Below are 72,089 nucleotides of genomic sequence, written 5' to 3' on the forward strand. Positions count from 1 at the left end.
CTCAAAGAGGATCAGGGACTTCTAGAGGTCACAAAGGAAGAGTTACAGCCAGAATTTGGATCCACATCCTCTGCCCCTCACACTTCAGTCTGCTGGAACATGGCAATAACCCATTGTGTACGATGGAGCCTCATCATCAGGGGCAATTTGAGGATTAACAACAGGGAAAAGCAGTCCCTCTCTGAATCGTAAATTTCTATGTTTCCATATCCATCATGTTGGATCTTATGAGATAAAATTGAATAGAGAGTGGAAAGCCGTATACTTGGGTCCAGAATATCCATTTCCTAAGGAAAACATGCAGACATGAGGAAAGCAGTCCGTCTGAAATAGTCTGGCATTTTCCGTGTAAATTTGGCATGTCACAAAGGCAGTTGCCGCACTGTGGCAATGAAGATGCCCAGTGCCCTCTCAGCTGCTTTGGAACCCATCATTTCCAGGCCTGAGGGCAGTGGGGATGATGGCTGGCTTGCCGGCTTGCCAGAATGCCAGCTGAGGGCACTGAGCTTGAAGCTCTGTTTTTCCGTGACTTTTGAGCTCAGTATCCTGGGCTGTGACTGTCGGGTCTGAAGGAAGATGCTGGTCAGAGTGGTGATGCTGACTGACTTGCATCTATATACACTGCTCCCTGTCTCTGAGGGCGTCTAGACAGGCCCAGATGCTTGGTGGGTGACACTCTATGGATCCCACTCTAAGGGTTCATTGAACCCGTACCATTTCTCAGTCTTAGGATGTCAGGGGCTGCAGGCTCTCTGGGCTGTACCAAACTTGAAACAATGCAATCCCTGAGGAGGCTCCAAAGTCAGAATTAATTCCCATCCTACCCCAGGGGTTTGCCCACGATGCAGGGAAAGCTAAGCAACTTTTCTTTTTGCCTCAAGAATTTTGATGGCTCCATATATTTCATAAATAATCTTAAACACACACACACATACAGGCAAATGTACAGGAAACAAGGGAGCACACGCTTATTAAGCATCTTACTGGTTTCAGGTTCTGGCTGCTAGTGGTGGAAGAGTGTGGGGATAGTGCTGTCTGGGGTCAGAAACCTCAGATTCTTGTTAGCTGTGTGATGGAACAAATAACTCAAGCCTTATTTACCTCAGTTCCTCATCTGTAAAATGGGGACATGCTGAGTAGAAGACTGCAATCCGCTCCAGTTTCTTTGCCAAGAAAACACCATGGGCAAAAGTCACAGAGTTGGACATGACCGAATGATTGAATAATAACATTAACAATATTAACCTCTAAGCTCTTCCTTAAGGAAGAGAATAAACATTCATTTAACACCTACTATGTGGTAGCCAGTGTGAAAAGAACTTTTACAGATATGATTGCATTTGATTTTCACAACAACCCTGCAAAGCAGGGGCTGTTCTCCCTCTTTTACAATGGAGGAAACTGAAGGAAACAGAAAGATTATGTGCCCAAGGTCACAGAGGCGGGAAGTGTCTCAGGCAAAATGTGAGCACAGGTCTTCCTAACTGCCAGCCTCCAACTCTACCCCCTGAGATGACCAGATGTCTCCACTTGTAGAGGCAGTGCGGTGGCAAAGAGACTTGGATGAGGTGCTATTTGTAAAGCACTTAGCCTGGCTCCTGAAATAAAAAAAGGTGCTCAATCAATGCTTCTTCCCTTCCTTCTCTTCCCTTAGTTACCCAGCTGCCTGCATGCCATTGGGTGCTCTTCTTAGTTCTTCACCCATTCCACGAATCCTCCCATCATCATCCTTATCATCCTTTCCCCGCCTCTATATGCATGGTGAGCTAGTCAGTTACTAACACAAACTAGTTTTCTTCTCTATATAAAAGAAAGGACTGGGTGATCTCTAGTTCCCTCCCAGTTCTAATTGTTTCTGATTCCTTGGATCCAACATTTTGTCTACATGTGACTTGCTTACACATCTACTTGACTAGTCTATCCAGAAAATTTTAGATTTCACTGGACACTGAGAATTCTCTGCAAAGGAAAAAAAAAGCTCGTGTTTTCTTTTTTAAAAATAAGTATTCATCCCATTTTTCTAGGGACACCTATGTTTTCAACCACATTGAACTTTTAAATGTTTGGGTTTATTTGGACTGGGCCAAGTTATAAATGTTATTTTTACTTAAAAATTAAAAAAAAACCTTCTAAAACAAACAAACAAATAAAACAAAAGATACAGGAGTCTTTCTGTTTATCAAATGGCTTTTTGTTGAATACCAATGGGAAAGGACTGGAAACAGAGATATTACACTTGCTTGGAAATGTGACCAGTCAGAACAATCCAAAGATGGGAATTCTTAGCCAAATGAACACTTAATTTTCCTGAACAACTGAGAAGAGTCCACCATTTTTGAAGAATTAAAAAGAATGATTCTTGGGGCAACTCAATTTTAGGGATTCGCCACTTAGTTTTCAACCTCCAAAATATGCAACATTAATGGCCATAGTTTAGTGGAAAATGTTAGCCTCTTGGGTTTTATTAGCTTCATGTAAGGGGATGGACATACATTTGTTAATTGCTTACTTTGGGTCAAACGCTGGATCCTGGAAATATAAATGGGATGCATTCACTATTTGCAAGAAGCTTTTGTTCTAATTAGAATAATGGTACTTCAGGTGGGACAGAATGCTTGCTGGGATGGGATATATGCCAATGAATGAGAGGAGGACTCTGGCAGCAACAGGAAAGACTACAAAGCATGATCATTTTTAGGTTCCAAGAGAATTTAGCAAGATATGATGGATTTCCATTTTACCAGAAAGAGTATTGTTTAAGGATTCATTGGAGGGAGAAGAGCATCCAAGTGTGTCCTCCAAGCGGGAAGTTCACGCACTAGACCCATGTAAGGATCCTAGGGGATTTAGGCAAGAGACAGACTAGGATCTTTGGAGGAATCCTTGTGCAGTCTGATGAGTTCTGCAGTTCTGGTTCTGGAAAAGCAAAGTTTATACTAATACTACTAGAAGAAAGGGCCAGAGAGGATTGTGGGAAGATAGCAAAATAGGTCATTACATTTCAAATTCTTTAAATTTCCTCCACAAACAAGACAAAATTACACCTCAGGGTGAATGTAGAGTAGTTAAAAACAAGAAAGACTTGGGGATGAGCTGGGGTCCTTTTAGGACATCTGAGGAAGAGCCAAAGAAAGACCCCCAACTGTGTCGTGAAGTTTAAACTCCCCCAGCTGGAAACTCTGAGGCTGGCTGGTTTGGCTGGAGTCTCAGCAGGAGCCACAGGAACTGTCCCCTCCCAGACAGGTGGGGAATTGGGATTCTAAAGGCTGCTGATATAGGAAATCTGGACCCATCCGTGCTTTACAGTCTTGGGCCAGAAGGAATCAGCACACGGGGAGTGCAGAAACTGGAGGGTAGAGAATCTGTGGGCACTTGCAGGAGGGGGGAGCTTTTGGTTTGGGTTCCAGGTCAGAGGGGAGAGCAGAAGTGAAGCCAGAGGCACCAGCCCCCCACCTCAGGTTTAAAGGGGCTTACACTAATGCTTCTCATTAAAAAAAATGGCAAAGAAGATGTCAACTATAGAAATCTACTATGGGAACTGGGAAGACCAGGAGTCATTTTCAGAGGAGGATACTGAAGTAAAAAAAAAATTGCTTCTGCCCCAGAGTAATTGTGTATGTGTGTGTGCATGCACACTGTGTGAGCCCTTGGGTGTCTCTATAATATATCCACACTTAATTGTAACCTTCTTGGGGAAGGTGGTGGGAGGGAGGGGGGAAAGTGCACACTAGAGGCAAAAAACCCTACAGTGAAGCAAAGATGGACAGCTCTGAACACAATGTATTCTGTATATTAAATAGGCTTTCTTGAAATGGAAATTTATTGCTTTATATACCAAATTCTCTCATGCTCTGCTGTGCACATGGAATTTTTTTTCTTTTTTCCTATTTTGTTTGTTTTTCTATTTAAAAAAAAATTTAAAAGGGAAAAAAGGAAGAAAGGTCCTGAGCTGAGCATATGAGTTTGTGGGTATCTCAAATAGCCTGTTAGGGCCTCAGGTTTTTTATATATAATGTGTGATTATAGATTTATAGACAGAAGAGACATTAGAAGTCATCCTGTCTACACCTCTCTTCTTACAGATTATGTTACTGACATCTAGAGGGATTAAATAACTTGTGCAAAGTCACCCAGGGATCAAACAATGAAGACAAAGGCCAACTAAGTTCCTCTCCAAATGCAGCATACATTCTCTGGTCACAGACTCCTAGGGCAGGTGGTGATGAGAGAACAAACCAAAGAAATGTGAGATAGCATCTTGTTCTTGTTTGTTCATTTCAGGTCCGTCCAGTTCTTTTAGATCCCATTTGAGGTTTGCTAGCACTGCTCCCCCCAGGCTCTGATTCATTTTAGGGATACAGCAGATAAAATGATTTCTTAAGTCCCTTATAACTCAGAGGTTTTAAGACCTCTGCCTATCTTTTTATTTTATTTTATTTATTTTAATTTTATATTTTCAAAATCTATGCAAAGAGAATTTTCAACATTCATTCTTGCAAAAAACCTTATGTTCTAAAATTTCTCCCTCTCTTCCTCCCACCCTTTCCCTAGACATCAAGTAATCCAATATATGTTATACATGGGCAATTCTTCTACATATATTTCCACATTTCTCATGCTGCACTAGAAAAATCAGTTCTTAGAAACTGAGTGGATGCCCATCAGTCGGAGATTGGCTGAATAAGTTATGGTATATGAGTGTTGTGGAATATTATTCTTCTATAAGAAATGACCAGCAGGATGATTTCAGAGAGGCCTGGAGAGACTTATGAACTGATGCTGAGTGAAATGAGCAGAAGCAGAAGAACATCTTACCTGGCAACAACGATATTATACAATGATCAATTTTTAATGGACATGGCTCTTCTCAACAATGAAATGATTCAGACCAGTTCCAATGACTTTGCGATGAAGAGAGCCATCTGCCCCCAGAGAGAGGACACCGGGAACTGAAGGTGGATCACAACATAGCATTTTTACTCTTTTTGTTGTTGTTTGCTTGCATTTATCTTCTTTCTCATGTTTTTCCTTTTTGATTTGATTTATCTTGTGCAGCAAGAGAATTGTACAAGTATGTGTGCATATATTGGCATTAACATACATTTTTACCATGTTTAATATATATTGGACTACTTGCTATCTAGGGAAGGAGGTGGGAAGAAGGGAAGAAATTGGAACACAGGGTTTTGCAAGGGTTAATGTTGAAAAATTATCCCAGCATATCTTTTGAAAATTAAAAAGCTTTAATAACAAAAAAGAAAGAAAAGAAAAAAAAAAGAAAAATCAGTTCAAAAAGGAAAAAAAAAATAAGAAAACCAAAAGCAAGCAAGCAAACAAAATAGGATCATATGATGTTGTGATCCACATTCGGTCCCCAAAGTCCTCTCTTTAGATGCAGATGGCTATCTCCCTCACAGGTCTTTTGGAATTGACCTGAATCCCCTCACTGTTGTCAGCTGCTGAGATGAACAGCAGAAATGCTATAGTTTTGCTTCTCCTCTAAACAAAAATAATCTCTTTACTAAAATATACCTTTGAGGAATCCCTGCCTTCCTTTTGCCCAAATCCAGGATATTTGCTGCATAAACAATAGCATGGGTCCTCACCTATCAGGTGCTGGTACTCGGAGTCCATGTCCCTCTGCTCAGGGCCTCTTGCCCTCGAGCTTCCTTCCAACTCTAGGTTACGATCCTAGGATGGGAAAAGAGCAAATTCATTATATTCACTCGGGGTTGAGCTATCCCAGCTGTGAAAATCTCCCTGTAATGGAGTGGAGCATCTGTTGGCCTTCTAACCAGCATGTTCCTGAAGAGAGGTAGCTATAAAGAACATTTGTGTCTCTTTTAAAACAACACACAAAATTTTGAACATCAAAAGACAGAGTTTTTAATCCCTAAACAGAATCATCATTTCCTTGTGCCTCAATTTCTGAACAACTTTATTGTTTTTCTTCGCAAGTTGGAATTGATGCAAACAGATAAGGATGTTTTGTTCAAACCGACCCCTATCCCTTTACTTCTATCATACTGTTCCTCTGAGAGTTTACCCAAAGAGAAAGGAGAATTATGTTCAAAGCCATCCTAACAGTCTAACAAGAGGCTTCCCCTTGAATCCTCATAGTCTGATTGTGCTCATGGTAGAAGACATCCAGTTATATTCTAAAACCTTAATATCACTATGACTCATCTCGGAGGCATCTTGGAAAGAAGCTTCATCTTGGAAAAGCTATTTGAAGTGATCTAAGTCTTATCTGCTGCTTTCCCAGATGGAATCAACTGGTTTATCTGAGCCTTGAGATGCTTAAGCAGAGATTGGCTGATTACTCAACAGAAATGTGTGGGAGAGAATTCATGCTTTTGGTAAAGATTGAACTCAATCATCCATTCATTCATTCAGTATTTTAAAAATACTATCTTTTAGGCAAGATATTTCTCTTGAGGTTACAATAGCAAAAGCAAAATTATCTCTACCCTCAAGGTGCTTACGGTCGACCCAGGAGAAACAATGTCTTAAGGGAGTGCAGTTATATAGCACTTTAAAGTTTGAAGAATATTTTTAAATATTGTCTCATTTTATCCTCACAACAATCCTAGGAGAAAAGAGTGATGATTATCTTTGTTTTACCTTGAGAACACTGAGGTAGGCAGAGATTAAATGACATATTAAAGTTCACATAACTAAAAGTGTATAAATCCAGATCTGAACTAGTCTTACTGACTCAGATCCAGCACTATATCTACTTGCCTAGCCAATATATCGATCTCTATCTCTATATATTTATATAGAGAGAGGTGAAGATAGAGATAGATAGATAGATAGGATGGAGGTATGTCCTGAATAAATAGGTATATGCTACAAAACAAGCTTTTTGGGGACAGTCAAGAGTACTGGTAGGTAAAAGAACAAGAAAGGAGTCTCCTGCAAAAGATAGAACTTGAGGAATATCTTGAATTAAACTATTTATTAATTATAAAAATTAGGGTTGAGAAAAATCAGTCTTGGGCAGAAGAGAGGACCAGTGCAAAAGGATGAGGACATTAGAGTTAGACGCTTGCATATTGCTCCTCCCTCCAAAAATAAATCAAGACAGACAGTTTGGCTGATTCAAAAACCGTGTGGACAGGATAATGTGTAATTTGGCTGGAAAGGTAGGACAGAGTCAAATTGTAAAGAGCTTTAAATGTCAAAGGGAGGAATTTAGACTTGATCTTTAGGATAATGGGGAGTTGCTGAAGTTTACTGAGTGGGAAAATGCTTCATGGCCAGATTTTTCACTAGAACAAAGTGACTGGCAGTGCTATCAATAATGCATCAGAATGGAGAAGGGATTTACGGATGAGAGATCAACTAGGGGACTAATGTCCAGGAACGTAGTCCTATGGGCTTGAGCTGTTACAGTGGTTCCGTGAGGGAATGAATATTTTGGAGCTGACTTTGGAGGGTAACATCTAGTCTAACTCATAACTGAAAATGCCCATGATAGCATATATGCACATGGATCAGGTAGCCTTGCTTGAAGCCCTATAATGAGACAGGTCTCACTATGTCTTGGGAAAACCCATTTCATCCCACTTTTGCTCAGTACTTACAGGCAGACCTTTTCCCCTTATGGTCATATCTGACCTGGCTACTTTTATTTCTGAGTAGTGCTGCTCTATGGGGCCCAAATGAACTTTTCAAGTTCCTCCTTCACTTGGCAGCCTTTCAAATAATTGAGCAGCACTTTCATATCCATTTTGAGTTTGTTCTTCTTCAAGCTAAATGTGCCCTTTTTCTACAAATGATTTTCATACTGCATGAATTTTAGGACTCTTTAAGATCTTATTCATGCTTTTTGGCCACTTTCCACCTTAACAAGGTCTCTCTCAAAATATGGTGACCACAACTGACCACAAAATGCGGTGACATTGGAAGATCCTACAATCTTTATAATTTTTATCTTCTCTCATTCTTAGATATCAACAGAGCAAAAAGCAACCCAAAAGTTGGCCCTCCCTTTTTTTTTCTGGTGGATTTTTACATATCTTAATTTTTCTGATAATGTCCCGCACTTCAAATTACCTACTCATAATGTTACTGCCGAGTACACAAAGAGTAAATAAGTCAATTTGTCCAACCAGCTGGAAGAAAACCATTTGGTTCAATCAGTAGATTAAGCTCGGCAAAATCTTTATGTCTTCCAAGGAAAATTACTGGTAGATGTTGAGGCTCAAGTGATTTTTAATTTACTTGACACTAAAAATTTTAATACATGAAAATTCTTAGTAGGAGAGCAAATTTTTTCACCTAAAAATTGCCCAATGCTTGTACATTTCAGAAAGGAGTAAGCCCGTATCATACTGTAAATAATCCTGATTGAATCCTGATAACATTAAATGCTGGACAACCCAGTGTTCACTCCCAACCCAGTCTGTGCGCTTAGTTATGGGACACTTATCTGATATGACATAAAGTCAGAAAGTTGGTGGGAGAAGGAAGGGAGCCCTCCATAATGAATTCATTATCCTAGTCAATATTGCATGTTCTGTAGCTGGAAGAACATTTTAACAAAAGGCTTTTAAGATTTAAAATTGCATATAAATGATAATTATTTTCATAGTCACACTAATCAAGACTAGATTAGCATGGTCATTAGAGGAAAATGTGGCCGGAACAGAAAATTATCCTAAAAGTCATCATTGGAGACTAACTACTTTGTTCTACCCACTTCGTTCTTTGCCTTCTCCCAGGTGAAATATTGTACTAATTGAGGCCTGATGATCATTTATTCCTGAAAGTCTGGATATTACTGTGGGGGTCATTTTCCCCCCTTAACCCAGAGTATCTCATTTTCAGCAGGGTAAAAAGTCTATCTCAAGGTCAAAATCAATAATAGATCTAGTTAGAGAACTCATTTTTGGAGAGGTGGTTGTCCATTTTCTCAGTCCAAGGAAATAGTCTAGACATATTTCTCTGGCCTTTAAATCTTAGCAACTTACAATTCAAAGGCACTTTAAAGCTCACACCTGACTTTAGTTCCTAATTATAGAGCCAGAATGGCTCTTAAAGGGTCCTCCAGTCCAACTTATTCATTTGTAAATCAGGAAAGGGAGGCTATACAGGCTAAGTGAGGCAGACAGGGAGAGACAGGCTCACTTAGCCCAGCTTTTCTACCTGAGAAGTGAGCACCTCTTGGGCTATCCCAAATGCCCACCTTGGGAAATAATTAGGAAAGGGATTATTATTACTCCCATTTTGGCCAACTTAAAATGAATTCCTTGAGGGATAAGAACTGCAACCACACTTTAATTGAATTTGGGATCTGGAACTCTTAGATGAGATTGCCTTTATCATTGAAGATTAGTGACTTCCAAAATTTGGAGGCTTTTACAGTTGCTTCAAATACTGAAAAGTCAAGTTACTTTTCTAGGATCACACAGTCAATACATGTTAAAGGTGGACCTTGAACCCAGGTCTTCTTAAATTTGAAGACAGTTCTCCATTGTACTATTCTGCATCTTCTGTTGCACTTTGCATTTTCCACAAGATTTCATAGATTTCAACTCATTTTATCCTCACATGTCTGACAGGTAAGCACACTATCATCATCTTAATTTTACAAATGGGGAAACTGAGGCTATTAAGAGTTATCTAGCTTTTTTATAGTCACATATTTGAAACAAAATTCAACCTCTTCATCCAGTTCTACCTACAATGCAATATTGGACAAATGAAACCACTAATTTGCAGAGATTTATCAGTTATGCTGATGGCTCCCTCTCATTTTATCTTTAAAAGAGTACTATTTATTAAGTGGCACACATCTATGCATCTCTGGTAATGAAAGGGGAAGGAACTATATTAATGTAAGGAGGGGGAAAATGACATCAATGAAAACAAAACTTTTTTGAACCAAGGCTATTTTTATTAATTTTAATTGTCAGGTAATCCAATTATTCTTATATTATTTCTCCTTTTTCTGTTCCCTGGAGAGGTTTTTTTTTTCTGATGACTTTTAAAATGTTTTGCTTTATTTTTTTGATTTTGTTTTATGATTTCTTAAATAGCTTTTTATTTTTCAAAATATATACAAAGATGCCCAAGTAGGATTTATACCAAGAATTCAGGGCTGGTTCAATATTAGGAAAACTATTAGCATAAATTACTATATCTATAATCAAAATAGCAGAAATCATATGATTATCTCAAAAGATGCAGAAAAAACATTCGACAAAACACAACACCCATTCCTATTAAAAACACTAGAGAGCATAGTAATAAATGGAGTTTTAAAATGATTAAGTAGCATCAATCTAAAACTACCTGCAAGCATCCTATGTGATGGAAATAAACAAGAAGTATTTCTGTAAGATGGGGGTAAATCAAGGTTCCCCATTATCACTATTCCTTTTCAATATTGTATTAGAAGTGTTAGCTTTGGCAATAAGTGAAAAAAAAAACTTATTTTTTAAAAATGAGGGCAATGAGAATTGTAGCTGAAAGTCTTGTGTAAGGCTTTTCCAGACTATGTCAGCACTTGAATTCAAGCCTCCATTCTTTCTGAACACATAAATGTTGAACTTTTTAAATATGAACACATCTGCATACTCAGTCAATTTTCTGTCTCCTCTCCTCTCCCACCCCACAATAAGCCTTCTCAATTCTTTATCAGGTAAGCTCTTTAACTCCCCTACTTCTGTGAGACCTGTGTTGATGGAGAAAATAGGTAGGTGTAAAGAATCATAGAAAGTTGGGAAAACTCTATGGTAGATAGAACACCATTCTCAACATCAAACAGTAAGCATTTATTAAGTATTGGAAAACCTCAGGGCAAATCATGAATGAGTCACTCACTAATCATGTGACCTTCAGAAAATGACAAGTCTCAGTCCTAATTTTCTCTTGTATGAAATTAGATTCTTTTAAAATCTATGATTTGTACGTTCTGACATTTTTTTAAAAATTCATTTCCCCATGACATAGACTTTTCTTTCTGTGTGCAAAACATTCATTAATGTGGAGTAATGATTCGAACCCACAGTTTTCTAATATTTGAAAGTTGACAAAGGATGTTCATCACAATAACCTTTTCAGGGCAGTTTTCATTTACCTCATCTTTGAAATGCTCCATTCTCATAACAAAGGTGAAAAATGGCAGCCTGCTGAAAGGGTGAAATCCCTGGTGGAGGACATGGAAATCAGGAATAAAGAACAAGAGTCACAGAGAATAGCAGACATAGATAAATTACAGCTGGTTTATTCTTCTGTATACATCCATGTTTCGTATGTTCTTTTTCTCTTGATAGAATGGGATTTCCTGAAGGTCAGAGATTTTAATTTTTGTTTTCATATTATCAGAGGTTACTATAGACTTTCATAAATAGTTAAATATGATCTAAATATGTATTAATTGATTAATTCATTGACTTTGGAGGGAGTGTCAATATAGCCTCCTAGATTCATTTAAGTATACATATAAGGAAACTGAGTCAGAGCTCAAGTGATTTGTTTATAGTCATAAGGCCAGATAAGTGTGGGAGATCCAGTTTGACTCCAATGTCCTTATTCTAATCCTGCCTTCATTGTGCTTTCTCCACTATTGAGTACATTGAACTTGAATTTAGATAAACCAGGTTCTTCAATATATCAACGAATAGTTGTATTCCTTGAAGCCAGTTATTTAACTCCCAAACCTTGGTTTCTTCACTTTTAAAATAGGGACAGTTCTTGCATTACCCGGCTCCTCTTGTTGCCATCAAATGATTTGCACACTGTAAACTTATACAGAAGTGAACCAGCTGAGCTCTAAATCACTGGCACCGTCTACCTCAGTAAAGTCCCATATCGTTTGGCCTTTCCTTGGGCGCCGATCACATCTGTGCAACAAGTCTTAGCCAACTCCTTTCAATTCAGCTATTTTTACAGCAAGCAACATGACCTACAAAGCGGAGAAGCAAACATGAAAGGAAAGACAAGGAGTTTCAAGTGCTATTCACTTTTCTTCAAGACAGCAGAATTTGTTCTCTGTTGTTGGGCTGTGTGGAAATGGATTGAAAAAGCTATTTCTTAATGACTAGAAAAATGACCTAATGATTAAGTCATTGAATAAAGGTCATTTCATTCCATCAAAAACCAACTAAACAAACAAAAACGCTTATTTTCGAACAAAATCTGCGTGGCTTCTGATGTGACACAAGATGTAGAGATGAATTTTCTATGTCTAAGCCAGGTTCTCTAATGCAGTCACACAGAAACAGGGACAGACACAGTTCATTTGCTGGGTGTTGGATCTAGGAAGTTGCAGAGAAATTATCACAGGAATGATTTTCATCTTCTTTAAGAGGAGGTAAACTTAGGGCTTTCTTGCCTATTGAAACGTTTTTTTAAGTCCCATGAACACTTTAGAATAGCCTGCTTTTCACTTTATATTCATTTCCAAAGTGATTTTTATTTCAGTCCCTGAGTAAGTGGAAAGCAATCCACATAATAAACAAAAAGCTGCAGAGATTAATAATCTGAAACTTTTGCCTATGTCCTCCTCATCACAAAGAACTTTGCTTTTTTGCCCACTTATATCACTATATATATATATATATATATACATATATATATGTATGTATGTATGTATGTATGCATATTAGACTTTTTATGTGATCCAAAGTTGAGTTTTGCAATTTAGGCAGATATGACAAAAAGGATAAACCACAACTGAAGCAGAGATCATCGAAGATAACCTCAAATCAGTTTTGCAGTTTATGATGTGCAAATAATAGAGTAAAAGTTAAGATAAATTCTATTGAACCCAAAAGGGAGAGTTTATTACTACATTGGCCTTTGGGCTAGAAACTGGGAAAAGAAAGGGGATTTTAAAGTCACAATATGAATGTCATATATTTAGATCTGGAAAGCATCTCACTGGTTATCGACCCCTCCCTTAGTTTTACAGATTAAAGGAGAAACGTGCTTTGTCTAACATCCAAAAGATTTTAAAGTTCAAAGCCAAGATTTGAACTTCCATTCTCTAGCTCTAAAGCCATCCCTCTCACCAGTATACAGTTCCCTAGGTTAAGAATGTCAAGCTCTTTCTGTTCCACAGTGAAGTCTCTGGAAATCTGCTTCCCACACAGAGGCTATGTAACATTGGGCTTGTTAATCTTTATTGAGTTATGAGCCTGGAGGAAGAAAGAGGTTGGTCTTTATAGTGCAGAGGGCAGGACGTATAATACATAGGAGGAATTCTTTAAAGAAGGAAAGGTACAGAGACAGGTGAAGTTCAGTGTTCCCTTTCACCCCTCCTCAGAAGTCAGCTTCTCCTTCCCAAACCCTTTTTTTTTCTGTATCTGAGGAACATTGGTAGATGGCAGGAGTTAAGTGTTTACACCTTCCAGATTTTAGTTTTCTGGAAGACCTCCTTGGTCATGCCGTCCTAGATGTATTTCTACTTTAGAAACGATCATTCTCTCATTAGAACTGAAGATGGCATCCCAAACTGCATTCCCACCCATTTTGGACCCACTGGCTTTTCTACTAGAGATCGTTTCTTCTTTTTCAGATGAGGAGGCATTTTTAAATACTTTCCTTCCCACAAACTAGGACGACAGATTTGGCCCCAAAGGATGTTCCTGACAAAGATTGTCTACTGAGCAGGAGGAACAGAGCGCATTGGATTCTGGAATCACATGTTACTTGCCTTCTATATAAAAAGTTGACCCCCTCTTCCCCAGTACTTCTTTTCTAACATCCCAGGAAAAAAGGGAAAAAAAAAAACAATTGGAGTAGAAGAGCAGATTAAATGAGAGGAATCTCGGAATGAGAAAATGCTCAGCTCGCATTCATCTCCCAGAGACGGTCACGTTGGGAGGGACAACAAGCCAGGGAGGCATATCCATCCTTGTTGGGTGGCCGGGATCACACAGAGCAATATGGCTTCCTTCTCTTCTCACTGCCTTTGGAAGGCCCCGAGCTCCCCTCGGGGGGCCTGTCCACTCTGCCTCCTTAGTGGGGGTTCGTGATTCGTGCTGGGGATTCATCGTTTTAATGAATCTGATCTCACTCGCGCAGAAATGATTTCCAACCATGTTTGGATGATCCCCGTGATCGCCGAGTGAGCAGAAGGATGTGCCGGAGCGTGTGGTCGGTCCTGCTTAGCGGGGAGGCCTGCGTTTGGTGGCTGAGTCTGCCCCCCTTTTCCCTCCCTCCCCCCCCCAAACCTGGTCCTTTTTAATTGGAGCGACGTTCCAGGCTCTGAGATAAGGTCAGCGGTGCGCGTTCTCTCTTTGACAGGAGCTCAGAAAATGACTGGCCTTTCTGGCTGTTGGCTTTTTTTCCAGCACAGGCCAGGCCCGTGTGCACCTCCTTGTAAAGTTGATGAAATGATTTTTTTCTCCTGAACCCTGCACTGGAGGGGGGTGAGCTGGGTGGAAACGCCTGAGCTGGGGCTGCGCCGGCGGTCTCGGGTACAGCTCCCAGCCGGCCGATGCCCAGGAGGACAAAGAAGCTGGGGTCCAAGTGGCTCCAGCTAACGCGATGGGACGGAACAAAGCGCCGGCTTGGGGGCCTCCTTCCCAAAGTGCCAAGATGGGCTGTTGGCTAACAGGGATCCCGATTCCAGAGACAGGACAATGGATTCCTCGGGAGGATCTGTTCCTCCCCTTTCCATAAACCGCTGGCCTTCCCTTGGAGTGACTTTTGCTGGGAAATATCACTGCCTCTGTGGGTGAGAAAAGGCCAGGCACTTGCGAGGGCCCCTTCCCTACAAAAGATTGGCTTTCAGGCTGAATTTACTCAATGAAAAATGGATCAGAGAACTGAAAAGCGGAGGGTATCAGGAAATCCAAGCGCTGCCTTTATTTAAAGATGAAGAGACTGAGGTCCCAAGCAGGAAAGCGACCTGGCCAGGCCTGGCCAGAAAGGAAATACAGGGAAGATCTGAAATGGATGTGTCTGATTTAAGGCTGGGGCTTCCATTCAGATTATCTGATGAACTTGGGAGATATTCAAATGGTCCAAATGCTATTTCAGTCTTGCACTTTTCTCCAGAGTGAGCAGATTGATGGGGTAGCTTGTCTATGGCCAGGAGTAAGGGAATCCCATCGTCACCAATCCACCAATAAACGTTTATTAAATGTCTACTGTGTGGCAAGGACAAAGACAAAAGGGAAATAGTTCTTGTCTTCAAGTAGGTTGCATTCTATAGGGGAGATGAGCCAAACATGAAGAGCACATATGGAAAATACATAAAAATAGATATTTGCAAGGATCTGCACCCCAAACGGGGACTGTGGGGCTGAATGTGGATCACAACTTAGTATTTTTACTTTTTGTTGTTGTTTGCTTGCATTATGTTTTTTTTCTCATTTTTTTCTCTTTGAGCTGATTTTTCTTGTGAAACATGATATTTGTGGAGATATGTACCAAAGAATTGTGCATGTTTAACTTATATTGTTTACTTACTATCTAGGAGAGAGGGTGGGGGGAAAAAGAGGGAGAAATTTTAGAACACAAGGTTTTTTGCAAGAGTGAATGTTGAAAACTCTATTTGCATATATTTTGAAAATAAAAAGCTTTAATTAAAAAAAAAAAAACAAGTAATTTGGGAGGAATAAAAGGGAAGGAAGAGAAGTCATTCTTTATTAAATGTCAAGTATCCGCCAGAAGCAGTACTCACTATTTTATGTTTGTTATCTCATTTGGTTCCTATGACAGACTTAAGAGATAGATGCAATTTTTATTCCCAATTTACAAGGGATGATGAAAAGAGAAACAAGGGGAAAGATCCCCTTAATCACATATAAGAACAAAAGAGACAACAAACACTTATTAAATAAGTGCCTACTTAGTCACTGTCTGGGACTTCTTTGACTTCCATGAACTTCAATTACTTCATCTAGAAAGTGAAAACTTTTTACCTCATTGGGTGGTTACAAAATTCAATTACATTCACCCTCTTAAGTGGATTTTTTGGTCTTTTTTTTTTTTTTTTTAAGACGTGTGTGTGTGTGTAAAACCAAAATAAAAAAAAGTTTTTATTTATAAAACATATTCATGGGTAATTTTTTAACGTTGATCCTTGCAAAACTCTTTCCCCCCCTTAGAAGGTAAATAGTCCAATACATGTTCAATATGTTAAAATATATGTTAAATCCAAATACATGTATACATATTTATACAGTTCATAAATTATTTTGTAAATCTTAAAAGATCATAGACACATCCAGGACTAAACGGGTATTGGAATGGTAGAGCCAAACTTTGCTTCTTGAAAATGCTAGACAAGAAAACATTCTGGGGCCAAGATGGCAGAGTAAAGGCAGGAACGCCCCAAGCTCTCCCCCAAACCACACCAAAAAAAATTCAGATCTTCAGGACACCCAAGGAGATGTAGGAGAACATTTTCCAGCTGAAGACAGCTTAGAGGGTCAGCAGAAAAGTTATGTGGCACCAGCATGGGAGCCTAGAGTGTCATCCATATGGAGATAGCCCCAACACATTCCCAGTCCCAGCCCCATGCCCATACCACCAAAGCAGGAGCAAGCCTATGAACCTCTGAATCTGCAGCAGCCCTGCCAGTTTCTAAACTCCTCAGCCCAGAAACATCAAAGATGACTTAGAAGGTCAGCAGGAAAGATCTGTCAAACCTATGTCAAACATATTTCCTCTCCAACCATTTCTGTTCCATGAAATCCCATATCTATGAATATTCAAAGGAGCCAGAGTTTGGTTAAACAATTGCAGATTACTTCCTGGTGATTATCATATTATTTATTACTATCAGTTTCTTAGAATTTTTATTACAAGTTCTCATCAACAACTTTCTAAGCAGAGATTGAGATTACAGAGGGGGAGGAAATTGGAAACTACTGATATGCATGTATGCACACAAATCATATTCCCATGTGCATAATATGTATGTGTGTATATATTTATAAGTGTGTATTTATTTTTCCCTAAAATCAGAGAGCCAAGAAGAAAATTTTGACGATAAATAATGGAAGAGATTGAATGCCTTACATCTAATTGGTTTTCAAATGTAACACCAGCATTGCATGGAGGGGAAATGTTGACTTTGGTGTTAAAGGTTCTAAGTTTGGATCCCAATTCACCAACTTATGTGTTACTGATGTAACCCTATATAAGTTGTGTCATACCCCTGAATCTTAGTTTCCTTGCTTGTAAAAGGAGTCAGTTTGGCAATTTCTTAGTTCTCTGGCAGTCAAGATTTAAGATCCTTTCAAACAAGTAATTTCTTTTGGTGTAGGAAATGACCAATAAGAGTTAAGTTCTTGCCCATGGTTACATAGCCAGGATGTGCCAGAAAACAGATTTGAACTCTGGAACTCCCTGCCTCTAAGGCTATATCCCTATCCATTGTGCTGAGCTATCTCTTAGAATCTATAGTTTTTCAATATTTTTTCCAAATATCATTTCTACTCAATTGCCCTTAAACCCATTTCTTATAATAGGGTTTCAGAGCTTTTCACTTAGATTCTTCTGAATTATTTTTTCCTTCAATCTAAATCACCCTTTTTACTGCTGCTTCTTCCTAAGTATCACTCTGCACATGGTACTCTTTAAAGCTAAATCAGCGGCTTACCATTGGTGACCACACATACATTTCTGATCTTAACATTCAAAGTCCAGATTCCTTTCCAGTCTTTTGCTACTTCCCTTCACTTACTTTATATACAAAAACAAACAAACAAAAATTAGTCTCAACTTGTACGTATCAGGGTATGTATTGCTCCTGATTCCAAGTCAGAGAGCTCTGAATTTTAATCCTCCCTTAGGTTGAGTGCTGAGTGACTCTGGGCAGGTCATTGAAATTTTAGGAAACCCATTCAGCTCTTACAACTATAAAAGGCAGACTGGAGTCTGATTTTACTGGAAGAAGAAAAACAACGTCTTCATTGATGGATATAAGCCCTGTCATTTTGCGGGAGAGGGCAACCAATTGGAGAAGTTTTTAAAACTTCCTGTAAGAAGTAGTCACAATCTGAGCTTTGGAAGGAAGTAGGAGTTCCAAGAGACAGAAGAAGGAGTGACAATGGCTTTGGCAGGAGATGGGGAAAGGTAGCACAAAGACTTGCAAATTGGAGACCTGGAGTGTTGGACCAATTCTCCTGGGATGTAGATGCACAAGGAGTAATGAGTAATCCTTGCACAAACTAAGTCCTTAACAATAGTTTATGGGAGGTTGAATAAGACTGATTTTTTTCAGTGTTGGACAGAGCCTACAGGCTACTTTTGAACGTCTGATTTTTTTTTTCCTCACAGGTATGTATAAAAATATGAGCTTTCTATAATATTCACAACTCTCTGGCCTTTCCCTTGAGCCATGCTACCTTACATTTTCTTTTATTTGTCTCCATTTTGTAGGTTGTAGCAACAACACATAAAAAAGGGATTCTCAATCCCTTCAGTAGAAAGCCTCAGAATTCCTTGGAACATACATATAAGAAAAAAAAAATCTGACCCAGAAAAGCAATCCTATTGCTATTGGATTCCCAATAAGAAGAGTGTCAGCATTGACATATTGTATAGCCACCTTAAAGCCCTATAATACTTAATAGAAAAACACAAAAACAACCTTCTCCTCACTGGGTGGCAGACATAAAATATACCAGGGCCTTAGGGGAAATGGGCACTTTTATTTCCATTTCTTTGATGAATTGGCCACCTTGTTACCAGAATTTGTGAGGGATTTTTACTGGAGAACAACAGACGTCCATTTCATCCCAAGAGGCACTCTGTTCTTCATCAGGCTAATATTGGTACATAAGTTCCCAGAACCTTTCTTCCAAACATGGAGGGAGGTTTACCTATTTGTCAAACACACACACACACACACACACACACACACACACACACACAAACATTTCTCAACCTCCCAAACTTTGAAAAGGAAAAAAAATGGAGACTAACTGTAATAAAAGTGCCTGAACAGCTAAGATCCTTGCAGTGAATCTGTGGTTGCCTGGCAACCAGTGGTTACCAAGCTGGAAAGCGCCAAGGTTTACCCTATGTAGCTGTAGGACCAAGGGCAGCAGGAGGCAGTAAGATATCTCGGGTGGCTCAGAGGAGGCAGACGACACTGAAATCATCTCTATATGATTATTCTGTGAACCATATCTACTCTGATCTCCTTCTCAGATCTCTTAAGTCCTAGAAGCAGCACATCTTGTGCTCTGATTTTTTTTTAACTTTTAAGGAAACAGTTTTCTGCAGGCAGAATGATGTAGTGATAATCCCAAAAGAGCACCCCCCCCCACTATAGTTGCTAGCAGCTTCTTGGCCAATCAACATGTCAGCTCAAGTAGATTTGATTTTTGAAAAGTCTTACCAACCCTAATAAAGATCAGCAATCATTAAAATTAACCACATGCTGATTTAATCAACATATAGCTTTGTTAATTACCAGCTCATTCTTCATGTCCATCTGTTTTTAGGGTTTTAGTGAACCTGTACCAGATGTTCATGTAAATATAATAAGCTGGTTGCCATGTAAATATCACATTTTCAAGTGTGTTTGTATAACAGCCTTTCAATTTATGCAGGCTGTTGTCTTTAGCATGTCTTTAGTGGCTTAAATACAAAACTGATAACTTTGTTAAATGCCCCATTAGACACGGGTTTCTGCCTTAAGGTTTTCTGTTATTTTGTTTTTGTCAATTGCTGCTCAGTAGGATTCGACCCCGGAGAGGCAGCAAAGCATTTATCGGGGTGCCCTGCAAATGGCAGCATCAAGATGAAATGGGATGATTCCATTCACACTTGGTTGAAGAGTAGCAAAAAAAGAATTACCTAGTTCACAGTAAATATCCATTCTTCTGAGATGTCAAACATATAGATTTATGTATGTAGACAATCCAGCATCATAATAATCATTGCTTTTGAAATCATCAGTCTATCCGAGGCCCGCGTGCTGAGTTACAGGCAAGAGGGACGAGGGGAAGCCTAGAACTTGAGAATTTTCATGTAACGTTGTCTGTGAAACCTTGGAAATGAAAAAAAGAGAAGATGATAGAATGGGTCAGTTATATGATTGGATATAGTCAATTAATTCCAGTTTGGGCCTTTTTCAAGCAGAAACTGCATTCTTAAACAATACTCTGTAGTATAAACTTGAAAGCATGTTTCAGTGCCTAGGAGAATTTCAGACGCCGAGGCTTTGAGTTTGGGTGGTTAAGGATTCAACAATCAAGTGGAATTGAAGTCATGGTGAACACTGAAAAGGAAATAAATTTAAAGAGCTTTGGATCAAAAGCAAATTGTAGAATGACTATTAATCCCTGAGACCGTACTCCATTTACCTGAATTTAGGAAGCCAGCATCTTAAATTCACTAACTCCAGTTAATGACAGTATTTTCCATGTAATCAGGAGAAAATAGACCTTTTAAAATTTGGAACATTGAAAGCAATTTGAATAAAATGAAAATCAAGTTCAAACTCTTTAGAAATCAACCCAAGAAATTTGAGGGGAGACAGAAAGGGGGGGGCAGGGAGTTATCCTATTGTAACCTCACCAAGAAGACAAATCCAGAACATTTATGTGTGAAGCGATTTGCTTTGAAGCAAATGGTAAATGAAAGTCCCTTAAATCTTGTCAGTGCAATGGGTATCTGACTGCCCAAACATTGTAGAAGATGCTAAAATCTCTAAATTTTGAACAGTAATTTAAAAGTGATTAGGTTTAAAGATTTAAAAAGTAACAAATCTATTCAAATTCTATAAGTTAAAAAAGAGAAAGAGAGACACAGAATAAGAGAGACAGAGAGATGGAGAAAGAGAAACAGAGAGAAAATAGACAGACACAGACGTAGAGAGATTGGCTATGGCTTTAAGAGAGGAAAAATTTCTAACAGCAAAGAGGCAGTAATCCCTTTGGAGTCTGCCTTGGTCAGAGCATGCAGAACACTGTATTCATTTCTAAGTGTCACTGTCTAGGAAGAAGATATAGGATCAGGAACATTCGGAAAATAGCCAGTAGAACACCAAAAACAGTCTGCAGTCCATGCCATATCATGAGAAGATATTTTTGGAGGAACAGGGAGTATATCTTGTATAGAAGAGAAGACTGCTAGTAGGGTGGAGTTTACATCTTGGAGGATGGAGCACGAGAATAATCTTGAGGTATTTGAACGTCCAAACCATGGAAAGCGATTAGAAATTGCTTGACCTTAAAATTCAGAATAAAGGACTATGAATAGTAATTGCAAACAGAAAAATCCTAAGGAAGTAAGGGGAAAATAAAACCTTAACAAATCCCTAATAATTAAAATTTTCTATTAGTAGAATGGACTGCTCTAGGAGGTAGTAGGGTCCTCTTGTTGTCATTCAATCATTTCATTCATGTTTGATGCTTTGGTACCCAATTTTGGGGATTTTTGATAAAAAATGTTTTTGTCTTTTTATTCTTCAGCTAATTTTACAGGGAGGAAATGAGGCAAACAGGATTTAGGGTTAGGGTTAGATTTGAGCTTCGAACTCAGGAAGATGAGTTTTCCCTGATGTCAGGCCTTTGAATCCCTTTTCATCCCTTGTCTCTACTTTTCTGTACTGTCTGTTAGCTTCTTACCCTCTGTGCCTTATTTAGGTTGCAGCCTCATTTCCTACTCCCCTTGTAGTCTTTTATTTTTTGAGTTAAAATTTTATAGTCAAGAGATTCATTGATTTCCTGGCTCTGTTTCCTTCACTTTACATCATTTTATCTGATTCTTCTCTTGCTTTCCTGGATTATTCATGGGAATTGTTTTGATGATGCAGTGTGATTCTATCAACTCCAATATGTATAATCATTCCCCAGTCATTTGATATCTCTCTTATTCCTGGATTTCTTTTCTTTTCTATTCTTTTCTTTTTCTATCCAATAATCTTTGCTAGCTAAAAATACTCATTAATCACATTTTTTAAAATCTTCCCTAATCTACCCCTACACAGCGCCACCAGTTAAAGAAGAATATGTATTTCTTCTTTCTTGAGACCTTCCCCCTACCCTGCAAAAGCAATTCTGTCTTAGAGGCCTGGATGCACCATCTCTCTCCTTGCAGCTGCCAAATGCCCAAATTTCTATGTTCAGAATTGTTTGTTGTTTGTATAAATCCCAAAGGGAAAAACTAAGTTTTCCCAATCAATCCAAACATATTCTTATGCAATTCCATTTTATCTCAGCCAGTCTTTCTGGCCCAAGAACTTCTAAAACTCTGGATTAATTGAATGATTAAAAAGAGGTGCTATCCTGTGGTTAAGTAATTTTCTTTCAAGTAGCTTGGGCTGATTGATTGATTGACTCAATTGCCCCTTCCCAGATGCTTTTGTCCACAAAATGTTTGTCAGGCAGTTGTCTCCCTCCCATCCTCTTATGTCCTTTTAAGTTAATCAAAGAACTAAGAGTCATTTTGTTGGAAGCCTGGAGACCATGCTTCTTCATCAATAAGATGCAATCTGTGCTGTCTTATTTTACATTTATGAAATCAGTTCACTGGACAATAAAGTATCACTTTGGTATTTTATAGATTTTACTGATTTATAGAAATAATTATATTGAATCAAGTCATTTATATCCCATCTTCTAAAGCTGGTTTGTTGCTTAGCTGGGGACTCATAACTGAATGTGGGGATTGTGAACTATGATTTATTATCAGTTAATGTTAGTTTATTGTAAATTTTACAGTAAATATGACTGTTTAATATCCTTACCTATGTGAGGTGACAAAAATTTCTGAACAAAAAGGGGGTACAAATGGACAAAAGTTTAAGAATCCATTGTTTATATAAATAAGCAGATTTACAAGGTTATATGGAATGGTATGATAATTATCTTAAATTGAAAAGTATTTATGCTTAAAAAGCTACATAATTTTGCTCATTGAATAAAGTATATATGTCAAAGATTTTTTTAAAGGGAAAACAACCTATTTACACAAAAATATTTATAGAAGATCCTTTTGTTGTGACACACACAAAAAAAACTGGAAATTGAGGGGATGCCCCATGCAGAGGAATAGTTGAACTATTTGTGATATACAGTTGTAACAGAATATTGTTGTGCTATAATAAATGACAAGTAGGAATATTTGAGCAAAACCTGGAAAGATTTACATGAAGTGATTCAGATTGAAGTGAGCAGAATTAGGAGAATATCATACATAGTAATAGCAGTATTGTACAATGAACAATTTTAAATGACTCAGTTTTTCTCAACAACACAATAATCCAAGACAGTTCCAAAGGACACGATGAAAAATGCTATCCACCTCCAGGAAAAGAACTGATGGTGGTTGAATACAAATTGAAGCATGCTATTTTTCATTTTTCTTGTTTTAATTTGCATTTCTTTCAGTGTTTTCCTTTATAGCATGATTGATATGAAAATAAATTTGGCATGATTGAACATGTAGAGCTTATAGAAAGTTGTTTGCTATCATAAGGAGATAGGGAGGGATAAAATTTGAAACTCAAGATATAAATAAAAAAGATTGATGACAAGTGTTTTTACATATAATTGGGGAAAATAAAATATTAAAAAAATTTTCTGAAACATGCAATTTATAGGATAATAATGTTGGTAGTAGAATTGAAATTCTAGATCTGTAAAGAAAGGAGGAATTTATAGCTAATAAAAAACTAGAAAATATAATGAGCTAGAAAATTGGTCATGTTTATTGCATTGAATTAAAATAGTTTTTGCACAAACAAAAGTAATGCAGCCTAGAATAGAAGGGAAGCAGAAAACTGGGAAGCAATTTTTACAATAGTATTTCTGATAAAGGCCTTATTTCTAAAATATATAGAAAGCTGACTCAAATGTATAAGAATACAAATCATTTCCCTATTGATAAATGGTAAAAACAGACAATATTTAGACAAAGAAATTAAAGCCATTTCTAGTCATGTAAAAATGTTCTAAATCAATACTGATTATAGAAAAATGCAACTTAAGAAAATTTGAAGGAACCTTTCACACCTCTCATATTGGTTAAGATGACAAGAAAAGATAATGATAAATGTTGGAAGAGATGTGAGAAAACTGGGACACTAACACATGACCTGATCCAACCATTCTGGATAGCCCAAAGGGTCATCAAATTATTCAGTTTGATCCACTAGTGTCTCTACCAGATCTGTATCTCAAAGAGATCATAAAAGAGAAGAAAGGACCCACATGTGCAACAATATTTGTAGTAGCCCTTTTAGTAGTGTCAAGGAATCGAAAACTGAGTGGCTGCATTCATAGTAATGAATGTGATGACATATTGTTCTATGAGAAATGGTGATTTCAGAAAACCTGCAAAGACTTATAAGAACTGATACAAAATGAGGGGAGTAGAACCAAGAGAATATTGTACACAGTAACAACAAGATTATGTTATGATCAACTGTGATGGATTGGTCACCTGTCAACAAGGAGGTGATTGAAGGCAATTTCAATAGATTTGCAAAGGAAAGTGCCATCTGCATGCAGGAAAAGAACTATGGAGACTGAATCGAATCAAAGCATAGCATTTTCAGTTTTGTTGTTTTTTTTATTTGATTGTTTTTTTTTCTTGTTTTCATCCTCTTTTGATTTGATTTTTCTTGCACATCATGACAAATTGGAAATATGCTTGAAAGAATTACACATGTCTAACTTAGATTGCTTGGTGTCTTAGAGAAGAGAGAGGCGATGTAGAGGTAGAAAATGAAGAACACAGGGTTTTGCAAAGGAGAATGGTGAAAACTAACTTTACATGTATTTGGAAAAATAAAATACTATTAAAAATAAACAAACTACTGCAATGATTTACTATTTCCTTCTCCATTTCATTTTACAAATGACAAAATTGACACAAACAGGGTTAAATGATTGGCCCAGAGCCCCCTAATAGGTAAGTATAATAATCAGGGGCCAGAAATTTGGGGAGAAAGTGTTCTTTTAGTTGGAATCCAGAAAGACTTCAATAGTACTAAAACTAAAACTGAAGGAAACTCAGGATTTTAGAGATCTAGGTACAAAAAAAGTTACTGTTGCCTGGAAGGGACTGTGCAAAGGTGCAGAAGTGGGAACTGAATTTTATCATATTTAAGGAATAGCTGGTAGGCCAGAATAAATGTATTGTTGAGCATGTGAAAGAGACAAGGCTAGAAATAAGATCTTATAGTAAGTTTTGGACCTGGACTTTGGTCTTTTTAGTCATACAAAATAGTGTGTTGAATATGTCATTTACTATTGGAAAGAAAATACAATTGGAGACTTAAAAATAAAAGCAAGCCTGCACTGCATTGTAAAATCAACAGTAAACTAAAATGTTCAAATGTAGCTGCTATTCCCACTTCATAGTTTGGGCACTCACCATAATGGACATTGAATGAACCTCTAAAAACAACAAAAAATATTTGCATTCTAGGGTAGGTCTCCATTTACAATTCAGTACTTAAGACTGTCTTTTCCATGGGGCCCTGGGATAAAAAGTTTATGCTAAAGTCATAACCTCTGTGTCCATCAGTTTTTCCCAACAGCAATATGGATATTTTTATAGCATTTCACTATGTTATTGTAAGAATCCAATGAGAAAACATTTGTAAATTGCTTAACATAGAGAGAAGAGAACAAGGAAGGAGAGAATAAGCATTCAGGAAGCACCTACCATATTCTCTTCCAGGATACCTACATTGATATGTATGATAGAATTTTGTGTGTGTGTGTGTGTGTGTGTGTGTGTGTGAGAGAGAGAGAGAGAGAGAGAGAAAGAGAGAGACAGAGACAGAGAGACAGGAAATGGAGAGAAAGAATAAATATTTATTTAACATCTCCTCTGTACCAGGCATTGTGCTGAATACTTTTTTGCAAGTATGAGTTTATTCAATTTCCACAACTCTGCTAAAGAGATGCTCCTTTTATCCCTATATTGTAATTAGGAAAAATGAGACAAAATAAAGTTTAATGACTTGGCCAGGGCTATACAACTTGTAAGCATCTCAGAGTGGATTTGTATGCAGGGCTTCCTGATTCCAGTCCCACACTCTATCTATTGCACTACTACTTTCCTCTGGCATTATAGCATTTAAATTGGGAATAAAATATAGAGAAATTCTTTTTCTCTTTCTTGTTTAAAAACTGGTTCCCATCATTTGGTCATTAACTCTGATTTTTAACCAATATTATTGAAAGCACTTAGTTATAAAATGTTTACTATATTTATACTTTTGGTTAAGTAGAAGTATAGTACTGAGGTCAACCTCAGTCATAGATATTTTTGGTAATGAAAAATGAACTAGAAAAGTTAAGCAATTATCATTGATGACATAGGAGTTCATCTGACCTGGAATTTCTTGATTATTTGTATATAGATTTTCTTAACAATATTTAATGAGCTGCACTTGCATTTTTATTAGCAATTTTTTTTCTCTCTAGTAGAAGGGTTTTGAGAGCTGGCAAAAGTTTCCTTTCCTGTAGTCAGATCAAGATGAAATTCATTGTGATGAATTATTAGGACAATGAAAATTAAGCAAGAGTGAAATCTGTAATTTGAAAAGGAAATAAATCTGCAACTTACAGAAAGAATAACGACTGAGATTTATTCTCCTCCTTAAGTCTTGCTGTCAAAATATGGTAAGACTAGAATTTGACAAATGGCACAAAAATGATATTCCCAACATTTAAACGTGACTGATTTTTACAATGTCACTTCAGAAGGATTTGTCCTGGGCTCGTGTCAGGTCACTAGTGAATGGAGTGGCTACAAATAATTGTGTACTGGAATAGGGAAGGGAAAATTGTTTTTTATTTTTTTTAGTGGAAATCCTTCTGTGCTACTTGGAGATGGGTAGCAGAGGTAGAGAAATACAAGGACCAGTATATATAGCCATGGCAAATATCAAGGAAGAATTAGCCAGTGGTTGGCATCTCAAATCTAGAATAGATTAATTAGCTATTCCATTTGGGGCCTAAATAAAAGAAAAAAAAACTTTCCTTCAGAGTTCAAGACCAAAAAAATAAACTTGTCATGGAGTAAATGGAATATAGAAAATGGAATAAAGATGTAAATGGAATATAGTAAATAATAAGAATCAGAACAATAACTAACGTGTATACAGATCCTACACTGTATTAATCAATTTACAAATATTATTTGATAATCCCATAGATATAAGAAAATGCCTTAAGAAAAGTGCTCCATGATTTCATTTTATTATATTTTATTCAGTCTGTATGTCCAAGGGGAAAGAAAATAGGGCAGAAATAAAGCAGAAACATTAAGGGGTTAGTCTAGAAATCAAGATGCTCTGTGTTTTAAGGGCCATGCATGGGTGAAGAGGCAGGTCAATTCTCTGAGAGCCTCCACAGGTGTGAATTATAACATCTAAAGGAGTTGCAGGGCAGCCTTTACTGACACAGGTGCTGCTTGTGGATTGGGAATGAGATAAATTGGAGGCAGAGGGAAGAGAAGGGAGGTTAGAGAACAGCAAGGGCCTCTTAGTCTCCTTGTAGCATCATCCTCACATGAAAAGATCCATTCCACAGGTCTGAATTAGACCTCCAGCAGCCACTGTCAGGTGGATCCCATATCACAACAGGTCTGGGTTCTGGAACCATTCTTTGGCAAGTCATCCATTTTCTCCATATCCTGTGTAAAAATCTTAAGATTGGCAATTGTGGAATATGGGCAGATTTGGATTTGTAGCAGCAGCTGCTTGTTGAAATTTCCTCCATCAGTAAAATCACAAATCCACTTTTTAAAACATAGTTTTAACTCTTTTAGCTCTCCCCTTCCCCACTCCCTCTGTGTCCCCTATTTTAATCTCTCTCTGTTTTGGGAGGTTGATGCCATTTAAAATATTTGTAGCCCTTTATTTAAGGTGGTAAAGAATTATAAAATGAGTGGATATTCATAAAGCAGGGAATGGCTGAATAACTTATGGTGTATAAAAATAATGGAATTGTGTTCTTCTATAAGAGGCTGATTTTATGGAAAGAATTACACGAACTGATGCTAAGTGATGCAAGCAGAACCAGGAAAACATTGGAGAAAGCAACAGCAGGATGATATGATAATCAGCTGTCCTAGACTTGGCTCTTCTCAGAAATTCAGTGATCTAAGGCAATTCCACTAAACTTTAGATGGAAAACACCATACACAGTCAGAGAATTATAGAGATTTACTATGAAATGAAGCATGCTGTTTCCACCTTTTTCCCTTGCATTTTTAAAGTTTCTTGTGTTTTTCTTTTGTTCTGTTTTTCCCTCAACATGACTTATGAAAACATTTTAAAAAATGAATACATGTGTAATATATATATATATGTGTGTATATATATGTGTGTGTGTGTGTGTGTGTGTGTGTATATATATATATATATATATATATATATATATATATATATACAAAACCAAAAAGTTTCTTTTACAACTTTAAAAATTATTTGATTTCATGATTCTCTCTAATTGCTTTCATTTATTTTCCATTTTTCTACTTCTCATTTAATTTTCAAAATTCTTTTTGAGCTCTTTCAGGAGAATTTTTTGTACCTGAGATCAATTCATATTTCTTTGAAACTTCATATGTACTATTTTGACACTGTTCTTTTCTGAGTTTCCATTCTAATCTTTTCTGGTGCCATAATAGTTTTCTCTGATCAGGGATTTTTTTGTGTGTGTGTGCTCATTTTCCAGCCTATTTCATGACTTTTAAATTGAATTCTGCTCTTTCAGTGCAGGGGACATTTTCAACATTTTTTGCACTGGGGCTTGGTCATAGGCTTTCTTCACTGAGGCCTGTGGTGGGGTAACTCACTAATTATGCTGGAAGATCTGGCACTAGTGGCTCACCCATCGTGCTGAGGTTACCTACCCTAGCTTGTTGAACCCAGAATTTGGAGTTTCTTATGCTCTGGAACTGAAGACCTTCTCAGCTAACCCACTGGGCCCCTGGCCTGGTGAGCTAGGGCTAAGGGACCTCAATTACTGATCTGTGTTAGAACTAGGAGCCTACCACTGACTTATCCAGCTACTGCCTGCACTGGGTGGTGCTCCCCTTTACACAAGTGGTATTTCTTGTAGAACCTCCACATCATCTTGGACTGGAAAATTGTATGGCCACCATTTTATTTTAGAATTCATTTTGATGTTTGATTTAAAGTTATGTTGAGGGAAACTGGGGAGAGGTAATAACTTCTTGCTTTTTCTTAGTCATCTTGATTTTTGCCTTATGTCCAAAACAAAATTTATAAAATATAAATTGTACATTTTTAATATTAATCTGATGCATCATTTGTTACAGAGATTAACTCTGGCTTCTCAAATGATATTCTATTAGAATATTGGTTTTGGTAACTTCACAATGGAACTAGTGTTGCTGGGCTTCAATCACTAACCTGAGATTTTTCTTCACTCATCAACATTTTTAACTTTTATTGTGTTGTTTAGGGTGTTTTTTGTTTTTTTTCTTTAAAAAAAAAACTGACATTGCAATGTGATATTACATGGCCACTATCCTTCAGGGCTTCATAGAATAATTTGTGATTGCATTGAATTATTCATGACTTTAAACATATTAACATGAAATTGGCAGAGGTGAAATCAGTTTGAAGGTCCCTAATATATTTTGCCCCTTGGAATAAATGTATTTTGGGTTTGGGCATTGATTCCTATGTGGTAGGCTAGTCTTTTTAGATATTGGGATCAATTTCCAATGCATCTTGCAAAGGGATTTTAATCATAGATATTTGCCATAAAGATCAGGGCATCATCCTCCACGACAGGTCTAAGTGTGGTCTGATCGCATCAGTCTTATTTAGCTTAAAGCATTTTTTAAAAGTTCATGTCAATGAAATAGTCTAGTTTCATTTTTTAATGATTGCTTCTTTTATTTGTTTGGTTAAGATTTCCACCCCTAGCGGGAGATTGGAAAATTTGTTGGATGAGGTTTCCTTCCCCAAGTAGTACTTTTAATTATTTGGTGGAACAAATTTTGTATGCTATGCTATTAGGCTTTGCTTATAGAGTCTTTCCTACTTATCTTTTTTTTTAAATTTTCTGATGATAATGATTTTAGTGAATATTATTTTATAATATTTCACCATCTGGTATTTCTAAGTCTTCCATATCAATACTTAAAAACATTTCTCTTGAAACACTAGAATTTTATTCCCAAATATTTATTTTGCTATCATTTTATTATATTGATGCAGTCCAAGCATGAACACTTATAAAATTTCTTTCCTTTCTCATTTCGGTAAAGTATATTTCGGAGTTATATTTACACAAGTATTTTCTCTTGATAGGTTACAACTTGCAAACCTATATTTCTAATTATTTTGATGTAATTTCCCTTTCTATTTTACATTTTATTAGTAATAAATAAAGGGAAAAATATGATTTCTCTTGGCTTATTCCATCTGCTACCACTTTAATGAAACTATTGTTTCAATTATTTTAAATGTGTCTTCATGACACTGTATTTAGACCCTTATCTAGTCAACAGAGCCTTGTACCTTCTCTCAATTTCTCTTTCTTTGTCATAGGTAGCATATCTAAAAGAATATTAATATTGTCATCTGTGAATGCACTTACTTTATCTCTTATTTAATAAAATTTACTTTATCTCTTATTTAGTAAGATTTCTAGCATTTATCATAACAAATAAGTATGATTCTCAAATGTAGATACCAGTTTCCATATTATGAAATAGTGCTATCTCCTACAACCTTAAAAGCTATGTGGCACATGGCTAGAGTACTCAACATCAAGATATAATACTTATGTTTGGTCTGGCCTCAAAAATAGTATGAGCCCAAGCAAGTCACCTAACATCTGTTTATCTCACTTTTCTTAAGAGCAAAATAAGGATAATACTAGATCCTTTCAGAGTTATTGTAAAGGGAAAAAAAAGAAATAATATGTCTAATGTGTGTTTTATTATATATACAATGTATAATATATATTATACATTAATATACAATATTTTAATTATAACATAATTATATAAATATTACATAATTTATATACAACCACAATTATATAATATTACATAATTAATATATGCACATATTAAATAAATATATGTAGAATTATAAGTTTATATGCATAGGTATAATGTTTATACATATGATACATATTGTATTATATATGTGTGTATATATACATATGTATAATTTACTATCAAATTATACTTAATTTACAATACATGAAAGAAGCCTTGTTTTATTTGTTCATTTTTAGACTGAGTCTCCCTGTCTTTAATAGGCTGGAATATTATAGTCAATCAAGGACAAATTCCATCAGTGATCTGCAAGAGCGCTTTGATCTATTCTATGTCTAAACTTGGCCTGTTGGTTGCTCCTTGGCCATCTAATACATTACCCCTATCTATACAATAGATATTATAGATAGATAGATAGATGGCCATAGAAATGGCCATATTGGTGCTATATGTGCAGCTCACCCTGCCATAGCCTAGAACTCCCCCAACTCAAAATATCCATCAGGAGCAGAAATGAAGAGTGGAGATGCCTTTTAATACTTTAAGGTAGGGTAAGTGATTCTATTAACACATACAGAGAATGGACTTATACTCAGAAGCCCTGAGGTCAGATACTAGCCTATTATATATAACTGGTATGGCCTGAACACATCCCATTGACTTTCTAATATGCAATGTCTTTATCTATTAAATAAACAAACAAAAAAAGCATCTTGATTTAAAGTTGGGAATCCACGAGTTCAAATTCTGCTTCAAATACTAGTTGTATGACACTAGGTAAGACACTTGACCTCTGTGCCTCATCATCTATGAAAATGTTTTGCAAACATAAAATAGTCCACCTTCATTTGTACTTTGTTTCAATAATTCCTTTGAAATTCTTGAACTTTTATTCTTCCAGATGAATTTTGTTATTATTTTTTCTAGCTCTGTGAAGTCATTTTTTGGAAATTTTATTGATATGGCACTGGATAAGTAGATCAATTTAGGTAGTATTGTCATCTTTATTGTTATTTTTTATTAGCTCAGCCTACCCATGAGTACTTGATATTTTCCCAAGAGATTAGATCTGACTTTATTCATGTGGAAAGTGTTTTGTAATTGTGTTCATATAGTTCTTGACTTTGCCTTGGCAGGTAGACTCCCAAATATTTTAGATTATCTACAGTTATTTTAAATGGAATTTCTATTTGTGTCTCTTGCTACTGGACAAAGTAGAATTATATGGAGCTAAAATGGCAGATTAGGAGAAAGGCATCCAGCTGAACTTTCCTAATGATCACCTCCACGTCACATTAAAATAAATCAAATTTTCAAGAGGTAGAACCATCTGTGTAAACCCCACACATGTGATGGTGGCAATAATGGCTGTAGCAGTAGTAACTTTGAGAGTTCTCAGCCCAGAAATAGTAAGGGTGCCACCAGGCAATGAGTCAGAAAGAGATTGCAGGTGACCTTTTCTTAGAGTTAGATATAATAAGCACTATTTTGGAACTTAATTGCCCATACACTGTGCAAGCATCAAAAAATTACAGAATCCCAGACCAGTACAGTACAAAAACCATACGGCTTGAAATAATACTTCCCCACTTTCAAGTCAGCAGACTCCAATGCAACATAAAATTCAAAGTCAAGAAATGGCCTGGAAAATGAGCAAACAAGAACAACACAGTAATTTGATCATAAAAAGCTAGTGTGATAGGCAAGATCAAGACATGAACACAAAAAATAGACAATAATATAAAGATAGACACCAAAAATGCCCCCAAAATACTTATAAAACCCTAGACCAATAAGAATTCTAGGAAAAGTTTAAATAGATAAGAATGATAGAGGAAATATTGGGAAAGGAAAATAATAAAAGGAAAATTAATACTTTAGTAAAAAAAAAAGGAACAAAAAATAAAATGTTTAATTGGCTAAATGATAAAAGAACACCTTAAAAAGTAGATTTGGTCAGATGGAAAAAGGGGTATATAAATTCTCTATAGAACTCATACAAAAACAAAATTGTCCAAATCAAAAAAATAGAAAATCTCACTGAAGAAAATGTCTTTCAAATTAGAATTAGACAAATTGAAACAGATGAGACATCAAGAAACAAAAAAAAGGCAAAATAATGAAAAATGAAAGAAAATACGACATTTCATTGGTAAAACATTGGATCAAAAAATAGATCCAGGAGATATATTCAGAATTATTGTACTCCCTTCAAAGCCATGATTAAAGAATGATTTGAAACATCATATTTCAAGAAATTTTCAAGAAAATTTCACTGATATCATAGAATCGGGAGGGGGTGTGTGAAATAAAAAGCAAAATAATGCCCCAATTGCCTCCTGAAATTTCAAAATTAAAACTTTTAGGAAAATAACAGCCAATTTCCAGAGCTCTCAGATCGAAGAGAAAATATTTCCAACAGTCAGGAAGAGATATTGCAGAATCCTGGTCAGGATCACATAAAAATTATCAATTATATTTTCATATATTAGAGTGGTTGGAATATGATATTCTGGAAACAAAGGAGCTAAGATTGCAACTAAACTGAGTATATTCCCTTAGAGCAAAAAGAGGACATTTAATTAAAGGATTTTTAAATATTCCTGAAGAAAATACCATAGCCGAATAGAAATTCTGACATTTGACAAGACATAAGAGACACAGACAGGCAAACATGAAAGAATAATCATAAGAAATTCAATCAAGTTAAATTGTTTACATGCCTATATGGGAAGAAGATATATGTGACTCCTAAGAACATTTTCATTATTATGTGTGACAACTGCATATTTTAAAATTAGCCGGAGTCAGGAATTCAGTTTAAGGAAAAATCCTTGATCTTTATTCTTTGTGGAGGTGAAGGGGAATGATGATACGAAGTGAGGGCAGTTACCACGGGAACCCTACCAGCAGTCTCTCTGCCTTTCTCTCTCACCAAAATTGTCTCTGCATCATTTACTATACAACACATCAAAACTTGCACAGAGAGTGGGTGGGGCCATTCTTTCTCCAAGCACATATTAATAGAGTATCGTCTAATTGCTATTTAGCCTCACGTGCTTGGGACCTCAGTGCATCAACTCGAGCTGCAGCCCATTACAATTATGGCAATTAAAAAAAACCCAAAAGACAGGATATGAATTGGTTATATGATCTCTAAAATAGTAAAGGGGTGATGAAGAGATAAATTCTGGGAGAAAAGGGAAGGGAGAGTAAAATCGGAACTGTTTTTCATATAAAAAAGAAATGTAAATAACTTTTACAATGAAACGGAAATAGGGAGGTACACTGGCCAGGAATTCTTAAAGCTCACTTTCATCAGAATTAGTTCAAAGATGGAAAGATACAGTCATACATACACACGTATACATCTATACATACATAAATGTGTATTCACATTTATACACACACACACACACACACACACCAACCACTTAGTACTATATAAAAATGTAACTTGCCCAATTGGCAAATAGGAGGGAATGAGGATTAGAGAAAGAGGGATTATAAAAGGGAGAGCAGATTAAGGGAGGCAATGGTTAGAATCAAAATAAAATTTTGACAGGAGGCAGAATAATAGAGTGAAAGGAAAGGGAAGATACAAATGGTGAGAGAAAAGAAATAGAAGAAAATTGGATAGAGGAAAACACAAAGTAATCATAACTGTGAAAGGGAATGGGAACAGCAAACTGGTTTAGGAATTAGAACCCAACAATATGCTGTTTACAAGAGACATACTTGAAACAGAACAACACATAGACTTAAAGTGCTACAGCAGAATTCACTATGTTTGAGGTGAAATAAAAATGACAGAGGTAGCAATCATGATCTCAGATTAAGCAAAAGCAAAAAATATTCCTATTTAAATGAGATAATCAGGGAAACTACATTATGCTAAAAGTTGTCATTGACAATGAAGCAATATAAAACATTCTTATAGAAATATCTTTGGCAAATGTCTTATTTCTCAATAAAATACTGAATATAAAACTGCATCAACTTTATAAAAATAAGAACCACTCCCCAAGTATTTAATTTTAAAATACTACAGAGAGATTTTAGAAGAAGAAATCCAAGCTATATAAAGTCATATAGAAAATTGCTCCAAATCACTACTGATGAAATTAAAGCAACTCTGAGGTACCATCTTATACCTATCAGAAATTACAAATGTTGGAGGTTATAAGGGAACAAAACAAAGAAAAAAATCCAATAGATTCACAAGTGAAATGCTGGTAAGAATAATAAACTAGTCCAGACATTCTGGAGAAACATTTGGAACTATGTGCAAAGATCTATCAAACTGTGCATACTTTTTGATCCAGCATACTATTACTGGGCCTATTTCCCAAAGAAATAAAAAAAAAAAAGGAAAAGCAATCATAAGTACAAAATTATTGAGAGCAGCATTACAGGTGATACTTGAACCTTAGTCTTCATTATTCTGAAGCCAAATCTTTTTCCACTGTGATGCTTGATTTTGTATTACTTGATCTAAATATTGTAAAATATCCACCATATTCAGAGATGGCCAGTGGCATGATGGAGCCAGGACAATCTGTGTACAAACCTTGCCTTAAGTATTTACTACCTTTTTGACCCTAGAAAAGTCACTTACCTCCAGCTTACCTCAGTTTCCTCAATTATAAGACCGTGACAATAATAGTACCAATATTCCAGCATTGTTTCGATGATAAAATAGGGTATTTAAAAATCTTAAAGCAGTATATAAATGTTAGCTAATATTTAATAGGTTGATCCAATGGAAGATAAGTCAAAGGAGAAACAAAAACAGGTCAATAATATCCATAATAATAACCTAATGTTCTCTCAGATTTCCCCAAGATGTTCCATGAGGTATCCATCCTTGATCCGGTGCCAAGCTATCAGAAATATCACTTCCTCTATTCTGTGTAATTCTGGTGGATGAATGAATGTGGTTTTATGCACTGCACATGGTGACATTCACTCTACTGAATAGCTTTTCCCTCTGACATTTATATTTTGTAGATTAACCTTCTTTTCACTTTCCAAAATAATGAATATTCATTGTGATGGACACAACTTACCTATACTTGAGTTAAGGAAACAGATTGGCAGAATAGAAAACAGATACCCGTAGTCCAAAGTATTCGTACAGCCTTACTTCTCCCTTTGATGAAAGTTCCCCCAAAATATACTTATATGAGAGGCACTAAATTACTATAATTAGTGCTGAGATCTGCTAAGCAATTTCACTAGGCTAAATTCAGAATTTAATGCTTTAAGTGATTTTTGATTTTTCTTGCATGAGGGATAAGACATTTGACTGGTGACATCATTTTCTTTTCCTGTCTAAGCTTGGTTAGCACAGTTGATTAGATTGCAATAGGATTAATTCAGGGTTATGGGTTTTGGTTCTGCCTGGAACAGATACCACTGTTCTATTCTATGCCAAATGTCTTCTTTTTTGTCTGAATATTAATCTTTCCAAAAAATATACTAAATGTGTGTGGATGGATTTGGACAAAATTCATTCTTGCAACTGGAACTGAGTTTTGGGTATAAGTGTTTGACCAAACAAACTGACTTGTGCACTTACACATGGACCAAAGTACTAGGGTCTCATGTTGAGAAATATATAAATTGTGTGGCCCATCCACATCATTATTGCCATTATTTTGCTGTCTTCCATAGATGGACCACTCTACTCATTTATTCTCATTAGAATCCTTTCATGACTCAATTGAAGTGAAACCTTAGTGTAGGAGTTTATATTCTCAGTTCACACACACTGGGTTATATTTTGAAAGACTATTATTTCAGCATTTTTGTAATCCTGAATCTTTTATTTTGTTCCTTTAAAAACATTTTGAGAAGAGGTCCAATGGCCTCGCCTACCTGCCAAAGGGGTGCATGGGACACAAATTTGGTCTACGTAAATACCTTTTCTGAATCCCCTAGCACCCAGAACGCTGTGTCCCATCACTTCCCTGTATTTTGTATGTACCTCTCTATGTACATGTTAACAGCTAATGAAACTTCTCAAGGGAAGGAATTGGTTCTTCTTTATATGTGTTTCCCCAGTGCCTAGCAAAGAGCTGAAATAATGGAAGTATTTAATGCTTTCATTGGCTTTCTGATTGATGAATTGATTCATGTTAGTATAGGTTTTTGGGTTTTTCACAGCAGTTTCTTCAAAACACCCTGTGTGAGGTAGTTAAAATGATGTTTTGTCCCGTCTTGTAGGTCAGGACCATGGCCCAGAGAGGCCATGAAAAGACAGAAAAGAAACTCAAATCCAGATTCAAATAATCGAATGAATATTTCTTCAGTTCCTTCCATGCACCACCCAGTGTGCCAAGGGCCAAAGAATCACAGAGAAAAATGAAACGTCCTGTCCTCAGGGAGTATCCACTCCAGCAGCAGGGTAGGTGATGGGAGACCTTGGAGGAGTGACGGGAGGGATTAACGGCCAGGAAGACTACCTGCAGTGTGTGATGCTTCTTTTGAGACTTCAAGGTAATTTAAGAGGCAGAGATCAGGAGGAAAAGCAAAGCGGACATGAGACAGTCAGTGTAAATGCACAGAAATGGGAAATGGAGTCTTATGTGTAAGGAAGAGCAGGAAGGGCAGGACAACATGTATAGAATAATGATCATGAATATTCCATTAAGTCAGATTGCAATTTGCCCAGAGGTCTTTGGACTGCGTACAAGTGAGACCCATATTTGTAGTACATTCCCCTCCCCAGCACCCACATATCTACACCAATTCCTTAGCAATTAAAAATTAGAAAAATATCTTGAGATGGCAAATACTACAATGTTAGAACATTAATCCAAGGTGTCAAGTACACAACAGCAAAATGATGAGGAATTGAATGTTAGTACCCAGACTTCCAAAGGTCTAATTTTCTCAAACTAATTCCTTTTCTCTTTTATTTTTTTCTCATTGATGTGGCAGGACAGTTGACTAAAGGAGCAGAAAGCAGCAGCTTCTGCCAGTATCATCTCATTGAAGCATCAGTGCAAAATTCTGGGCTCTTTTTCTTTCAATTACACAGTGGCTATAAAATTGGATGTGCCAGAAGAGGAAAAAAAGGCAGGTAAAATATCTTGAGATATTTATCCCAACAAAGCAAGAATTAAGATCAGGTGAGTGGGAATTTATCCCAGGACATCAGAGGTACCAAAATCGGAATGTTCATGTAGAGTTGTTCTTTTTAGTTACCAGAAATACACAATTTCTAAGACAGCTTCTAGTTCTAAATATTCATGAGTTCAAATCTGGCCTCAGACTTAGTAATTATGTGACCCTGGACAAGTCAGTTAATTGAATTGCCTCAGTTTCTGCATTTGTAAAATGAACAAAAGAAGCAAATGGCATACTACACTAAGATCTTGGCCAAGAAAACCCCAAATGGGGTCTTGAAGAGTCACAAATTTGCTGAAATGAGCCAATAACAAGAGCAACAACAAAAGCTCTCTGTCCATGAGCCGTCTCTGTCTGGGTCTTTTATGTTTTTTCATGATTTATTCTCGATCCACACTAATAACTGAATTCACCTAAAAGGGGATCAAATCCAAGAAGTGCTTATTAAGTATCTGCCGTGTGCCAGGCAGTGTGTTGCTAGAAGGGCCTGTTGGGGCTCTCCAACAAGCTCTGCAGGGTGCTTGGTTACCTGGAGGACCTCGGCCAAGTGTTTCACAGGAAGCTGCAATTTGCCAACACTTGAAAAGCAATTGAATATGATCTATGGGCTTTTCCAAAATTCCTCTCTAGGACATTATGTTTTCTGATGATCTCACAACATGTACAATTAACAGTCAGTTAATAGAATCCTGGTTGCTAGGATTCTGATTGGAACCAAACGGGGCCGGCAGACTATATTGCTGCTCCAGGCTCCTCCACTTCAGTGGGCTGGGGTCTTTGCTAATTGCCTCTCTTTTTACACATCAAATTCCTTCACGAGCTTGTCAGAGTTCATTCTCCTGAGTTAGAACTGCCTTCTCATTAAGCAGAAGAGGAAGACTTTTGATGCAAAATGAAAGTTCTCCTAAGACTTTGAGTCAAGATATGAAAAAGACAGAAGTCCCCCAATCAGCGGCTGACCAAACTGGGAGCTCTGCACCCATCACAGGCCTTTGACAGCTTCTGAGCCCTTTCATCCCTTCTCCCTGCTGGACATATTTAATGTGAAATGGAAAGACAAGACCGGACATATCAACAACTGGGGCCCTGAAAGCCTGTGGTCCATTTTCTTGACATGCTGCCTTGCTCAGGGGTGCCCAGGGATGTGATTAGCCATGATCAAGAAAAGTAATGACAGCAAGATGAGGGAAGAATGGGGATGAAGGTGGCTGACTGGGGTGGCTGCCAGCATGACAGGAGCAAGAAGCAAAATGGTGAAGCTTGGAAACATGATTCTTGCTATTGGAAAAAAAAAGCTGTAAAATGACAATTGGGGGTTCTAACGCTTCAACAAGCAGAAATCAGCTCGCTCATTAGGAAGAAGAGTGTCAGTCAGTGAGAAACAGAGGCAGATCCCCTAGGTATAAACAGAATTGACAATCAGCATGAGGACACAATTGGGGCACGATTACTGGTCCTGTCTCAGAATGCTCAGCCCCAGTCTCTCCCACAGAAAGCCAAAAAGCCAGAGGCCTCACATGAGAATATGAAGAATGAAGATTTAACCATTCATGCCCAAAAGCCAATTACGAGTGGCTAAAGAGCCAGCCTCGGTAGTTTATACTTGCCATCAAAGGAAAAGATGGATTGCACGGCTGTCGGTGTACTGGGGAGAGGGCCAGGCCGGAGACTAGGAAGACGTGACCTTAAATCCTGCCTCAGACACATGCTAGCTATGCCAGTGACTCAATTCCTGTTTGCCTCAGTTTCCTCATGTAAAAGGAAGATAGCAATAGCATCTACCTCATAGGATTGTAGTAATTAAATCATGTCATATTTGGGAAATATATCACCAAGTTTCAATTGTGCTTGTGGTGATGGGGGTGTTTGTGGAAGGCATTTTGCAAACCTTTAAATGCTGTGTAAAATCTACCTTCCTGTGATATGCAAATGACTCTTATTGCACTAAAGATGTGTTACTGGTGATCATACTCTGCAGGGACACACTGACAGCTTCAGGGAAGAAAACTAGCTGGGGTCAGATTCTTGGAAGGATTTCTGAAAACATCTTTGCCAAACCCCTGAAGTTTGAGACAGTGCACCTCCACCCTGGAAGCAGAGACCCACTTTAACAGAGAGTTAAAAGGCGAATGATAGGTTAGGAAAAGGAGCAGGAAAAATAAAGTGTCTGACCACTGAAAGTTATGGTGACAAGGAAAATCAAAACACACTCAGGAAATGACAACAAAGCTCCTACATCCAAAGCCACCAAGAAAAATAAAAATTGGTGATAGACGTGGCTGTCTTCAACAATGAGATGATTCAGACGAGTTCCAATGATCTTGTGATAAAGACAGCCATCTACACCCAGAGAGAGGACTGTGGGAACTGACTGTGGTTTGCAACATAGCATTTTCACTCTTTTTGTTGTCTGCTTGAATTTTATTTTCTTTTTGATTTCTTTGCTGGTTTAATGTGATTTTTCTTGTTCAGAAAGAAAATTGTATAAATATGTATGCATATATTAGAAAAAATCTGATATTCAAAAGCAGGATTTGAAAGAAAAACAAAAAGTAAAGCAAGAATGAATAATAATACTTAATGAAACAAGAATAAACTGACTGGATTCAAACATGGAAAAAAATAGAAAAAATAAGAATTGGGCTCAGGCCATGGAAGAGTTCAAAAAAGACTTTGAAAATCAATTAGAGAGGAAAAATTAGGGAAAGAATTGAAAGAGGTGCAAAAGGAAATACAAAATAAACTAATGAGAAGAAAAATGCCTTAAAAAGCAAAATTATCCAATTGGAAAAGAAGGTACCAACAAAAAAAGCTCAATGAAGAAAATAATTCCTTAAAAATAGAATTGAACAAATGGAAGCTAATGACTTTATGAGAAATCAAGACATGATAAAGCAAAATTTAAAAATGAAAAAAATCTTAAATATTTCATTGGAAAAACCACTGATCTAGAAAATAAATCCAAGAAAGATGATTTAAAAATTATAGGTCTACCTGAAAATTATGTTCAAACAAAGAGTCTGGACGTAATCCTTCAAGAAATTATCAAAGAAAACTGTCATGATATTCTAGAACCAGAGGGTAAAGTAAAAAGTGAAGGAATCCAGTGATCACCTCTTGAAAGCCATCCCAAAATAAAAACTCCCAGGAACATCATAGCCAAATTCCAGAACTCTCAGGTCAAGGAGAAAATATTGCAAGCATCTAAAAAGAAATGATTCAAGTATAGTGGAGCCATGGTTATGATAACACATGATTTAGCAGCTTCTACATCAGAACAGAGGATTTGGAATTTGATATTCTGGAAAGCAATGAAGCTAGAATTGCAACCCTGAATCACCTACTTGGAAAGAACTGAGTACAATTTTTAAGAGGAAAAGGTGGTCATTTGATAAAACAAAGGACTTTCAAGCATTCATGATGAAAAGACCAGAACTAAATGGAAAATCTGATTTTCAAGTACAAGACTATGAGAAGCATAAGGAGGTAATCAGGAAAGTCATATCATAAGGGACTTTGTAAGGTTTATCTGTTTACATTTCTACATGGGAGCATGATATTTGTAACTCATTAGAACATTTTCATTTTTATGGCAGTTGGAAGGATTATATATATAGAGAAGGCATAGGTACGAGTTAAATATGAAAGGATATTATATTTTTTAATAATGAAATTAAGGGATGAGAGAGGAATTTTCAGGTAGAAGGGGAAAAGAAGTTCAAATTATCTGCCATAAAAAGAAGTAAGAAAAAGTTTTTACAGTGGAGATGATGAAGAGGAGAAGGTGAGTGAGTCAACTTCATTCTCATCAGATTAAGCTTAAATATGAAATAACAAGCATATTCAATAAGAGTATAAAATCTACCCTATATCGCAGAAAAATAAAAGGGGAATGAGATATGGGAAAAGGGGAGTGTAATGAAAAAAGGGCATATTGAGGGAGAGAGTGGTCAGTAGCAAAACACTTTTGGAGTGGGACAGGTGAAAATAAAGAGAGAATAAATGGAGGGAAATACAATTAGCAATAGTAATTATAAAAAAAATTGAAGCAAGTTTCTATGATATAATATTATTGTTATCTGGAAAATGATGATCAGGTTGCTCTCAGGGAAAAAAATACCTGGGAAGTCTTCCATGAACAAAGTGAGATATATTGCATATGAAGAATTTTATGTCTGAAGGTAGCATTCTGTCTCAAATTGTCTCACAATATCTTTGCAATCATATTTTTGAGTATGGTCTCCTGAGAATTTTTGGTCCTCCCCATTAATGATGTAGTACAGTATGCTAGCTATTTTATTTTATTATTATTATTTTTTTGGTGTTCCTCTTTGAGTAAAGAAACTTTTTCCTTTTGTATTTTTATCCCTACCATGTTACACAAAATGGTATATATGATAGGTACTTAATAAATGTTTGTTGGACTGGCAAGAATAATGGGAAAAAAAGACCATTAGATATGATAGTTAAGAAATGATTGACAACTTTGGAGAAAGAACTTTCAATTGAATGGAAAAAAAAAACACAATAGATAGTAGAGAGAGAAGCAGGTATCTATTGTACATGGTTTTCTCAAGGTTTTTAGTCACAAATGGGAGAAAATACATTGGATAATAAGATGGGACATTCAAGTATTTACATACACACAAGCAATATGTCCTATGAGAAGAAGGTGTAAAAGATGTGATCTTAATACACAGGCATGGTCAGTGGTCATTCTTTTGAATGGATCCATGTGCTGGTCCATTTCAGCATGTGAAAATCTGATAGGAGCTATCTTAAAACCTGTAGCATAAACTAGATACTTCAATTAAACAAATCTCACCCAATCCCCTATTTTCCCTGTGTATCCTTTCTACTCTATAATTCAGAAAACTTCCTTTTGTTAATTGTTAATGGCAAATTGCTAATGGCAAAATCTAATTTCTTTCAATCCTGATCTTGAATCACCAGATGTAAATTGAGCACATATATTCAGATAGATAGTCAGACTGTCAACAGACAGTGGGACAGAAAAAGTGGGAGTGACACAGAGACAGATGTCACATAAAAATAGATGTCACTATATCACAAAGATGTTGTTATGTTTGAGACTTCTTTTGTGTGTTGTTTTCTTCTCCCTGATTTTGTTCATCTGATTGGCTTTGCAGACATTTGTTTTTCTGCTCTTGTCCATCCCCATGGCACTCTCAATCAATCACAATTCACAGTTCTCTTGAATTATTCACAGTTCACTTGATTAGTAATTATTTTAACTGTTTTAAATATGTCAGGTCCTCCTTTCTCTCTCTTTTTTCTTTTCCTTCCTTTCTCCACAACCAAGGTAACTGGTGCAAACCCAGGAGTAGCATCTCAATAGCCACAGTGAAGGAGATGTATGTGCATTCAAGGTCAATGCTTTGCTCTAGAAGGAAGTATGCACAATATGTGGGCTGCCCTTGGCCAGATCCAGGTTTATAAATAGATTACCTTTACAGAATATTTGGGAACTGATCTCACTTTCATGGATCACATGTTCATGCTTTTTAATTTTCTTCAAATAAATTTATTTTACAGGATTGCTAATTATTCAATTCTATGACCCAGGAAATTACCTGACTCTTTGCTATCTTAAAGATGTTAGCTAGTTTTATGAATTCCTATGAGGAATTCCTCAATCTCTTAGAGGGACTGTTTTAAAAAAATTAGGAATATAATTAAGAATTGAGGGGAGAAGAGCTCTGGGATAGAACCATTTGTTGAAACACATGAACTTTGAACTCTCACGCTGAGTCTTTTTTGCTTAGATAATTTTGCTGATCTTGTAATTCAAGAAAGCTTTAGATTATTTCCACCATGTACAGCTTTTGCTACTAAATACATGTTCCCAAATGTATCTGGGGAAAAAAACTGTGCTAAGTCTACTACAAAATTATTTTATATAATATCAGTGAATCAAGGCAATCCTTTCACACTTTTGTAATGAACTTACCATGAAAATCCTTCCAAACATGTTCATCCTTTCTCAGATCTCCCATGGTCAACTTCTCAGCTGAGAAACTTGTTTTATATTTTACAATAGAGATGAGGCCATTCACTCACTGACTTTTCTTTCTCTGCTCCTTCCACCTCTGCTGTTACCTCCTCTTTCACCCATTTCTCATGGGAAGGGGTAGCCATTCTCCTTTTCAAGGTAAACTCCTATGTACACACAAGTCATGCTGTTCCATATTGTCTTCTCTAGTAGAATGTCCCCTTTTATTATTTCTGCTCTTTCATTTATATTTACTGCCTATCTACTGGCTGTTTCATACTGCCTCCAAATATGTCCATGTCTATCTATTCCTCAAAGAAACAAAATGAAACAAATAGACAACTTATTGTTTCAAAACTTTTCATATCTTACTTCTCTCTGCATACTCTGGCTTCTGATTGTTCCATGAACAAAACTCTCCATTTCCTGACCTAAGCATTTTACCATCTGTCTCCTGTACAAGGACATCCCTTTGAGTTCCAATTTCTAGGCCCCACAAAAGAGGTATTATAATTTTTTTATGTCTTTGACTATGGACTTGGTAGGGATATTGTTGGATCAAAGGGAAATCAGAAATCCTCAACAGCACAGGCAAAGCAGGAAAACATTCCAGGTTTTGAGAACAGCCGGTGCAAAAACAAGGGGAAGGAAGATGTAGTGAAGTGTGTGAGTAACAGGAGCAGGTAGAAAATGTAATGCAGTGTGTGAGGTGAGTGAAGTGAGAATGGTCTGGCTGGACCATTAAATATGGAGAAAGGATTAGTGCATGAGAAGACTGGAAAAACAGGAAGGGGTTAGACTGTTTGAAAGTGTAAATAATAAACTCACAGGTTTGACTTTATTCCAATGCTATTCTAAGTGAGTCATTAGACTTTGTCTAGTGGGGATGACAGGCTTTGACATGCGTCTCATTGTAGATCTGTGGAAAATGGACTAGATTGGCAAGAAGGTTAAGATAGGGAGTCCAATCGGAAGCCCATTATAAGATTACAGGAAAAAAGTAATAAGAGCCTGAAGTAGATTTGTGGACATGTAAGTGGGAAGATGGGGACATATTCAGGAAATATAGAAAAAGAAATTACAAACTGTGGCAACTGATTATGTAGGGCAGATAAGAGAGAGTGAAGAGTCAAGGATGAAGACTTTGTGGTTGTGAACCAAGATGCTTAAAAGGCTGGGGGCATCCTTAATAACAAGGGGTTGAGAAAGAAAGAGGAGTTTTAGAGGAAAGATAATAACTTCTGGTTTTTTGTTTTTTGTTTTTTTTTTTTTTTGACATAATGATGTGCCAAAGGAAAACCATCTACATACAACTTAAATTTCCTTTTCTATATAACCATGGGTGAGTCCTTAAATATATCATCAAAAGCTCCTTCCATCATTCTGCATCAGCAAGGGAATAATGCAACATCAGCATCCTTATGATGCAGGGTTGGGATTAGCTAACTTCTATCTCATGAAGCTATAAGGTTCATAAGTGTGATTTGCCTGCTATTTTCATTTCCTCCTTCCCTCATTGGTACAAAGTATTTTTCCCCTACTGCTAGTCTTTTTATGTTTCGTAGTTAAAGATGTCCCTTTGAGCTGACTCAATTTTGACCCAGAACATTTAGTTTCTTTTTCCCTATCATTTAACTTTTGTCTATAGTGAATGAACAAATGAACGAATAAATAAGTGGATGGATTACTATATGCTAGGCACTGTGTCAAATGCTATCTAGTATAAATTCTAAAAAGCAGCTCTTCCCCTCAAAGAACTTACACTTTGTGAAAAAGTCAACAAACTTAAATGTTTTCCCTGAAAGGTCATGGCGTCGTAAAGACTTTGGCTGGACACCCTCCTTCTGGAAGCAATGACAAGTGCCAGAGTTTAATGCTAGGATCATGTGGTTGTAAACAAAAGACATTTTCCCTCTAAAAATACATGAGATCTTTGAAAATGGCTGTTATTAGAAAAAGAGGGCCTTCTTTCACTTTAAATTGTGCTTATCGGTCACAGGAAAAGAGGCAGATTCCTCCTCTGGATCTAGTGTTTTACGTAACTCATCTGATAGCACATGAGGTGGTGATTTATCTTGTACTTGGGGTATTTACTGGTGCATGGAACTCCACTACTCTTTTGGCCTAATCACCATATTGATTTTAGGCATAATTAGAGTTTGATCCCCAAAGGACATTGAAATATCCATGAAGAACACAAAGACATTTGTTATTTAGAACTCTACTGAGGCAAGGGAGGGAAGGCAGGTAAAGGAGAAATGTGTGTATGGATATGCAAACATATGCATGTGTAATATATACTTCTGTGTGTAGTATTATATATATAATATATATTTATAATTTATATATATACACACATGTGTATTATATACTGCAGAGACATAATAAATTGATGCAAGATATGAAGCCTGTATATTAGTATACTTATTTGATATTAGTATATCATTATTATTATTTATTTATTTGATGTTTACTCTTTTGACCTTCACAAAAGCTCTAAGAGGTAAGTACTATTATTAATCCCATTTTACAGAAAGGCAAAGATTAACTGATGTGTTCAGGATTACAGTAATAAGTTTCTGAGGCAGAATCTGAACTAAGATCTTCTTTACTTCAAGTCTGCAGCACTAACACACATGCACATACAAACATACAGCCCTACTTCCTATTTGTATTACATATTATATAATAAATAATCATATTCACCCTTGGAATGTAGACTTTGCACATATGTGTATTTACACATAACCATTAATATAAAATTTGTGCTTTCACAAAACTGCAAATGTCTTTCCATATAGAAACATATATAACCATGCATACATAGGTTTAGTGATTTCTAAAACTCCTTACATCCAGCACCAACGTTCAATTTCATCAGGGTAGGAAGTAGAGCAGCTTGAAGTTGGAGTCTCCATGGACTTGCTTGGTCTGGGGAGCTGGGCCAGGATGAAGCCAGACAGAGGCAGAGGAAAGCCTGGCCTTTGGGCTTTCCAGACCAGTTCTCCCCCTCCCTCACCCCAGGTGGCTTCAGCACAGGCCTCCCATGTGTACTCCTAAACAAAAAAAAAAATTTTCTTTTTCTTTCTCCTTTTCTTTCATTTCTCCATTTCCCTACAGCCTTCATCTTTTTTTTCTCCCTAGTCAGCTGGCTTTTCCCTTATTCTTTCTTCGCTTTCATTTCCTTTGGAATCTCCTCTTCCTTTCATTTTCCTGCTGTCTCCATTCTCCACCAGACTAAGATTTTATACTAATTACTAGGGAAGATTTTACGGGATGGCAAAAATATCTAATATTAGAGGATAAATATGTAACCGTGAAAAATTACTTCAGCTCTGTGGGCCTCCGTTGCTTAATGTATAGCAAGGGCGCTGACCTACATGGACTTTGAGATCCCTTGTAGCTCCAAATTGATGATGCTCTGATCCTCTGATCTCACAACCTAATGCATTTTAAATTATACCTGTGGGTACAAGCCTTGAAATTAATGAAAATTAGAAAAAAAAGGTTATTGATTTGGTTATAAAAAATACATGCATTTATATCACTTTAGGGTTTAAAATGAGCTTTCCAGGAAGCGAGGCCAATCTCCTCAGAGAAGAACTCTTTTACCAAAGCAAGTCAGAAGCCATCAGCAAAGAAGTAGATAAGTCCCAGAGAAGTGACTCGGGTGCGGTGAAGGTTTGGGACTTGTTCAGGTTCACTCAGCTAGGAGACTCAAAGATTCAGATGTGCAGTATCCATATTTTATGGGTGAGGAAATTGAGGTTCACCCAAAGTGAATAACTTGCCCCCAGACGACACAAGTGGCTGGTGTCCAGAGGGAGAATTGGAACCCTGACCCTCTGATTTTAAGAGCATTACTCTTGCCTATCTGTTTTTCTTCTAATTCACTTCAAAAAATTGGCAAAAATTGTGTATGTGCACATTTGTATATGTTTGCCTGTATATACATATATATGTATATATATACATATACATATATATATGTAGGTAGGTATTTGCGAGAAGAATTTATGAGAGTTCTTTGTGAGAACTTTGTGTCTCCTCTGATCTGATTTAATTACACAAAGTCAGCTGATACATGCAAAAAAACATTTTCCCCCTAAATGCTGTGGAAATGTTCCTGTCCTCCAGTGGCTCTGCTCATTGGCCTCCATTCCTCTCATGGGGCACTGGCTCTTTGGTTTACCTGTTGGCTTTTCTCTTCTGAGTTTCTTGTTGCAGATGCAAAACTGCTTTGCCAATTTAAAAATGAAATCTGTGTAACTAAAGATACTTGTAAGTCAACATGAGATTTATTTCGTCTTCTATTTATACCTGCCCTGGAGAAATTTAGCATTGGGAAAATCAATATTTTCCCTGCCATTGCTAATGAATGAGCATTAGAATCATAAGCTCTTGGAAGTGGAAAACACCAGAGATGGTTTAGTCCAGTCTCCCTATTTTGCGGAGTGGGGAAGGTCCAGGCTTTTTCTCCAGAGTTGCGCTGAAGTCGGTGTCCTCCAAGAGGTAACCCAACAAAACCCCCACCTGCTATGGAGGCCATGAGCTTCCTCATCTACACGGGCTCTCTCAGGTGAATTTACCTGCCTCAAAGGCAGCTGCTGCTTTATGTCTTTGTGTCATGGCCCCTGAGACTACCTGGCCAAAGGATCTTGGGAGAAGCTGGGGACTGCCCAACTCACTGGGAAGGCCCCCCGAGATCCCTTAGGAACTGCCTTTCTCAGCCAGAAGCTGGGGAGATGCAGGGCTCTGCAGCCACGGGCTCCTAAATGGCAAACACCCCCACACCCAACTTTTCTGGGGAAGGGGCAAAAAAGCCCTTGGTTCAATGAAGGGACTTGGCAGGCTGCCAGGCCCAGGATGGTTTAAGTTGTTCTAGGAGTACGCGTCCTCCAATTTTGACATCTTCTCTATTGGAAGGAGAGTTAGATCCATATTAAACTAAGAGGCTACGGTGGAAACCACCCAGGCTACTTGATTTTCTGGGCTTGGGTCTGGCAGTGTTTGCCTGACTGGGCTAGGAAGGACCAGCTCTCTCTTCTGCTGCCAAAGTGGCTGCTATGTTGCTACTACCAGCATCCTCAGCCTTTGGGATCCAAGTCTTTCTTCCTTCCTCTTCAGAGATCAGACTGATAGTGGACTGGAAGAGGGCTATTTGGTGCCTCTCAAGCTAAGTAAGTGTCCCTGATGGGGGGCATGGAGAATTATCAGGAGGAACTTTGCTGAATCCCTTTCTGCCCTCAGTTCCCTGGGGACTTCACCCTATTAGCCCAGCCAGCAACATTCCCGAAAAGCATCCTCCATCTTTTGAAGTCAGAGAATATTTGTTTATTTTTAACTATGTAATATTTTCTCTCTCTTTCTCTCTCTCTCTCATTCTCTTTCTCATCTCTCTCTCACACATCTCTTTTTTGTCTCTCTCTCTTGTCTCTTTATCTCCCTTCTCTCTCTTCTCTCTTTTCTTTCTCTTTTTTTGCTCTCTCTTTGATCTTTCTTTGTTTTTTTCCCCTCTGTTTTCTCTCCAACTCTGCTTTCCTCTCTGTTTCTGTCTTTATCAGTCTCTCCATCTTTCTTTGTCTCTCATTGTTCCTTTCTGTTTCTCTGTCTCTGTCTGTCTTGCTCTCTTCCACCCTCACCACCTCTGCCTACCTCTGTATATCTACTTTGTCTTTTTGATTTCTGTTTTATTAAACAAGTCCAGTTTATGTTTATCCATAAACAAGTCTATGGATCTAAAAAATATAGATCTTTTTTTTTTAGGAAGCAGAATGGTACAATGGAGGCAGAAGATAGGTTCAAACCTGCCATCTGAAGCTTATTTGCTGTGTGACTGTGAATATATAACTTAATAGCCCCAGGTTTTAGTTTCCTTACCTTGAAAACAAGGAGGCTGGATTAGTCAGCCAATCCCCAAATATCTCTTGGCCCTTTGCTCAGTCCCCAAAGAGAGGCCCAGACGGTACCACTGGGCCACACAGGTGAATACCAAAAAAAGGTTTATGGGACTTTCTCCTCCTCCCTTCAACATTAATCCATCTTTCCTCCAAATGTGTTGCTTTCCTGTGGAATATCTGCTTTTTAAGGGCACAGAGTATCTGTCTATTCTTTGATGATTGTATCCTTATCACTTAGCACAGTTCCTGGCACACAGTAAGCACACAATAAATGCTTTTTCATTTGTTCATTCAAATTTGTAACATACTTTAAACTTTAGGTTTTCTGAGCCCTATATGTGAACATGGTCTTACCTCCCCCATGGCCCAGATATTCTGGTACAGAAAGTCCTTGCTCCATCAAGGCATGAGAAGGAGATGCTCCACTTACTATTGTTACCCCTGTTTTCAGATGTGGAAACTGAAGGGCACAGAGGTAAGGGCCAAAGCGAGCTCTCTGTCTTGGATGCTGGATGACCTCTCACCAACCTAAATTTGGGGTGCTTTAATAAAATCCTCAGCCTAAAGATTGCATTTCAAAATTAGGCTAGGATTGCTAATATAAAACCAACTGAGTCATTGTTATCTTTTCCAAAATGTACCAAGAAAAGTGACCATACTTTAGAAAAACAAAGCCCCTTTGGGAAGCACTAGATCTGCCTCTTGATCCTGAAGGTCTCTATACGAAAGTGACCTTCCTTTATCACCTTCACTATTTAACATACACAAAGATTCTTTCTTCTTTTACTCCTTCTTTCTTTCTTTCTTTCTTTCTTTGGTAATTAACATATTTCCCTTAGATAAATATATGGCATGAATCAATATAAAATAAGATAATAATGGCTAGTCTTTATATGGAGGTTTAAAGTTTTAAAAATACTCTACAAACATTTCCCTTGTTCCTCACAACATCTGTGGAAGGCAGGTGCTATTTTCATTACCCTTTTATAAATTAAGACCTTTAGACAGACAAAGGTTACTTGGCTTATCCAGGGAAACACCACTAATAAATGTCCGTGGCCAGATTTAAATTCTGGTCTTTGTAACCCCAAGTCCAGTGCTCTCTGTCTACTGAACCAGCCAGCTGCCCCTAGGGAAAAAAAAAGGACTGTTTCTACACCAAAATCAAGTCAATTTTTATTTTCCAATTCCATAAATATTTAAACTCACTCTTCTTAGAACAGTCTTCTATTGCCATTGATCTCACTATTCTTTGCATCAAATCAAAGATTATAATGTTGGAGAAACTTCAATCAGTCTAGGATTCAAAAGAGCTGAATTTGAGCCTGGATCCCAATTCTGCCCTCCCCCATCCCCAAGCCAGGACCATCACGGGGCTCACAAATCTCGGCCTCGGGTTCTGACATTTTGGGAGAGGGCTTTTCATTCTCCCAACAACCATTTTCCATTTGCCTCACTATGAAGCCCAATTACCACCAGCTCAGCATCTTGTTGCCATGGTGATGCTTTCCCTGGGGTTTGAGCTTCCCCTCTTCAGCCCATGATTTGAAGGACTTAATTCTCTGCAGGATGGGTTGGCCCTTTGTGCCACCCACTGCCCCCCCAACCTGCCTCTGCTCTGTTTCCCCTCTTCCCCCACCTCCCAATCAAATAAATAAAGCAGGTGAGTAAGAATTTCTAGGCCCAGGTCGGATTAAAAATTGTGTTTGGTCTGATTAATTCCTCTGGCAAATCATATGATCTTGATGAGGCTTAGTTTCCCTCTCCCCAAAATGGTGATAACAATATTGCATTTCCTATTTCACAGACACATTGGAAAGATCAAAGCAAATGTTCTTAGCTCTTTTTGATATTGTGGATCCCTTTTGCAGTCAAGTCTATTTTTTACTGCCAAAGAAAGCCATCATGTCAAACAGTATAAAACATACTACCTTATTTACATAGAAGTACATACATACACACATGTATCTTTTAAGTATATAAAATATAAATAAAATTTTAAAAGAGTAGGAAAAATATATTTAAATATATTTTTCCTCTTTCTCACTGATATACATCCCTTTGGCTTTTGTAGTGAATAGAGAGCTTGGCTTGGAGCTTAAAAGACCCAAGTTCAAATCCTCCTTGTGAAACATGCTAGCAAGTCAGTCAGTCTCTCATATCTAGAGACAGTTGTCTAAACCTATATGTAGATAACACTGTCTATATGATATATGCATATATTACATAAAGTGCCAGCTTCCATGGATAGATTGTTTCCTCATCTGAAAGCTCCCGGTAATTATAAAACCACAGGTTCTGTACTCATCCCTGATAGTTGCCCCTCCTTTTTCATAGGAAAGTCAGTAAAGTCTGTCATAAATGGGAACGTGGTATAGCCAGCTTGAACCCATTCTCAAAAGTTTATCCTTAAATTTTCTGGGCCAACATTTACACCTTGGAAACAGCAAATGATATAAATCAGGGCTTGATTTCCTGTTTTGTTGGTTGTCTAGGACTAAGAAAGTCCTGGAGAAAATGTTAATAATACAGATTAAATTTAAAAATGTGTTGAATACATTTCTCCTCCCCAACCCCAGAATTCTGAAAGTTAAACATTTGCCAGCACACCTATGGTTATAATGATATGGTGTTACATAAATTATACAATGATTTTTCCTTATTTGAGACAACTTTTTCTTCATATGCCAGGATACAAAAAACGAATACTAAAACTTGTAATTTTTTAACATCCCAAGTGTTTGGCAGAAATCAAATCCTGAATGGATTTACAATCATATTATAAAGAGAGACTCTACTTATTGGTAACTGTTCAAAAGAGTTTTATATCTGGACACTACCCAGGAAAAATTATCTTAACAAGATGTCATTCAAAGCCTCTTCCAGACTCCTGGGCTTTGTAAAAAAAAAAAAAATGCCTGGAGAAGTGGATCTGAGCAGTGTACCTGTTTCCATTCTCCAGATAAAAGATTCGTTGCCATGACAAAGGATGGGACATTGGTCCAGCCTCTAGCATCGCTGTTTCAGGAAAACTCAATGTGTTCTCTCTTTGTCTCTGTCTGAATCTTTCTCTCTTTCTTTCTCTTCTGCTACTGGTGCCACATTTTCCATGGGCACTGACAACATTTCCCCCCACTTCTTTTCACAAAGTGTCATGGTCTTGTCTTGCCCTTGTCAAAATGATAAATGTTATAATGTTGATTTTTGGCAAATTAAAAGTGAAATGTGAATTATTGCAACTTGGTCTTGTCATTCTTTCTAATTTACCTCGTCCATTCAGTACCTTTCAGGTAATATTTCACTGAAAAGAACCAGCAGAAGCACCATTGGGAATAAGTGACCTAAACCTCTTTTAATTACATTAATGTTGTCAAGTTGAACAGGATATTGACTTTTGAAGGTAGGAAACAGTGGGCAATAAGATCCTAGATTTAATGCTGAAAGGAACCTTAGAGGTCACCAATTCCATCTCCTTTGGTTTGCCAGTGAGGAAACAAAGCTCAGTGAGGGGGAAACACCCGTCCAAGCTAGTAAATGATAGAGGAATCATGCAAACTCAGCCTTTCTTGACTCCAAAGATACTATCCTCTCACTCGAGATACACCCACTTTTGATGCATTGAAGCAAAATGATACAAGAAGTTGGAAATAGCCCCCCCCATATATATGTGTGTGTGTGTGTATATATATATATATATATATATATATATATATATATCTTTAATTAAAATACTGGCTTCTAGTTCCTAACTTGAGTGGAATTAGGTACATAGGTAAAGATGCATGATGTCTGTTCTGCTGAATTTTGCAGACAGAATCGGGGGCAAAGGGTAGAGGCTGTAAAAAGAATGATTGAGGCTAAATTACAGCTGAAACAAAGTGGACAAAAATGCCCATTAGGAACGCAATGGCACATAGTTATATGTAAAACTTACATAGCTTGGTTACTGATGACTAACCACATCTACACAAATATAGCTACACATGTACATCCATATACACATAATATTAGGCATTTTTCCAGTCACTTTCAACTTTTTGTGACTCCATTTGGCCTGTTCTTAGCAAAGATACCGGAACGGTTTGGTATTTCCTTCTCCAGCTCATGTCACAGATGGGAAAATTTGATGCAAACAAGATTAAGTGACTTATCCAGGGTCATGCAGTTAGCAAATATCCAAGGCCAGATTTGAACTCAGAAAGAGGAGTCTTTCTAATTCCAGATCTATTATTCTCTTTCACCACCTAGCTACCCAAAGCATACACACACTCAGTGTCTATATATATATTACATATATAAACATATATATTCATATATATATGTGCTATATATGTATACATATATAATAAATACATGAATACTTACATGAATAAATGCATATATTTATGAAATATCCTTCCTTACTCTTCCCTTTTAAAAATGACATGATCATATGTTTATATATTTAGATTGTTTATCCAATTTGCACAAATAATATTCCATGACACATAATTCTATTTGTGACAAGGTGTAGAGGATTTTTAAAAGGAAATTTTTGATTTGGTGATTTCTGAGGTCCCTTTAAATCTGAGAAAATGATTCTATGAATTCTCACCCGAGACACTTTCCAGCTGCATGACTATGAACAAGTCAATTAACCTCTCTGAGCCTCAACTTCCTCATTTATAAAGTTGTGATAATAATAATTTTATTCTCACAAGGTTATTATGAGGTGAGAACTTTGCAAATCGGAAAACTTTAATGAAATGAGAGATGTGATTAGTCACCTAATGATATGGCTTTGAAAAATTTTAGATGTTTAAGGAGTGAGGAGAGAATTATGTATTTATAGATAGATGATAGATAAATAGACGAATAGAGATTGGCAGGGGATAAAGTCTTAGAAGCCACAACTGAAAAGAAAGAAACTGCAAAGTTTAGATAACTCATAGCAGGCAACAAGTGTCATTAGAATGAATTATCCCAGTGCAATGAGCAAGTTACCAGCACTTAAGGCCCCTCTGCAAAAAGTTAGTGACCAAGTCCTTGGCCTCCAGGTAAACAAGCTTGGAGCTATGCCCTTTGTACCCCAAAAGCAGAGTTCAATTTAAAAAGCCATAAAATATGGGATAAATGAGGAAGAAAGAAAAAACATATATATAAATATACATGTTTATATATGTATATGTATATATATATATATATATATATAGACAAAAGGAGGAGGACAAAGAAGGACAAAGAATTGTCTAAATAAGAAGGACAAAAATTGAACAAAGAAAACAATTTGGTCAAATAGAGGGTGGAATTAACTAAAGAAAACATTTCCTTAGAAAGTAGAATTAGTCAAATGGAAAAGAAGATATAAAATCTAAGTGAAGAAAACCATTTCTTAAAATTAGAATTGGGTAAATGGAAACTAATGATTTTTATGAGACATCGAGAATCAGTCAATTAAAATCAAAAGAAGAAAAAAGAAATAGAAGAAAATGTAAAATACTTACAAAAGCAACAGACTTGGGAAAGAGATGCAGTAGAGCTAATTTAAGAATTATTGAATTACCTGAATGTAGAGGGCAGAACTCTGGAGAAGCATACTTGAAACAAGAATACTTACAATAAAGTATTAACTCAGTGTGATTGATGAGATGTCAACATCTCACCCTGCTGTAAGAATCTTTGCTCCAAGAGTTCCCCAATATCTGTGGTCCTCTACACCTGAAAGGTTTGAACAAAAAAAGATCCTGGACAGTAACTTTTAAGAAATTATCAAGGGAATCTGCTTTGATAGTCTCAAACCAGAGGGTAAAATAGTTATTGAAAGAATACACCAATCACCTCCTGAGACTTTGTCTCCTGCCAATCTCTATTTATCTGTCTGTCTATTTATCTATCATCTATCTATAAATACATGATTCTCTCCTCACTCCTTAAACATCTAAAATTTTTCAAAGCCATATCATTAGGTGACTAATCGTATCTCTCATTTCATTAAAGTTTACCGATTTACAAAGTTCTCACCTCATAATAACCTTGTGAGAATAAAATTATCACAACTTTATATTATGTTGTAATGTTTATTATATAAATTACACATACACACATGCATACACACATACACACATGCATACACACATATATGCATACACATACACACACATACACACACATACACACACACATATACACACACACACATATGTATAGCCAGCTAGTCGGTGCAATGGATGGAGAGTCTGGTGGCTGGATTTAATTCAGAAATGGCCTTAGACACTTACTAGTTGTGTGACCCTAGAGAAATCACTTAACTCTGTTTGCCTCCATTTCCTCATCCTGAAATGAACTGGAGAAGGAAATGGCAAATCACTCTAGCTTTTTTGTTAAGCAAGTCCCCAGAAAGGGTCATGGAGAATTCAACAGGACTAAAACTGACCAAAAAACAAAAATACAGTTTATCTTTGTATTAGTACCAAAACTTTTTAAACCTAAGTTTCAGATTTTATATTTCTTTCTCTTCATATGTTTTTGCTCAATTGAATTCAATGGAAATTCATAAAAACTTAAGAATTGGAAGTCTTACTTCCACATTTTAGCAACCTGAAGCTGATGGCATTTAATTGAATTGCCCAGGGTCGCAAATTTGACACATATTTCCCCATTTGACTACTCATTTCATCTGAGGTGCATTAATTTTGTCTATGCAGAAATTTTTAAAAATTAACTTTTGTGAGAGAGATATGACCTATTTCACTTCTTATTTTTAGTAGCATTATCTTTAATATTAAGGTCACCTATCTGTTTAGAAATAATTGTGGAATATGGTATGAAATATAGACTTAAGCTTAATTTCTGACAGATAACTTTTCAAGTTTCCTAGAACTTTTTTTTAAATAAAAATATTTGTGTAATTAATTTTCCCTAGGAAATTCCTGTTTTTTATTTTGCCAAATAATGGGTCACTGAGTGCTATTTTTTTCCGATTTTCCCTTGTCTAGTCTATTCCATTGTGCTCTCTCTCTATCTCCTTCCTTTCCTTCCCCTCTTCTCTCTCCCTCCTTCCCTTCCTCCCAATTTCAAATGTTTTTGATATCTACTGATTCAGATCAGACTTAGAATTTCAGAACCATTAGTGTAATCTAAAAGTGGAAAGAGGATTCCTGGGGAGGTGGAAGCTTTCCCCTTACTCGGGGCTATACAGCAGAGGAAAATGCAATTTGATTCTGTTATAGTGGGTATTTTTCTTTCTTTCTTTCTTTTTTTCTTTCTTTCTTTCTTTCTTTCTTTCTTTCTTTCTTTCTTTCTTTCACTAATACATATTTATGGAATACAAGTATTTCTGTAACAAATAATTTCTATAAAATAAATAGGACGAAAAATAACAAAATTACAAATCTATTAAGCATAATTTGCTTTTCCTTTTAAAAAATAGCAAAATTGACATGTAAATTTCTTTTTGTCTTTTTCCCCCACCCTACCAGTAGCCACAAATAGTTATGTATGCAGGTATATGTATGTACACACATATATTTACACATACACACACACACCACCCAAACACACACACATGCACTAAACATTTTGATTCTGATGGTTTTTCAGAATCCACAGTGCATAACCAAAAAGAAAAGAGCAGTGCTGTTTTATTTTCCCCTATCAGTCTATGTTAGTGTAGAGAGTGCATAACTTGGTTTCTATTCTGATTGTAAGACCACATTTCCAGTGTCTACAAAACATCTCCACCCAGGTTCCCTACTATTCCTTTAAACTTGTCATTTCTTTATTTGATTAATCTATCTCCACTCCTCACTCCGAGAAATCAACTAATAAAAACACAACATTTTTTTCCTTCTTTTTTCTTCTGTTCTCATTTGCACACCCTTCACTCAGTCATGCAATATTAAACTATTTGCTCCTTTCCTTTTCCTTGTGTCTTCTTCTAGTATGCTTCAACTTTCTTTTTTGGGGAGGGGGAGAGGAGGGGGGACTGGTGCATTTTCTTTCTTTTTTTTAATAATTATAACTTTTTATTGCCAGAACCCAAGCCAGGGTAATTTTTTACAACATTATCCCTTGCACTCACTTCTGTTTCAACTTTTCCCCTCCCTCCCTCCACCCCCTCCCCCAGATGGCAAGCAGTCCTATATATGTTAAATATGTTGCAGTCTATCCTAAATACAATATGTGTGTGCAGAACCAAACAGTTCTCTTGTTGCTCAGGGAGAATTGGATTCAGAAGGTAAAAATAACCCGGGAAGAAAAACAAAAATGCAAGCAGTTTACATTCATTTCCCAGGGTTCTTTCTTTGAGTGTAGCTGCTTCTGTCTATCACTGATCAATTGAAACGGAGTTAGATCTTCAATTTGTTAAAGAAATTCACTTCCATCGGAATACATCCTCACACAGTATTGTTGTTGGAGTGTATAATGATCTCCTACATCTGCTTATTTCACTCAGCATCAGTTCATGTAAGTCTCTCCAAGCCTCTCGGTATTCATCCTGCTGGTCATTTCTTACAGAACAATAATGTTCCATAACATTCATATACCACCATTTACCCAACCATTCTCCAATTGATGGGCATCCATTCATTTTCCAGTTTCTAGCCACTACAAACAGGGCTGCCACAAACATTTTGGCACAGACAGGCCCCTTTACCTTCTTTAGTATCTCTTTGGGGTATAAGCCCAGTAGTATATGCTTCAACTTTCAAAACCCTCACAAAACGCTCTAAAATTATTAGCTGGGGAACAATGGCTGTGTTTCATTGGTAGAGAGAGTTTCTTCACCAGAAGTTGTCCAAATTAATAAAATTCCAGATCTGTTGTTCCTTCTTTCTCCCTTCTCTCATTGCAAACATCAACAACAAAGCATATAAAACAAACTTAGTCTCCTTTCCTTTTCAATATTTCTTCTGTTCTATCACGTTAGTCTACTACAATTGGCCAACCTGAGTGAAAAAAAAATCCTCCGAGGATTGAGTTGGAAGCAATCCTTTGTCCAACTACTTCAAAGGAGAGTTGAGGAAATTGAGACCTAGAAAACTGAATAATATGCAATGTAATAGCTTACATTGCTGGCATTTGAAATCAGATTAGATTCCAAATACAAGGTTTTTCTCTCTATGCCAAAGAAAGCTTTTTTTTTTAGAGAAAATAAGGATTAATACCTTGAATGCAAAGGGATTAACTCTGCTGCTACTTGTCCAAGAAACTCACTCTGAGACTAGAAGCTATTACACTGGATTTTCCTCATATACTGGACTCTTTTCCTCTCCATCCCTACCTCAATGCTTCTCTTTCTTCCTTCATGATTCAAATAAAGTTGCACCTTCTATAAGGGGCCTTTTGCAGCCTCTTTGAATTGTAGTACCTTCCCTTTGATATCACCTCTTACCCATCCTTTATACAGAAACATACAGAAAATGAAGCTGTCCTTACTTATAGCTCTAGAGAGACTAGGGTGCAGAATATGGTCAGCTGCTTCTGCCCCAAACCCTCAGATCACAATAGCCCTTTACTTACTCGGTGCCAGAAAGGAAGAGCTGGTGAGAATGGAAGTTTGTCTCTTGCCATATAACAATCACTTGCCTGTTGGCACTTCCTGAATCATTTGGTTCTGGAGAAAATAAAAGACTTTTTAAAAAACATATATCATCAAACTTTCATTTATACATGGATGGAAACAGGGTCACTCAAAGTTTCACTTGTAAATTGAAGTAGAGGAAAGAGGTATCTGTGCATGCTTACACTAAGAAGAAAATTTGAAGGACGCTTTTAGGGTTAAATTCTGCCCAATTAACTACACTTCTCTTCATCTATTTTTCACCAAACTGCTTTTCAGTTGCCTTAAATTTCTTTTCCAAAAACTTCCTTTAGCTTGCAATGACATGTTTTCTTTGATGTATTAAATAATAGGTTACTATATTTATTTGTTCCCAGGTCTTGGTTATCTAAGATATTCCAGGTTTTGATTTTATTGACTACATATTTATTCACACAGAATTTGCAATCTTGTAAAGCCCCAATATCTTTACCAGAAATCTGTCTCCTCATATTATCACCATCTTATACATAGAAAGTTGATTTTTTAAACCTAAGTTTCAGATTTTATATTTGTTTCTCTTCATGTCTTTGCTCAATTGAATTTAATGGAAATTCATAAGAACTTAAAGTTGAAAGTCTTACTTCCACATTTTAGCAAACTGAAGCTGATGGGGTTTAATTGAATTGCTCAGGGTCGCAAGGTTAGTTAGTGTTTGAGGCAAAATCTGAACTCATGTTTTCATGATCCAAGTCCAATTCTCTATCTACAGCGCCACCCTCCTGTCAAAAGATATATTTTAATATTCACTCGTCCCCAAAAGTCCTCAATATCTCTCTCTCAGTTCCTTCATTTGTAAAACTGGGCTAATAGTATCTATCTTAGAAAGTTATTAGAATAAAATAAGATAGCATATAATACACTTTGAAAACCTTAAAGTGACATATCAATTTTAATGTTAAGGATTATGATAAGGATGAAGATGATGAACATGACGATGAAAATGAAGAAAGTTACCAGTCCTTTAATGATGAGAACCTGACACTTTTCCATGAGTATAGTCAAGTCTTTGAGAACATGGAGGACAAACACTCCTCAATATCCCAAACTTTGTGCACCAGCATTTGGGTGTCAAAGTGGAAGTGGATTCAGAAGAGTTTGTGTTTGACTCTTGGCTGCTTCTTAATGTCTAAAGAACTTCAGAAAATGAATTCAGTTTTCTCATGATAAAACAAAGAGTTTGTATTTATCAAGGACATCTTAACATGAATTTCCAAAAAGTTGATTAGTATAACTTCACCATAACAGATTCCCTTTGTTATCCCATGGACTTTATCTTATGCATTTTAAAACATTATTATGAAAAGGAATCTAAAGATAAATTAGAAATTAAAATTAAAATTTTCCAATCTACACTCATGGATCTTAAGAAATCTTTCCATGGACTTCAGGTTAAGACCCTCTTTATTAATGGGAAAGGCAATAGTAAATTCGGTGATGCAAACACAAAGACAAAACAAAGAATAAGAAATTCACAGAAAAAATAGAGGTATTGGAAACAAAATTATGAATCATGGACAGTTCTCAAACTCAATTCATTAAATGTTGACTTGATCCTTTCTATTTTTATGGACAGAGACAGAAAAAGGGATTAGTGTTTAGAATTCTCCCTCAGCCAATAACTCCCAGGATTTTGTCCTCCTTGACATATGGGGCTGAATTTTTTTTTTTTTTTTTGTATTCCTAGTACTTAGTATTTAGCACAGTAAATAGCAGGTTCTTAATAAATATTTATTGTACGATTAATATTGGGACTGGTACTTACTAATTTCTGAGTTTAGTTTGAAAATTAAAGGTTCAATCATGGAGGACTTAATCATTTTGGGAGGAATCTGTTGTGGATCAACAAAAATAAATATAAACAGAAAGCATTACTTTTAATAAGTTCTCATACTTTAAGCTAAATATAACAGCTAAAGAAATATGTGAACTCATATCTGCAGGAGGAAAAATTCCCATAGAAAATGAATTTAACAGTGCCCTTCATTCACTTTTATAGTCAGTGCTAAACATTTGTTAGAACTTGCATTTTTGGCTTTCACTGCAGCCATTAGTGCTAATCAACACATAATATATTGTTAGCATTCCCAGTATTACAGTAAAATTTATTAATTTAAAATACACTACTCTGTCATTTGTAATAATTTGTATAGGGTTGGGTGGAACTGAACTACCTGAGACAAATATATTTGCTAAGCAAATTAATGGTGTAATAAGATTGCAAGGAAGTACTGTATAATGGAAAATAACAAACTGTTTTTCAAGCATTTTAGGAGTACTCATGTAAATATAAACAACTTAATTACAAGTTAAGTATTCCATCATTGCTTAAGTTGGTGTTTAAATATGCTAATTACAAATCACCAATTTATTTATTAAAGAAGGGCTTCTTAGAATATTTTAGGTACTTTGTACATTGGGAATGTATGTACTTTTGTCTTTAAATCAAATCGAAGACTCAACATCTACTTTATACAATGTATTGTACTAGAACGCTAATATTTTGCCGCATTCAGATTGAACTCTTTAATAATTAATCTGATTTTGTAGGACTTTCCTGTTTGTTAGGTTTGAATTTCCATTAAAGTCCTCTAATGACTTCTTGTGTAAAGTTCAGTGAATTCTCAAAATTCACACTTAAGATGGCACAATTTTGGTGAATTTCAGCAAAAGGGATGCTTTTAAATATGGAATCATAGTAGCCTTTATTTTACAGCAGGAAGTGAGTTTCAGTGGTATTAATATATTGTTTTTTCTTCCTTATTACCTTCATATGTTATCTCTCCAATTGTCAGGATTCAATAACTCCTTTGCCAGTAGTTACCAAATGGCATCTCCCATAAATTTGTTAGGGAAGACTTCATAGAAGCCTTCCTCTCATCAACTACCCTTTTTGATTCACCTGTATTGTCTTATGAGAACTCCACAGTGAATTCACCTTATTTGATGGCAGCCCAATTTGATTTCTGTTGGTTTTGGAGCGTGATTGCCTAAAGCATATAAGTGGCACATGGGAGGTAGAATAGTTATCTCATTCCCATTTCATAACTAGTCTATTACTAGCTAAATGGTTCAGAGGACAGAGTTTTGGGTATGGAATTAAGAAAATCCAATTTCAAAGCCAGCCTCAGATTTTTAATAGCCATGGGATCTTAGGCAGGTCATTTCGACTCCATGTTCTTCAGTTTCCCTTACTCTCAAGATGAGAGATAATGGTAGTGCTGCCTACCAAGGTTTATATTGAGAATCAAGTGAAATATTTGTAAAGCACGTAGTGAAATTCCTGGCCCATATTAGGCACTTAATAAATGCTTGTTTACTTTCTTCTTTTTTCTCTTATAATTATTTAGTTCCATTGAATATATCACTCTCCCTTTGCTATAACTTTTTTGTAGTATATCAGCCTGTTGTAGACTTCCTATTCTTCATGTGCCTTTTAATTGCTCTTTGAGTCATGCTCGACTGTATAATATCTTTGGAAACAGTAGGTATCTATTATCCATGGGCAACAGCAACCCTGGAAGACTATTTATATTCAAGATAAAAGCCAGTAACTCTGCAAAAACTTGGGTTCAATGAAATTACTTCTGTTCCCCCAAACATTTAAGCCTCTTCTCCACCTAAAATCCTAGGCAAAGCTCATTTTCCCTTTGTATAGTCTGTCTGATGTCTCAATCAGTGGACAAAAAGGCATCTGTATTCAGCTTCTGGCACATTCAGACACTGTCCTGGACATCCAGGACCCAAGGGCAAAGATGAGAAAAAAGACAACAGGTGTAACAAGTAAACATACACATATAAACAAAATAAACATATGCAAATGACATATGTGTGCTTGTTTTGTATACTCGCACACACTCTAAAGAACAAGCCCTTTGAACTGTGTATGGACATCCTGCAGCCATTTGCTTTTTTTGCTTTTTTTCTTAATGGAAATTAGGACGAAATCTTTTGAGTGATAATGGAGTTCTTCCAGGGGTCTCTGCAGTGTTCTGAGTCTTGATGAAATCAGTATAATCTCATATGTAAACAAAAGGCTAAAGAAGACCTTGCCATCTACTGGGAATATCATTATTTTGAGACTTTCTTGGGCTTCCGCCAAGGTGGTGACAAATGCTGTTCCCATTTGGTCTTTTTGATGTCCTCCTTTGAGCCCCACACATTAGCAGCACCCTAAAGATGACTTAATTAATTTTCTCACCCAATTTCCTCCTACTCATTTTTCTGTTTTATGAGGAGATGGAGCTTCTTTTCTCCCATTTATCAAGCAATCAATCAACAAGCACTTATTAAGCACCTACTTGTGCCAACTGGAAGTTAGGTGGTATATAGGATAGAGTGCAGGGATTGGAGTCAGGAAGTCTTCCTGAGGTCAAATCTGGCCATAAATTTACTGGTCATCTGACCCTGGGTAAGTCATGTCACCTTGTTTACCTCAGTTTCCTCATTTGTAAAAGAAGCTGGTGAAGGAAATGGCAAAGCATTTCAGAATCTCTGCCAAGAAAACCCCAGAGGTCCCGAATTGGACATGACTAAAAAACAATTCAACAATAAACATATGCCAAGTACAATAACAATAACATTTTCCCAATTGCCATGGGTGATTTTGATACCGGATGATGTTTCATCACACATAGAAATGTTCATAAATAAATCGCTTTGAACCTACTAGACTTGCTTGTTCCAAATTTCTATCAACTTCTAAAATACCATGATGGGTTGCTGAATATAAGTCAAAAAAGGACTTAAAATTATTAAAAATAAAAACAGAATCAATATCTCAACAATCATCTAAAGTAAGGAAATGGCCATTTTTGTTCAAGTGTAGAGAAGTGAGGGGAATTAAAAAAATCTATGGAATGATGTCATGACCTTTCATGGTAACTGGCAACCTCTGCCAGAGTAGTATTTGCACACCATGGCAAGTATCATTTCTAAGTATTCTAATGCACCTCACCCCTTTGGCTGTAGGTGAACGGATAATGGTGTCTCTGTCAGTCAAGTTTGTGTATTTGACTCTTCTTTTTCAAGTGCTTACTGAAAGCAGACAAAGATGTCAGGGATACCATTCCTTAAATAAAAAAAGTAGAAGATAATGCCCATTGTGATTTAATGTCTCTGTTGTCAGACTCACAGAAATGAAACTCCAGGGGCCGGTTCTCCCAGTAGGCAATTCCAACCATGAGCTGGTCTGGGAATGTTAGCTGTTCAGCATTTCAGGGGAAACATGGAAACTTGTCCAAATGCAACAATTTTAATGTACCCATAACTTAAATACCATTGAACGTAAAAGAATGAGGAGTTTGATAAAGCAAATATAAAGTAGGTAGAAGTCTTTCAGAGTTAGATATTACACTAATGGATATCCAAGAATCACTTCTAATATCTGCTTGCATAGAGCCCTGATCTCATTAACAAAGCAATCAATAAAGGAATCACAACTATGCTAGGCACTGTGGAAGACACTGAAAATACAGGAAAAATCAAGTGAGCCAATCCTGGCCCTCCAGAAACTTTCATCCTAATAGAGATTTTACAAACAAAGAAGGAGAGCTAGAAGGTAATGAAAAAGGGGAAAAGGGCCTGGTGTGGGTGGATTATGATTTTTTTTATTAAAGCCTATTTTTGAAAACATATGCATGGACAATTCTTTAACATGAACCCTTGCAAAACCTTGCGTTTCAATTTTCCCTACCTTCTGCCACGCCTCCCCTAGATGCCAAGGAGTCCAATATATGTTAAACATGGTAGAAATATATGTTCAATCCAATATGTGCATTTTTATTTATACAATTATTGTAGCATATAAGAGAAATGAAATCAATCCAGTAAAAAAAAAAGAAGATGCAAGCAAGCAACAACAAAAAGTGTAAAAATGCTATATTGTGAATCATGCTCAGTTTCCAAAATCACCTCTCTGGGTGTAGATGATTCTCTTCATCACTGAACAAGTGGAACTGGTTTGAATTTTCTCATTGTTGAAGAGAGCCACATCCATCAGAACTGATCATCATATAGTCTTGTTGTTGTCCTGTACAACGATCTCCTGATTCTGCTCACTTCCCTCAGCATCAGTTCCTATAAGTCTCCCCAAGGCTCTCTGAAATCCTCCTGCTGGTTGTTTCTTACAGAACAATAAGATTCCATAATATTCCTATACCATAACTTATTCAGCCTTTCTCTAGCTGATGGACATCCATTCAGTTTCCAGTTTCTTGCCACTACAAGCCGGGCTGCCACAAACATTTTTGCACATGTGGGTCCCTTTCCCTTCTTCAATATCTCTTTGGAATATAGGCCCAATAGTAACACTGCTGGATCAAAGGGGATGCACAGTTTGATAACTTTTTGAGCATAGTTCCAAATTGCTCTCCAAATTGGTTGGATCCATCCACAGTTCCACCAACAATGTATCAGTGTGCCAGTTTTTGGTGGGTTATGATTTGGCCATGATCACACAGCTAGTAAACATCTGAACTAGAATTTTGACTCGGACCTTATTGACCAGCATAAATTAACTGTTGCAATCCTAGGATGTGTGATGTTCAGCTTTCTGGGTATACACAACATGGCTGGCTAAAGTTAAGCAACTATCATACTAGGAGCAGATTATTATCCTCCCATGCCAAGTCAAGACCTCCAATGCTGGACACTTTGAAAATCTCCTCAATTAGGCAATCAACCAAGGGCACATGTTATCCTAAGACCCAAAAGACCATTAAGCTTTTTACCATCTCACCTCATTATTGTTTCAAGAAGATAGATTGATCCACTGCACTAGACATGGCATTCTGTCATTCACACTGATTATCCTTTCACAGACTTGATTTTCCTAAAACTAAACAATATTTTCCTTCTTCAAAAACACAAATTTATAAAACAGCTCTGAACTACCACTACACATTTATCAGATTGAATAAGGCAACAAAAATAAAAATGAAAAATAGCAGAGTGGATGTAGGAAAATTGAGACACTACTGCATTGGTTTTGGAGCTGTAAACTGATCTAACCTTTATGGAGAGCAATTTAGAATTATTCCCCAAAGGCTATAAAACCAGATTTATCCTTTGACCTAGTAATAAAACTACTGTCTGTATCCTAAAAAGATTTTAAGAAATAAAAAGAAAGACCTATGTGTACAAAAACATTGATAGCAGCTCTTTTTGCGGTAGCAAAGATTCAGAAATTGAACAGATGCTAACCTATTGGGGAATTGCTGAGCTGGTTGTATAATGTGGTTGTGATAGAATACTGTTGTGGTAGAAGAAATGATAATCAGGCAGATTTTAAAGAAACTTGGGAAGACTTACATGAATTGATACTGAAGGAAGTAAGCAGAATAGGAACAGTAACAGCAATAGTGTAATGCTGATCATTTTTGTGAAGGATTTTGCTACTCTGATTACCACAGTGATCTAAGAAAATCCTGAAGGATTCATGATGAAAAATGCTTTCCACCTCCAGGGAAAGAACTGATGAACTGAGTGCAAATAAAGTATAATTTTTATCATTTTTTCTTGTTTCTTCTTAATGTAGCATGACTAATATGGAAATATGTTTTGCATGATTTCACATGTATTATTTATATTATATTATTTGTCTTTTCAGTGAATGGAGCAGGGAGGAAAGGAGAGAATTTAGAATTCAAAAAAATAAAAAAAGGGATATTAAAAATAAAGAAAAAAACCATAAAAGTAATGTCGTCTGCAAATATAATAAATATTGGTTATACAAATAGATGTTAGTATAGTAGCAGACCCATTTTTAATTTTTTTATTTTATTCCCATTTGACAATTTTTGATCAACATAGCTCCCTCAGCTCCTCCTCTCTTCAATATATAATTATCATAACATACAAAAATAATATCTCACACCAGTAGAAAGGGAGAATTGAATGGCTGCTTAGTTGGTGGTTCAGTCTTTGAGGACCAAAATGACATAATTATGTTAGAGTCCAAGTTATAGTGTGTCCGACTGTGGCTGATCAGACCAATATGAGCTTGGAATGCTCTGCCATAAGTCAGATATAAATAGTCCCAAAGGCACTTGGGATGCTTCTCTACCTTTGCTTATGTGACATTTCTTCTCAGCTAATTCAATTCTTCTTTGTTCCTTTCTCTTTTGAGAGTATGTCATGCTGGGTGATTCTGTGCTCAGTTGTCTCCCATGTTGCACAAATAGGAGAGGAAGGTCTGTGTCCAAACCACAATTCTACTACTTATCTGCTTCTACAAACTTGTTACTTAACCTATATGAGCCTCAGTTTCCTCCTCGGTAAAATGGGAATGGTAATTCCAATAGTTTTTGCCTCATATAACTGGTGAGAGACTTAAACAAATAAGCGTTTTGAAGTAATTTTTAGACTTTAAAGTATTGACTGATTGCCAGCTATTATAAGACAAAAGGTACTGCAGTAGAAGCTTCCTGGTCTGTAAATACTTTCCCCTTCCAATCTTACATTCAAGCACTTACTCAGGTATATGGATTTACATTTTTATTTATTAAAGGTATATTTAAATTATTTTTTATGTATGTCGTCTTTGTTAGAATGTAATGGTATTATGAGAAGAAATAATCTCATTGTTTGTTCTAGTATCCCTAGCACCCTGTATGCACAGGGCCTGACATAGTAAGAACTTAAAACTTATTGCTTCTTGATTATTAATTGATTGATTAGATACAATTCTGGGCCTAGAGACAAGGGGACAATAGATAAACAAAACGGACACTGTGCTTCACTCTGATGCTAACTGTGTGACTTTGGAGAAGTCATTGAAATTCTCTTGCTCTTAATTCAGCCATCAGCAAATTGAGTGTGAGAAGACAACTAGACTCTACTGCTTCAATGGCCCTTGTGGCAAAAATTAAATGAGATGATATCCCAAAAGCAATCTTCCGGCTTCACGGGTGACTTGGAACACAGACTTAACATGTGGTTTTAGGGAACTTCTAGAAGAGGAAATTTCTTCCATTTGCCACTTTTTTTTGTAATTCAATCTTATTGAATGGCTATTATGCACTTATTGAATGGCTAATATGGCATATATTAAGGCAAGACTTAAACTCACTTATTCCTGGACTTAATGTTGAATAGTTACTACTTCAGAAGGCATCTTAAGCCTAGAAGCATTATCTAGATATGAGTTAGTTGCTGAATTGTAGCCTAGCTCATTTGCTTATTAATGAATTTGGGGTCTACTACATTTGTTCAGAAATCACAGCAGGAAAACTGGTTTTCACATCCTTCCTTTGGACTTTAGGAGCTGTACTACTTTGGGTGGATCCCAGGCAGCTCTCCAGGACTTACCAAAGGGTGTCCACAAGTCAAGGAAGGTCAACCAAATCCCACTCTCTTACAGCAAGGCCCATTTTGAAGAGTTGCCATTTCAACTTCACCATTTATGTTATACCTGTAATGTGATATATATGAACATAAGATTATAGCAGATAACTTCATCAAATAAGCTTTGGTCTCCCCTTGTCCTTTTCCTCCAAGTAGGAGCAAAATGTGAATCCATTTGCCCGTCAGGAAAAGACGTGGTCTTCAATGAGATGGCAGGGAGCTGCCTCTGAAACGGCAGATCCCACCAGTACATCTGGAGAACAAGTGTTTGATGCTTTAAAATATTGTGCCTCGAGGACTAATTATGCTTTTGCAAACTTTATAAAACATCACTGTTTATTGAAACTTCCACAGTGCCAGATCCCCCACCAATGAATGGCAGCTATTCTGAAGCCTGTATATAAACATCTATTTTGTGGAGAAACTGGCAATTAAGGGCCTGTAATGAATTTCAAGCTTTTTAAATCTTTTTCAAAAGCCCCAAAGAATCTGGGAAAATAATCTAGGAAGGATGTCTTCAGTAACTTGTCCTGACTTTTGCCAATGACTCTACAGGGTGTCTGTTGATATCTTAATTTCCTTTTGCTTTTTTAGAGTTTTCTGTGATCCTTGATGCTAATGAGAATAAATGCAGCATTTGCAACTGAAAAGACTGATGTGATTACGGCAAAGGTCACTGTCACCTGTGTCAAACCCCAAGCAGCGGGAAGGACTGAGAAGGTAAGAAACCCTACTGTCCGGGCCTGGTCTGTAACCAGCTAGAAACCTGATTGGCTTTGGCTGAGATAGACCAAGAGTGGCTGCCATGGAGAGGATGCTTTTCTGGCATGAGTTGGCAAGTTGGGTGCTAAGGCATCTCTCAGTTTGGAAATTGTGTAATTCCAAAAGAATTTCAATGTTAGTTATTAGATTTCTAGGCTCAAAGGACTAAAGATTTTGCTTTGGTTTGATGATCATTTTAATCTTTTTTGAATATGTATATAACTGTCTGCATAAGACTGGTTCTGTTTGAGGGCATTTGGGGATGTCCCATATTCTTTCTGCTCATTACACTGTAGAGGAGCATAAGAAAATGTCAAGGGGGCTTGGACAAAGAGCCAAAACAACTCACACTCAGCCCCAGCTCTGTTGGTTGGGCAATGTTTGATTCTGGGAAAAGCAGCTCCCTTCTCTATCTCATTTGGGAAACAGGGATAGCAGGGTGGACACGACTTATGTGCCACCAGGTTTCTCCTCAGTGTTAGAGCTCTTTGTAGGTGTGCTTTGGGGGAAGGACAGAGATACACTGGTAGAAGAGCATCCCAGGAGGAACGCTCTTAGCCATCGGTCCACATCCTCTCTCTAAATTTGACTCTTAGAGGGGTGCCAGGGTACCAGAGACATTGTGTTTCTAGTCTAGGATCACTCAAAGGATGTCCTAAGCAGGACTTGAATCCAGGCTTTGATTGTGAATCCAGATATCTCTCCATGGTGCATATTGTCCCCTTTCCTTTGTACTGTTAGTACTCACTATTGCATGGATTGTTATTATTACTACTTTCATGGTAATTATCAATAGTATTAATAAATCATGTTGTTTAATGTCCTATCACCCCACATAGGGAAGAGGTAAGTTTGATTTTTGAGGTAGAAACACTCAAGTGTTAACACTTAGCTTAAGTGTTAACATCGGTGAATCCTTTAAACTCCAAGAATCTCTGTTCTCTCACCTGCAATTTGGGACTGGTAATATCTGCATAACTTACCCACTATTGCCACAGCATCTTGTAAAACCTTAAATCATTGTCCATTTCTTGATGCTCCAACATGTGTATTGACTCATTAACATGGTGTTATCCTCTAATCAAGATTTCCACTGATCCATACGACCCTTTTTCATGGGTTTCAGTAAATGTCCCTTAAAAGATATTCCTGCTGCACCCTAAGGTCCTGGGCACCTTTTGTGATGTTTCTTGATACTTCATGGATTTGCAAAATATACATATTCATTGATAATCCTTTGCTTTTTTAAAAACATGATTGGTTCATTTTATTTATTTATTTTTCTATTCACATAAGAAAACTTTTTATCATTATTGTTCCTATTAAATGTTCAGTTTAATTCTGCTGTGTGGTTCCTTTGAAAAGTTCTGAAACTGATAGTCAAGAATTTCTATTCAATGGAAAGGAGAAATATTTTTAGCCCAACAGCTACTTACCAGTAACATCAAATGCTCTTCCTTGGGGTCCCGAATCATTTGAGAAATGAGTGGCTTTGTTATGTTTTTGAAGGCATTAAAGTAACAACCTTTTTCCTCCATGGTGTGAATGCAAACAGGAATGTTCCAAAAGTGCTGGGAAAGGTCAGCCTCCTCCCTCGGTCTCCAATGGCACCTTCCCCATGGACTCCACACGGCAGAGGATCTTTTATCAACTGAATATGTTGGTGCATTTTTGATATTCAGAATCATAAACAATTCATGGAGTGAGGAGAAGCAAACTGTTCCCAAAGTAGGAGTGAGAGACAGAGCTTGAGGGGAGTCACATATCACACCCTCAGGCTCTGAATTTAATGTGCCTTTAGTGTGGGACTAAAGTACTAACATTAAGCAGGTAATTGTCATGACCTTTACAAAGTCTGCTTTGAGCCTTACAGGTGGGAATGATTTCTTTTCTGTTGTTTTCTGTTGTCCCTTCCTTCCTTCCTTCCTTCCTTCCTTCCTTCCTTCCTTCCTTCCTTCCTTCCTTCCTTCCTTCCTTCCTTCCTTCCTCCTTCCCTCCCTCCCTCCTTCCCTCCTTTTCTCTCTCTCCCTCCCTCCCTCCCTTCCTCCCTTCTCTCCCTCTCTCTTACTCCCTCTTTTTCTCTCTCTCCATTTCTCCTTATGCCCCTCTCTATATGTCTCTCTTTCCTTCCTCCCTTCTTTTCTTCCTTCCTCCCTCCTTTCTTCCTTCTTTCCTTTCTCTTTCTCTTTCTCTTTTTTCTTCCTTCCTTCCCTCTTTTCCTCCCTTCTTCCTTCCTTCCTTCCTTCCTTCCTTTTTTCTCCCCTGAGCCTAATTGTTGAACTTCACTTTCCCCCTTTATTAGGCACACATAATGCTGGATTTTCTGTGTATGAGTCTATTGGACTATTGAACAATAAGACCCCAAAGGTCATGGCCCCATTCTTATCTATCATTACATGCTCCTTGAAATTGAACCCAA

The sequence above is a fragment of the Sarcophilus harrisii genome, chromosome 4 (assembly GCF_902635505.1).
Source record: "Sarcophilus harrisii chromosome 4, mSarHar1.11, whole genome shotgun sequence".
Lineage (NCBI taxonomy): Eukaryota > Metazoa > Chordata > Mammalia > Dasyuromorphia > Dasyuridae > Sarcophilus > Sarcophilus harrisii.